This window comes from Dipodomys spectabilis, unplaced genomic scaffold, assembly GCF_019054845.1.
Source record: "Dipodomys spectabilis isolate Male_0828 unplaced genomic scaffold, ASM1905484v1 ptg000002l, whole genome shotgun sequence".
In the NCBI taxonomy this organism is placed as follows: domain Eukaryota; kingdom Metazoa; phylum Chordata; class Mammalia; order Rodentia; family Heteromyidae; genus Dipodomys; species Dipodomys spectabilis.
The window spans coordinates 3,872,516-3,938,879 of NW_024870679.1; the positions used below are offsets into that span (position 1 = coordinate 3,872,516).

General features: G+C 46.9%; 4 protein-coding genes and 1 long non-coding RNA gene across 10 annotated transcripts; 2 read left to right on the plus strand and 3 right to left on the minus strand.

The window, feature by feature from the left end:
• The first annotated feature begins 4,956 nt into the window (after window positions 1–4,956).
• Window positions 4,957–10,143, plus strand: Amigo1 (adhesion molecule with Ig like domain 1). Its single transcript, XM_042683859.1, has 2 exons — window positions 4,957–5,087; window positions 5,476–10,143. Exon 2 carries the CDS (start codon window positions 5,577–5,579, stop codon window positions 7,056–7,058), a length of 1,482 nt encoding a protein of 493 aa, XP_042539793.1. The 5' UTR covers window positions 4,957–5,087; window positions 5,476–5,576; the 3' UTR covers window positions 7,059–10,143.
• An 8,044-nt stretch (window positions 10,144–18,187) lies between these two features.
• Window positions 18,188–34,785, plus strand: LOC122105032. Its single transcript, XR_006147000.1, has 3 exons — window positions 18,188–18,199; window positions 34,067–34,072; window positions 34,705–34,785. It is a non-coding gene; the product is annotated as an uncharacterized LOC122105032 (long non-coding RNA).
• LOC122105021 (probable transmembrane reductase CYB561D1) lies at window positions 18,761–21,136 on the minus strand. The gene is made up of 3 exons (XM_042676114.1): window positions 20,932–21,136; window positions 20,082–20,119; window positions 18,761–19,646 (listed from the first exon to the last, which is right to left on the minus strand). Exons 1-3 carry the CDS (start codon window positions 21,077–21,079, stop codon window positions 19,143–19,145), a joined length of 690 nt encoding a protein of 229 aa, XP_042532048.1. The 5' UTR covers window positions 21,080–21,136; the 3' UTR covers window positions 18,761–19,142.
• Atxn7l2 (ataxin 7 like 2) lies at window positions 22,354–30,965 on the minus strand. Of its 6 annotated transcripts, none has more exons than XM_042676082.1 (11): window positions 30,783–30,965; window positions 28,780–28,845; window positions 28,306–28,410; window positions 27,705–27,915; window positions 27,128–27,414; window positions 26,519–26,601; window positions 25,886–26,130; window positions 24,852–25,050; window positions 24,567–24,688; window positions 23,324–24,113; window positions 22,354–22,504 (listed from the first exon to the last, which is right to left on the minus strand). In XM_042676082.1, exons 1-11 carry the CDS (start codon window positions 30,907–30,909, stop codon window positions 22,490–22,492), a joined length of 2,250 nt encoding a protein of 749 aa, XP_042532016.1. In that variant the 5' UTR covers window positions 30,910–30,965; the 3' UTR covers window positions 22,354–22,489. The 6 variants fall into 6 exon arrangements, with proteins under 6 accessions (XP_042532016.1, XP_042532000.1, XP_042532025.1 ...); XM_042676091.1 differs by lacking the exon at window positions 22,354–22,504 and adding an exon at window positions 22,902–23,091 and having other exon boundaries at window positions 27,128–27,318; window positions 30,783–30,919; XM_042676057.1 differs by lacking the exon at window positions 22,354–22,504 and adding an exon at window positions 22,902–23,091 and having other exon boundaries at window positions 30,783–30,919.
• Window positions 34,786–35,606: 821 nt separating the features above from the next.
• Window positions 35,607–50,808, minus strand: Sypl2 (synaptophysin like 2). Its single transcript, XM_042676102.1, has 6 exons — window positions 50,513–50,808; window positions 50,233–50,307; window positions 41,368–41,492; window positions 39,477–39,678; window positions 38,309–38,500; window positions 35,607–35,761 (listed from the first exon to the last, which is right to left on the minus strand). Exons 1-6 carry the CDS (start codon window positions 50,564–50,566, stop codon window positions 35,615–35,617), a joined length of 795 nt encoding a protein of 264 aa, XP_042532036.1. The 5' UTR covers window positions 50,567–50,808; the 3' UTR covers window positions 35,607–35,614.
• Window positions 50,809–66,364: the final 15,556 nt, after the last annotated feature.

Sequence of the window (66,364 nt, forward strand, 5' to 3'; positions counted from 1 at the left end):
AGAGTGCATAAGTTAACAAATGTTTGAAACTCACATACCTAGGGTGTGAGAACAAGGCAGACAATTGTGCAAGGTAATTTGCATATATGTTGGCATTAAGACCAGAACCCAGTAGCTTACACCTATAATCCTAACTACTCAGGAGGCTGGGATCTGGAGATTGAGGTTTAAAGCCAGTCTAGGTAGACAAATATGGGAGATTAGTATCTCAATAAGCAAGAAGCTGGAAGTGGACCTGTGTCTCAAATGGTAGAACACCAGGCTTGATCAGAAAAACCTAATCAAGAGCATGAGGCCAAGTTCAAGCCCCAGTATTCGCACATGCGTGCATGTATATGTGCAAACGTGTGTGTGTACACACACACACCCATACACAATCAGAGTAGCCACTAGTAATCACTGGGAAAACTAGGATTAAAAACGTAATTGTGGCCAGGCACTGATGGCTCACGCCTGTAATTTTAGCTACTCAGGAGGCTGAGATCTGAAGATCGCAGTTCAAAGCCAGCCTGGGCAGGAAAGTCTGTGAGACTCTTCAGCTCTACCACTTGAGCCACAGCACTACTTCCGTTTTTCTGGTGGTTAATTGAGATAAGAGTCTCACCAGCAGTACTCTGGTCTTTCCTGGGCAGGAAAGTCCATGAGATTCTTATCTCCAATTAACCACTAGAAAACCGGAAGTGGTGCTGTAGCTCAAATGGTAGAGTGCTCATCTTGAACTAAAGACTAAGGGATAGCACCCAGGCCTGGACTACAAGTCCCATGACCGACCAAAAAAAAAAAAAAAACTGTAATAATTTTCACAACTGTTAGCTCATTTGATGTTCAGAATAACTTGAAACATATCATCTTATCCTACAGATAGTGAAATAAGGTATTTTTTTTCAGCAGCACTGAGGTTTGAACTCAGAATCTCTCATGCTTGCTAGACAAGTGCACTATCTTTAGAACCACTCCCTAGCTCTAGAATAAGATCTAGTAAAATGAAGTACCTAAAATCTTATAGCCAGGTTACAGCTAAGTATCCAGTCTTCCAGTCTAAGTCCAATGCTTCATTCCTACCTCTATACCAGGCATTAAGAGGACTAACGAATAGTAAATATGCTAATTTGATACCATAATTAACTAAACAAACCTTTTCAATGTCTAATAGGCACATTTCTCAAGGAGCTTAGTCTAAAGGAGAGGCAAATATGAAAATGGAAAATTAAAATAGCTTACACAAAGTTCTATTTTGGGAATTGCAAAAAGAAATATATAAAGGTGCCCAGAATATTAGAGTACAGGGCTGGGAAGTTGGCTCAGTGGTAGAGCACTTGCCTTGCATGCCTGAGGCCCTGGGTTTGGTTCCTCAGCACCACATAAGCAAAAGAAAAAAACCCGGAAGTGGCGCTGTGACTCAAGTGGTAGAGCACTAGCCTTGAGCTGAAGAGCTGAGGGACAGTGCCCAGGCCCAGAGTTCAGGCCCCACGACTGTACCCAAAAAAAAAAAAAAAAAAAAAAAAAAAAAAATATATATATATATATATATATATATATTAGAGTATATTGTCTTAAGAGTAGCTAAACCTTTAGGAGTCTTTAAAAAGACTAGCTTCTTAATGGTGTCTTCCCCCAGCATTTTCTGATCTGATTCTAATGGTCAGTACTAGTCAGTAAGAAAGAAAAAAAATACTTGTAGTGTGGAAGATAGCAATTACTCCAGTTGCATAACTCCTAAGATACACGCAGCCTTTCTTTCTCAAGTGCTTAGCTAACCAAACAACCTTTCAAATTGTTTAGGAACACTGGGTTGATCCATTCCAGTAAGAGGAAATAAACACTCACTATAAATAACCTGTTGCTATTTATCCTGCACAGGTCCTCTTTTGTTGTGAATTAATAAATAGTTGTTCTAGTCTAAAAAGAGGCTGTAGGAGAGGTATGAGTCAATTCGCTATCCAGTGCTGCCCAACGTTCAGAGATGATGTGTTGTTCAGTTGGGTAACTAGCCACATGGACTCCCTGAGCATTTGCAAGGTTGGTAGGGAAACTGAACTAGTCATTTATAGTATTATTTAAATTCATTTAAATAGTCACATGTGGTTAATGACTATTCAGATAGCACAGCTCTAAACCCTTGCTACCAATATGTGGTCTGGACTAACAGGTGATTTGCATATCTGTTAAAATTTTTAAGAGGGCACAGTTACTTCCAGATAAGCTGAAAAGAGATTGGCTGAGGACTATATCTAAGGCGACCCTTCCAAATAGACACCCACCCACTCTTGAAACTGGTGCCCAGCATAAACAGCCTTTTACTTTCTATCTGTTTCTCCCTTGCCTTTCAAATATAGCAGAAGGGGGAAAGGGTGAGGGAAGAAAGCCTGGAACACTGAGGCCTAAAGTAAGGGCTGAAGGGCTGAAAGGTGGAGTAGAAAGACAATTATTGAATGTAAATGATTGGTAGATAGTTCATTGTCTTATTTTCTCTATTTTTGTGAATGTTTGAAATGTCTCAAAATTTAAAAACTAAATGTAGAAATATGCAAAGTACACTGTGTGCATGTATGGAAATACCACAATAAAATCCCCTCATATTACAAATGTAATTTTTCTTTTCTGGTACTGGGACTTGAACTCAGGGCCTCATGCTCTCACTTGCCTTTTGCTCAAAGCTGGCACTTGGGCCGTACTTCAACATCTGGCTTTTTGCTGGGTAATTGGTAATAACAGTCTTACAGAGTTTTCTGCCTCAGCTGGCTTTGAACCATGATCCTCAGATCTCAGTCTCCTCAGTAGCTAGGATTACAGGTGTGAGGCATCAGTGCCCAGCTACAAATGAAATTGTTAACTAAAATAATTATAAATGTAACGTAAGTTTTTGAAAGGATCTGGAGAAACTAGAACCTTAATACATTGCTGGAGTATTGTAAACTGGTAGAGCCATTATAGAAAAGACTTTGGCTGTTACCCAAGTAAGAAATACACACACACACACACACACACACAAGATGTGATTTCAGAATTTCAGAGATGATATATGTGATAGCCAGCCCCAAGATGACTCCAATGACCCTTTTTTCTTGCAATTCATGCTCTCATACACTCTTCCATATTTAATCAGTGCTTGCCTATGTGAGTAAAGAAGAGGCGACAGGCAAAGCTTCCAAGAGCTAAGTCACTGTCACTTCTGTCCCATTCGCTCTTGGATCTGCTGTTTTGAAGGAAGTCAGCTACAATGTTGTAAGAGCGCTTATGCAATCCTATGAAGAAACCTCTAATGAGAGGCAGTGATTTCCTCTCAACAACCAGTCCTGGCATGATCTCCTTTGTGCCTCTAAGGAAGTTGATCCTGTGATCCCAGTCAAGCCTTCCAGTGGCTGGGGCTCTATCTTATATATTCCTGCAACTGCATAAGAAATCTCCAACCACACCCATTCTGAATCTTTCGACCAATAGAAACTGTGAAAGACGATCAATCATATTATTTTATTAAGCTACTAAGTACAGAGGTAATTTCTTATGGAGCATTGATAATCGATACTGTGTGATTTAAAAATCCCTCCCACCCTTCCTTACCTTTTCTCTCTCCCTGGAATGATCTGGAAAAGAAAGATCTTTTCATACTATACAGGCTAACGTGCTAATACTCCTTTTAGAAATAATACATCCACTTAAATTCATGCTAAAACATAGGTGCCAGATAAATTCTTTTAAGTCCTCAGTATTGAGAGGATTGAGACATCAGTTTCAGTCTCGACCTTGCTGTTGTAACCGCCTAAAAACAAAACAAAACAAAACAAACAAACAAAACCTCTAGAAGAGCTGCAATCTTGAATTATGTGGAGGGGTGGGGTGGTAGGGGGACAGAGCTCACTCTACTTCTCCTCGTCCAACCTCACCCCTCAACAACTTTAACACTAGTTTATAGCCTCTTCAAGTTTCCAGACACCATCGCCACCATTATCAGTGACCTTCACCTGGAAGATTAGGTAGAACTGCTCCATAGTTAGAGGGGGGAGGGGAGTGCTGATACTGGTTCAGGTGTGGACGGTGTCTGTGTAAGGGGTGGGGGGGGGGATAGCAAGGGTTTATTGAGGCTGTGCCAGAAGATCCTCAAGACACACCTCCTGTCCCCAACTCCCTCCCAGCTGGCTCAAAAGCTTGGAGTTGTGTGCCCTTCAGCCCCAAGAGCTGGGAAGAGGAAAAGGACTGGAGCAGTGGGGGGGGGGGGGGGGACTTTCCTCCCAATTTGGGGAGGGGGGAGAGAGAGGGAGAGAGAGGGAGGGAGGGAGGGAGGAGGCGGGGGAATCTCAAACGTGACGAATGAGTTTCCCGCCAACACTGACAGGCAGGAGCGCAGCCCGATTTCTTTCCTGTGGAAATCTCCAAGGCGCGTGGCGCTGGGGCTCCGGCGAGTCCATGGCAGTCAGACGCAACTTCTCTTGCGAGTGGGTCTGGGGGGCGCGGTGTGTGTGGGGGATCAGGAGGGTGAGGAAAGGTGGGGGAAGCAGGAGAGGGGCGCAGGGACATGTGTCTTCCCTTCCTGGATGTTTTCCTCACCAGCTCGGCGCTCACGGGTTTAACCGAGGGAATGACCGGTCTCCCGAACGCTGGCGGGAGACCCCCCCCCCCCTCCTCCCCCCGTGCGCGTCCGCCGTGCGGGCTCCGACACAAACACACGCACGTGCGCCCCGCCCCCGCCGCGCGCACGCGCCCCGAGGCCCTGGCGGCGGCGGCGGCGGCGCGCGTGCGCGTGCGCGCGAGGCTCGCTGCCCCCACGCTGCTCCCTCCGTTCGGCTGGGCTCCGCTCGGCTCGGCTGCGCCTTCCCGCTCCCCGCGTTGATCCCCGCCGGGCCCGGCGGATCCGGAGGCGGCGGCCGTCTTTGGTGGGCTCCGGTGGGTGTCGCGGTTCGAGGCGGCGGCGCGAGAGAGGAGAAGGGAGCGGAGGGGCTGGTTCCCCACCGCGGCGGCGTTGCCGGGCGCGGGCTCCTGCGTAAAAGCGGGCGCCGTGACAGGCCGGCCGGTGAGGCGCCCGCCGCCGGGGGAGGCCGCGACGGAGCTCCCGGACCGGCCATGGGCTGAGACAGATCCTCGCTGAGCAGGTGCAGTGATCCGAGGTTCCAGGGGGGGAGTCTCCACCCCGTCAGGACGCGTCCTACCCAACCTTTAGACCTTCCCTCAGCTCCTCCCCAAAGGCCCTCCGGACCCAGCGCGGGCCGCCCCCGTGACCCCCGACCTCCTGTACAGAATCCCACCCCACCCGCCATCCCAGCCCGGTAGGCCCTTGGGCCGCTTGCTCTTCTGGCCCCCCCCCCCCCAGTGTTTTGAGCCCCTCGCTTGTCTCCACAGTGCCCGAGAACTACCTGGTAACCCGTCCTCTCTCTCCTACCCCAGAGGGGTGGGGGAAGGGGAGGAGGAGAAAAGTGGGAGTGGTGGTCCCTCCCTCCAGAGTTCCCGGTTGACAACAAATCCATCCTGTTTTCTTTCAAGCCTGTGGTGAAAGTGACCCACCCCTACTCCCCAGAACATGCCGGGGTGACCTCCTCCCAGACCTTCCGGTGGTGGCCTACCTGGCCCTCCCCAGTGACACTATGCAACCCCAGCGTGATCTTCGAGGCCTCTGGCTCCTGCTGCTGTCCTTGTTCCTGCTCCTCTTTGAAGTGGCCAGAGCTGGGCGACCTGTGGTGAGCTGTCCTACCGACTGCCTGTGCGCCAGCAACATTCTCAGCTGCTCCAAGCAGAAGCTGCCCAACGTGCCCCACTCCTTACCCAGCTACACCGCACTGCTGGACCTCAGCCACAACAACCTGAGCCGCCTTCGGGCTGAGTGGACCTCCACGCGCCTCACCCACCTGCATTCCCTGCTGCTGAGCCACAACCACCTGAATTTCATCTCCTCCGAGGCCTTTTCCCCAGTACCCAATCTGCGCTATCTGGACCTCTCCTCCAACCAACTGCGCACGCTGGACGAATTCCTGTTCAGCGAGCTGCAACAACTGGAGGTACTGCTGCTCTACAATAACCACATCGTGACCGTGGACCGCTACGCTTTCGACGACATGGTCCAGCTGCAGAAACTCTACTTGAGCCAGAACCAGATCTCCCGCTTCCCTCTGGAATTGGTCAAGGAAGGAAACAAACTACCAAAACTAATGCTTCTGGATCTCTCTTCCAACAAGCTGAAGACCTTGCCACTGAGCGACCTGCAGAAGCTGCCAGCGTGGGTCAAGAATGGGCTGTACCTACACAACAACCCCTTGCAATGCACCTGCCAGCTTTACCAGCTCTTTTCACACTGGCAGTACCGGCAGCTGAGTTCTGTGATGGACTTTCAGGAGGATTTGTACTGCGTGTATTCCAAGAAGCTGCACAATATCTTCAACATGGATTTCCTCAATTGCAGCGAGTACAAGGAGAGTGCCTGGGAGGCCCACCTGGGTGACAGCTTAACCATCACATGTGACACCAAGCAGCAGGGGATGACCAAGGTGTGGGTGACACCAAACAATGAACGGGTGCTAAATCAGGGGGCCAATAGCACAGTGACAGTGTCAGAGGAAGGCAATCTTCATTTTGAGCAAGTGCAGATTCAGGATGGGGGTGTGTATACCTGCTATGCCATGGGGGAGACTTTCAATGAGACCCTGTCAGTGGAGTTGAAAGTGTACAACGTCACCTCGCATGGACACCATGACACCCTCAATACAGCTTATACCACACTAGTGGGTTGTATCCTCAGTGTGGTCCTGGTCCTCATATACCTGTACCTCACCCCTTGCCGCTGCTGGTGCAGGGGTGTAGAGAAGCCTTCTAGCCATCAAGGAGATAGTCTCAGCTCTTCTATGCTTAGTACCACACCCAACCACGATCCTATGGCTGGCGGGGACAAAGATGATGGTTTTGACCGGAGGGTGGCCTTCCTGGAACCTGCTGGACCTGGGCAGGGTCAAAACGGCAAGCTCAAGCCAGGCAACACTCTGCCGGTGCCCGAAGCAACCGGAAAGGGTCAACGGAGGATGTCAGATCCAGAATCGGTCAGCTCAGTCTTCTCTGATACGCCCATTGTGGTGTGAGCAGGATAGGTTGGTTGGGGAGATTTTTGCCCCAGGAGAGGTAATGCACCCCTGAAGGCTATGAGGGGATGGAAGAGAGGGCTGGCTGCCCAAGGGAGTGGGTTCCTCCTGACCTCCAGGGAATTGGTCACGGGCACAGACAGTAGGCAAGATCCCAATAAGGGTGTGGCTGCCTAGAGTTACAAATATGGGCATATTAATCCTCAGGCAAATGCTACACCCCTGTCCAAAGCCTTGGCAATTCTCAGTGTGGTAGAGGAAGAAAGAGGAACGTGTCTGGGCTGGCTGGAAAATGAGAAAGGGGTGAGGGGAAGAACAGATTCCCTAAACTCTTTTGAGGTCATCTCTAGCTCCTTAAGAGAAAACCATTTGAAAAAAAAACATTTTTTTTTTCTGTCTCCACCCACACCTGGGAAGTTGTGTGTGTTGGGGGAGCCTTCCCAGGAGCCATGTTGGGGAAGCTGCCGGTTAGGGTATTGAAAAAAAAAAAAACTTGGAAATTGAGTCAGGAAAAGGCAATACCTGGATCAGTAACATTCCAGAAGGCTGCAGTGAGACTTCCCATTAAAGCTGCCTTCTTTCCCCATGAGCCCTGGATGGATGGATCTTTGCAGGAGTCTGGCCTCTTGCCTGTTAGGAAAGGTAACAATGTGGGTCACAGAATCTGTGTCTTGTTCCAGGACAAGTGACACAGATAGGTATGGCAGGAACGAAAGGGTCCCTACAACATAGGTGCCAGCACAACACTTGTAGATGGAGTTAAATTCCAAATAGAGGAATTCCTTGAGCTAGGAAAGCCCTAGATAACATTTGATTCCCAGCCTTTGTGTGTCAGTCCAGGATGGGGTCTGCTGAAGGCAGAGCTTGTGTGGAAGGCTGCCACAGGTATGGTAAGTGGGCCACTCCACCAGAAGGGAAGGGTACAGCGGCCTCTGTGATGTAGCAGCCAGCTACACCTACCTGGTTTTCCATGTAAGCCATCTCTTCTTAGCAAGCTCAGGTGGGGTCCTGAGTTTTCCCTATTATGCTGTGCTGCAGAGGGAGGAGTCCAGAGAAGTGTGGTTTTTGACCAGGCTGGGAGATGGATGGGGCCCAGTATGTGTCTCCTCTGTGTTGCCAAGGTTGATTTGCTTCCCTTAGAGATTTCATTGCTGCTACAAAACCAAAAGCATGGGATTTTTGTTATTGGAGGGGCTGAAACTGGGTGATTTCTGTCCCAGAATGGCTTTTTCGAGTGGGGCTTGAGTTTACTTCTCCCGAGCTACAGGATATCCTGTAGCAGAGATGATCTGTGGCACTGAACTTTCAGAAGCAAAGTTCTGCCATGCCATTGCTCTCAGCTAGAAGTCTGTGTGGTTGTGGCTGATAGGCCAGGGCAACATAAAAAGCGTAAGTCCAACAGTCTTAGGTTCCATCCAAGGTTGCTTAATACTGTAGGTATGAAGCTGGCCTCCCCTTGACTTCTCCCTTTGACTGTACTATAGGCCCAGGAAGTGGCTGTACATAGTTTCAGCAGGGAGGTGATCATGGAAAAGGTGAAAATGTTCTCTGATGTTGGTCTTTTTCAGTGTCTTTTCTCTCCCATGTTTCCTGTCCATTGGAAGTTCTCCAGGTCCTCTCATTTTCTGACCTGCTTCTTAGGTTCCAAGGGGTGTTATTTGCCTGTGGGTGAGGGCTGTTTGCTAGGAGGGCCTGATGCTTAGGCCGCCTATTAAGACTAGGAAGTAAACATCTTCTCCTTGTCTGTTCCTGGGATCTCAAGGTTGCTGTTCATTCTTTCTTAGTAACCTAGTTTTGTCTAGAGCAAGGTGCAGCAAAATCCCCTCAAGTAGTTGCATGCTCATAGGTATGCATGCTCATAGGTATGCATGCACACCAGCACCTTGACCTCCACCAGGACAGTCAATTTGTACTGCCCACTAATGCCAGTACTCTCAGAATGGTCTCTATCTATGTGCACTCCATGCACAACTTTCTTGTGCCATAGGAGAGACAGTGATCATGCCAGGCTCCTCAAATACACAGTCATTTGTACTTTAATTTCTGAATACCTTGAATCTTCACCCATATTTCCAGGGCTCTGAATCACTGGAGATGAGGGGCACCATGGGTTGGAGACCTTGGGAGAATGGTGGTGAGGCACTAACTGGTTCTTTAGAACCCTTAGAGACCTCTCTTAAAAGACTATACATATAAGACATTGAACGAGCAATGAGACACCACAAAGGAAACTGGTAGAGGACCAAGCAGCTGGGAGTTGTCTTTCCTATGTTAACTGTCCTACTACAGACAGATAGGACAGGAAAGTTACCTGGTTGTTTTCCAGAGACATTTGAGGATTATTGTTAGTAGAGCTATAGGAACAGGATTCTCACCTCAGATTTATCAGGAAACATGGGGAAATCGCTCTTCATGCTGCAGTTTCCTTATCTAGGTCTCTGAATCCTTTTAAAGTGGACGTCAAATGAAGAAGGCCTTCTGGAACATTCTAGCTGAGCTCCTGAGGATCAGAAGCAGCTCTAACTCTCCCTGACTTCATCCACTAATTTGGTTCCTAGTTTGAGACACCTTGAAGATGTGCCTGGCTGCCCCACCAAGAGAACTCCCTGGCCTCTTGAGCTTTCAGTTGGTAGAACCCACAGGCAGCTTTCTACCTGGGGGACTGAATACTCAACATACCTGAGCTCCTTAGAACCCTGGGTAGGAAACTGCCTTGTGTGGTTATAAGAGTGAGAGATCTCCTCCTCCTCTCCTCCTTACCTTACACCCATAAACCAGACATGTCTCCCAGAAAGCAGGTGTCCCTGGAGACAGAATATGACAGGGCTCTACAATATGTCTATGTAATTATTCGTGAGCTTTTTCTTTGCCTGTATTTATGGGGGCCGCAAAGAGAGGGTGCACCCCAGCTGGGGAGCACAAAGCCAGTTGACTTGTTTTGTGTGTGTTATCTCTGTGCTTCCTTTTCCTGTGTCCAGGACCCTGTTCCTCTCCATTGTGTATTTCCAGGCTGGCAAACCTCAGAGCCTCTAGGCTCTGGAAACTAGACAATAACCATTAAACCTGGCTTGAGTCTCTGTTCTGGCACAGTCTGTGGTTGGTTTATTTATCTTTTCATCCTATGGGTGGGGTTCAGTGTACCTCAGAAGAGTGTGACTTGTGTAGGGAGGGAATCTTTAAGTGCTGTTATAAAGTCATAGGTAAACTCCACAATAGGCATTAAGATATAGACTGGGGTCAGCAAACTTTTCTGTTACAAGCCAGGTAGTTAACAGTGTGGGCTTTATAGGCTACACATCCTATCAGACCTTAGCTTGCTACTATAGCAAGAAAACATCTACAGACAGTATATAAATGAATGATTGTGGTTCTGTTTCAGAATATTAGTCCATTTTCAGTTGCTAAAACAAAATACACGAAGCTGAGTATTCCATAAAGAAAAGAGATTTATTTAGCTTATAGTTTTGAAGATGAAGTTAAAGATTAGACAGGCCTATTGAGTTGGCTTTTGATAAAACCCTCATGGATGGTTGGCATGATAATGGTGGTAGAGCATGTAGAAGAGCTGACAGGCATGATCAGACAGATCTAGGTGTCACAGGCTTGGGTGATGCTTACAGTGACCTAACTTCCTCTCATTAGGCTCCACCTCTTCCTTTCAATACTTCTACCACAGGGATAAAGCTTTCAGTACATGAATCTTAGGGGTATACATGCAAATCATAGCAAAACTACAGCATCCGGTGAGATTTTATTTATTGACATGAAATTTTGAATTATTTTAGGATTTTAACTTTTATTTATTTTTGTTGGTCGTGGGGCTTGAACTCTGGGCCTGGGCACTGTCCCTCAGCTTTTCAGCTCAAGGCTAGTGCTCTACCATTTGAGCCACAGTGCCACTTCTGGCTTTTTCAGTTTATGTGGTGGTGAGGAATCGAACCCAGGGCTTCATGCATGCGAGGCAAGCACTCTACCACTGAGCCACCTTCCCAGCCCCTAGAATTTTAATTTTTGAGTTTTCCTCAACCATTTAAAAATAATTATTAGCTCACACATCACAGAAAACCAGGCAATGAGCTGGCTTGGCCAACAGACCAAGTTTACCAACCTCTAAAACAGATTTGTGACCAGCACTTTAGCAAGCAAGATTATTGATATCTTACAGCCTGGGTTAAAACTTATAGATGATGAAGACTTCCTGGCTCTTTGCGGGGGAGAGAGGTACCTCCTTGCACAATTCTTTTAAAATTCTAGCTACAACTGAGTGTTGGTGGCTCATATTATAATCTTAGTTACTCAGGAGGCTAAGATCTGAGGATCATGGTTCAAAGTCAGCCTGGACAGGAAACATACCAAAAAAAGGTGGAAATCGATCTGTGGCCCAAAATGGTAGAGTACTAGCCTTGAACACAAAAGCTCAGGGACAGCACTCAGACCCTGAGTTCAAATCCCAGGACAGGAAAAAAAAAAGTCTAGAGTGGACTTACTAATGACACTATGGGAATATTCTAGATTGGGTTTTTTTTAATGGCAGGAAACAGCTCACTTTCATATAATTTAGATTATTCCCAGTATATTTTCATGTTGTGAATGGTAACCATTTTAGGCTGGAAGTATACCTAATAGGTAGATTAATAGTTTTTGACATTTTAGTGTGTCCTAGCCATTCTGTATAATGTAATAAAGCAATCCTTACTTTAAAAAAATACGTAGACTACTATAAATTGGATTAGATTCTACACTCTGACCAGGCCAAATTCTTTAGCTACTCTCCTGGAAATTCTGAAAGGGACCGTCATGGTAAATTCCAAAGGGGAAGTGGGCTTGTCATAAGGAAAAAAGAAATTTTAAGAAATCAGAATTTGGCCTAGAGTGGTGGTTCACACCTGTAATATTAGCATTTGGGAGTTTGGGAGGAAGATTGTGAGTTCCAGACCAGTCTGATTTACAAAAAAATACACATTGAAATCAGCAATTGCATAATTAATCTCTACATTTATAGATTTTCAGTCAAAAGGCTTCTTCTGAAAAACTGTCTTCTTCACTTTGGGAGAAACAATTGAGTAAGAGATAGAGGTGCCTCACAACCAGCCACATCAGACAAATCAACCTTGATAATGAAATGAGAGTTATTAGTGTCATAGCTTCTCTCCGGTAGTCCACATTTGTATGTTTGCTTGTTTGTTTTTAAAATTTGCAAAGCAGTTTTTGTATGGATAACAAATTGTCCAAGAGAATTAAGCTGATAAAGAGAAAGGATTGGAGACGACTTGGTGTTCTCTGTTGTCTGGGTCTGAGCTCAGGAGTTTCGGTACTCCTCTCTCCTCTTTCCATTTTCCAAAGAAAATGTATGGATGTCTCCCTTCCTGCCCTGCCCTGCCCTGCCCATAAGTTACCAAAATGTCCCTAGAACCTGGCCAAGATGTGCAATTTTGTCTGCCATGTCTTATAGTACTCTCCCAGCACTTCACAGGTTCTAAGGGAGGACAATGTGTCAGTTGTCTTTTAGGGCAGAAAATAAGAATTTGATACATGGCCCAGTCCCTCCACCTGGTCTCTCAACTCTTCCTTTTTCTGCATTTGTACCACTTATCTGTTTTCCCAGGCAACCAGTAGCAAAACTTCACCCTACCCTCAAGGCAGAAAAAGCTCATAGCCTGCAGTGGGAGAGTTGTTTTTTCTGGTTAGATCACAGTGAGACTTTCCTAGGACTTGAGAGTAGCTAAGGCAGCTGCCAATAAAGTGCGTTTATCAGGCTAATATACTGACAGGTGGAAAGTATCAAATGCTGCGATACTTAGGCTGCTATCTAGTCTACTGAGGCTTTCTAATCTACTCAGACTGGCTACAGTCCCCAGAGAACAAAAGACACAGAGTTGTGGCCTGAGAAAATGAGTACATGAAGGCCTGCAGTGTGACTTCCAGGTGCCATTCCATACTTAGGCATAAATAAGGTCAGTGTGTGTGTGCCAGTAAGTGTGTGTGCATGCAAACACAGGCTAGAGAGGCCTGGGGTTAGGTAGTACTTTGTACTTTTTTCTCTCTCACCTCCCACTGCTCCCTTGGTCATAGTTTGCTTTAAATATGGGCCTGAGCTGGACTGGGTAGCCTTAGAATAAACTTTGAAGTAACAGGGAATCTGCTTTAAAAACAGGGGCCACTCAGTACATGTGCAGTGAAACAGAGATGACTTCTCAAACCACAGAACAGCCTGAAATGTTTCCATAATCTGCTTCTAAGAGAGGTTAAAACTTATCTGAGAAATTCTTTTTTTCCCCAGTCATAGGGCTTGAACTTGGATCCTGGGCATTGTTCCTGATCTTTTTCATTCAAGGCTAGCACTCTACTATTTGAGCCACAGTGCCACTTCCAGTTTTCTGGTAGTTAATTGGAGATAAGAGTCTTATGGATTTTCCTGCCTGGGCTGGCTTCAAACTTTAATCTCAAATCTTAGCCTCCTGAGTAGTTAGGATTACAGGTGTGAGCCACCAGCACCCATCTCATCTGAGAAATTGTGATAAGAGCAGCTGGATTAAAAATGGACTGACCATACTGGTGCCTAGCCCAGTCAGGGGGGTGGGGATAGGCTACTAGAGTAGGTCATTTGTGCCTATGTTAAGCCCAGCTCAGTGTTGATACTGTCTACTTCCAGCCAGGCTCTAGGATAGTTGTGGGGCACTGCCTCCCATCATTCAGCATCTGTCTTATTTGTGCCCATATTGATAAGAATGGCTACAGGTAGGCTCACAATGCCTAACTAGTGTTAATTCCTGAATCCCAGGACAGAAAAAAAATTAAGGTTAAAAAAATGAATACTCCAGCCTCTGCTGCTGCTGTTTCTGCCTCTCTGCTTTTACCCTAGTCTCGACTATAGCCTGCTCTCAGACAAATGGAATGGAAGGTACCCTCTGACTTAAAATTTAAACAAAACTTTTTGCAGCAGGCATGTGTGGATGTGGAATGTGTGTGTGCGTACATGCTTGTGCAATTCTGATAAAGTCCCAAGAAGGGAGTGATCCTATTCCAATAGCCTGGGAAAGGTAGAAGGAAACCAGGTTGTAGCCCCCCGGAAGACAAGAATCATAGTTCTGTGGCCCAGCATGAGGGTCAGAGGGCAAACCAGACTGCCAGGTTGGCCTGCAGTTTTAGCTACTATTGCTCCTCCTACTCAGACAGAATTAAGGGAGAAGAGATTCACATTAGATAATTTGTAACCAGAAGCTCCTGTCAAAGATGAGCTCCTGGTATTTCAGGCAAGGCTTGGGAATAATTGTACTCATATAAGATATTGCAGCCAGCCTGGCGACTTGAGAGCCCCAGGCAGGGAGCACATAGTGCAAACCTCACTCGTCATTGCCTTGGTAGCATTTGTGGCAGGAGTGATAAGGGCTGACCTTGTATCTAGAAGAAATGTGTCTGTGTTTTATTACAATGGCAACACAACCTTTTTTTTTTTTTTTTTTGGTCCGGTCATGGGGCCTGAACTCTGGGCCTGGGCGCTGTCCCTCAGCTCTTCAGCTCAAGGCTAGCTCTCTACCACTTGAGCCACAGCGCCACTTCCAGCTTTTTTCTTTTTGCTTATGTGGTGCTGAGGAATCAAACCCAGGGCCTCGAGCATGCAAGGCAAGCGCTCTACCACTGAGCCACCTTCCCAGCCCGCAGCACAACCTTTCTGAAGCATGGGTCCCTCCAAGTGTCATTATCATCTGTCTAGGAAGGTTTATCATCTATCTAGGAAGCAAGGCCCAGATCCAGGCTCAATGAGAGAGAAAAAGACAGAACATAACACCACCGGTTTATATGTGTTTAGTGTTTTGATATTCAGTGCCTGTTAACATTCATTCTCTCTTGTAACCCTCACAACATCCCTGTGAGGTAGGCAGAGTAGCCAGTGGTTTGCTCATAGCCACCATCAGCATTAAGGGCTGAGTAAACCCAGACAGCAGCACTCCCAGCACGCAGGCTGATGCACCTTTCATTTCATGATGCACAGGCTCGTTATGCCACTCGGACACAAGGGCATTAGGGGCATTCAGCTAGCATCATTGTTTCCTAAGCTTGCAGAGGGGCACAGGAAAAGATGAGGGTATCAGCCAAGCCAGGTAAGCAGAAGGAAGGGCAGGAGTAGGAGAGGTTCAGGGTCATCCACTACCTCTGCCACTACCAGTCTTAACTGAGTACATCATGTTCCCTACACATCTCAGCCTCTGACAGGGGCACAGGCCTTACCAGCATATTGAAGAATCTCAGTGCATATTCCCAGAGGAGAGCAGCCTCAAGGCAAGGCTAGACTGTGAGAATCCTGGCTCTCCTCTCCCACAGCGCCTCCCCATCCTGTTATACTCTGCAGCCCAGGAAGAGGAGGAAGGTTAGGGCTGGCTGACTCAGCCTGTGAGTGCTTAGAGATCTAGAGCTGAAAGGCCCCAGCACCATTCAACTAATGATTATTATTAACTCTGAACAGGCCTTGGCACAGCAGCCAGCTGGCTCAGGGAGGATGCCTGGATCTCCCACAGTGAGGTTTGAAAAACAAGACCCGCAGCAGCCATGCATGGGGGTGGCAGGATGGGGACAATGAAAAAAGAAGGGACAGGCCATTGTCAGGGAAGGAGGAAAGGTGGCCTGTCTTGTGCGGGGGTGAGGAGAGGAGGCACAGGCTGGCAAGCGATAGCAGTCTGTCTTGGATGGGGATGGCAGCCAAGGAGGTGAGGCTGAAGACTTCCTCGGAGCTCCTGCCATTCAGTACCACCCCCATCCCGGATGGGGCTCAAGGGATGGGGGGGTTACAGGAACAAGGTGGGTTGGGGAGCGGTATCCAAACTCAGAACATGTAATCCCATTGCTATTCAGATTTGGATACAAAGCTATAATGTCCTCAAGGTTGAGTCTGAATATAATCAAACTTGGAACACAATCAAATATGGAATCAGGACTTAGTGAGCTTGATATGGAAATCTGTGCAAATGGCAGGCTTCTCCTCCCACCCCCCCCCCCCCCCCCCCCAAACAGGCTGCTTACTAGTAGCTTTCCCTAGTCAGGGAACAAGGGCAAAGATCAGTCATTTGCTTCTCCCCTGAGACCTCTGGTTTATGTTCAAAGCCCAGCTAGCGCCCCATACATTGGGCGATACAGAGAGGTGGGGGGAGGCCAAGGGGAGCACACGGCCAGGAGGCATATTCAGCCAACAGCCACTGAGATCCCAGCTGGAGGAAGAGTGTCCTGGCACCAAAATCTAATGGTTGTCCAGCTGCTGCCCCTGGATATGAGGGCAGGTGGTGTGATGCAGGGAGAAATAGAAAGACAGGAAGGGAGGGGAAGTCCCCCCCACAATGTGGCCTGCTAGGAAGAAGGGCTCCTCCTGGTGACCTATTCCTTATACTGCAGTCAGGCCCAGCTGAGCAGGAGACCACCTGTGCTCACTCTCCCTCTGCCCGATACCCTTGCCCTCTAGGCCTGCTGGTCAGAAAGGCAGCAGCTGGGTCCTTTCCTCCTGCAGAATATAAATGACTCTCCTTCCTCCCAGGGCTGGGAATAGACATCAGATGGCACAGCCCACGCAAACTGCCGGCTGTCAGCACGCCTGCCCACCCGCCCACCAGCCCCCCGCACCACCTGGGAGGAGGCAACACCTCAGACAAGCTCAGGCTTCCCTGGCATCTCCTGCTTGCTCTTAGAGCAAGCTGGTGAACTCTTCCTGGCTCGGCATGTATATACAAGAGGAGATGACACTCCCTCCCCCACAACCCTGCTATGATGGAAATGCTGGATCGAGTATCCCCAGGTGAAAATTTACTCCATGCAGCCCCATAATCAGTTCTTCCAAGTTCTTATCATGCCGGATGGAGACACTGAAAGAGACACAAGCAATCACCTCTGGACTGCAGGGGTTTCTTTCAGACACCTAGTGTTAAGAGCGCTCCAGGGAAATCCATCTCACTCAGGAAGGCATTCCTGTGCTATTGAATCACACCAGCCCTCCTACTTCCCAGCCACCTGGAGAGGGCCTTGAATCCTGAGAAGGCTTGGGATGTTTCCTCCAGAGTCCCCCAAAACAGAGCTCCAGCCCTTATACCCAGGCCTCCCAGAGTCCCAATGGACCCAGTCTCCCTGCATAGAAATCTGCATAGCAGCTTTTCATGGTTCAACTGTTTTCAGTCCTTGCCATAATCCATGAAGGTCTCATCTCCCAGACTAAGCCAGACCACAGCTAACTAGTCTGGCATTCAGCCCTCACTGCCAAGGGCAGTCTGGGGGAAATACATTTAGCTGGATTAAGGAGGGGTCTCTACAGGAAAGAGAGCTCAGCCCTCATTTGCCAGTGGCACTGAACTCAGCCCCTCTTAGGCCAAATTTCTAACAGGAGACTACTTAGGAAAGCTTAAATGATGGGGAGAAGAGGAACCAGGGAGTCTCTATTTTCCTTGGATCAGAAGAGCTCCACCCACTTCCTTGATCCTTATTTGTTCTAAAACCTTTGGAATTGTTCCATGAACAATGAGCTAAGGCGAGACCCTAAGAAAGGCAAAAAGCACAAGATGCCTAGGACTACTTTGCCCTGAGAATGGATATGGGACAGAGCACACCCAGGGACTATGTATGGCCCAGATTCTCAGGTAAGCTAAAGGAAGTTCTTAGCTGAGGGAAGGAGTCATCCAGGAGCCAAAGGCTTGGTTAATCTGATTTTCCCCTGTTCCTCCATAAACTTTAAAGTGACTTTAGTGCCTTTACTGTCTTAAAAGTTCAGAAAACTGGATTGGGAAGGTGGCTCAGTGGTAGAATGCTTGCCTTGCATGCATGAGGCCCTGCGTTCGATTCAGCACCACATAAACAGAAAAAGCCGGAAGGGGTGATGTGGCTTAAGTGGTAGAGCGCTAGCCTTGAGCTGAAGAGCTGAGGGACAGCGCCCAGGCCCAGAGTTCAAGCCCCACAGCCAACAAAACAAAACAGAAGACCCTCTCTTGAACTCTTTCTTTCAACAGAGCCTGACCTTTAGAGCTCTGTTCCAGAGGCCATATCAGCTTCAATTTCTGAAGGGCTACAGGGGCAGGAGTTTACTTTCCCTCCAGGAAAGTAAACGGAGAATGAATTATATCCTGAGTCTGCTAAGTGGTCCACGTGGTCCACAGCTAGGAGAGTCTTCAGTGATATCGACTGATACTGACTATTAAGAGATAGAAGGGACTTAAGAGATTGCTTAAAAACATTCACAGATGAGGAAACTGAGGTCCTGAGATATGGAACTTACCTAAGGTTAGTTATGTAATAGAGCCTAAAGAGAAGCATCACACTGCTTTCTCAAGAGGTACCCAACCTGGTATGGTGATACAGGATCTGTAATCCTAGCACTTGGGAGGCTGAAGCAGGAAGAGGTTGAGTTTGAGGCCAAACAGGACTAAATAGTGATTACAGGTCAGCTTTGGCTGCACAGTGAGACTTTGTCTCAAAAAAATAAAGACAAACCCCAAAACGTAAACAGCCAGATTCCAGTGGCACATGCCTGTAATCCTAGCGAAACAGGAGGCTGAGATCTGAGGGCTGAGGTTTGAAGCCAGGCCAGGCAGGAAAGTCCATAAGACTCTTATTTCCAATTGACTACCCAAAAAAAGCCAGAAGCAGAGGTATGGCTCAAGTAGTAGAGTGCTAGCCTTGCACACAAAAGCTCTGGGACAGTGCCCAAGCCCTGAGTTCAAGCCCCAGACCAGCAAAAAAAAAAAAAAAAAGTTTAAGAGGTGGGGGCAAATATCGATGGCTTCCATTCATAACTTATAGGATCTCGACTTTACATCAGAAATACAGATAAGAAATTGCCACCACCATCACCTCCACCACCACCCAATAAGTCTGTCGTCTATCACGAGTAGAGGCTTCACGCTCAAGTTCTCTATCACATTCCACTATGCTCAATACATTCCCCCATTTTGGTCACCTGGATCATCCTTCAACAAGAGCAACCTGGGTTTTTGTAGCCTTTGGCCCAGAAAGTGCAAAAACTTGGCCACTTCTGAAATGGGTCCCTTAAATATCACCAAGGAACCACTGAAGTCCAAGGTAAGTGTCCCACCTAGAGTCCGTGTTTGGAGGCACTCAAATTTCCATTTTCTTCCTTGGCAAATAGGATCTAGAGATCTGGTGCATAATTACCAGGGCTGGGTACAAGGGCAGTGCTAGGCACAGATACCAAGCTGCACCTTTGATCTGGGCTTGGAACCATACTGAATACATGCCCAGAAGTACTGTTACTGTAGCCATCAGGTAGACAACCAGTCCACATGTCAGATGGTAGAGCTTGAGACGAGCTACCCTTGAGACCCTGGCTGCTCGGGGACAAAGGAGGCAAAGCCCACACAGTGCTTGGCCACCACTGACCAGTATTGTCAGAACTCCTACCCAGCTGTGCCAGGATTCCAGGTGGGGCAGCTCACTTCGGATCTTGCTGGAGATGATGAAGCCCAGGCCCAGGGCAGCACAGAGGATGGCCAGGGTCTGCCCTGCCCAGTGGAGTCGGATTCGGGCCTTTCGGGAACAGAAGAGGAACAAGGAGTGTTCAGGAGAGAAGAGTAGGATGGATTCAGCCATGCAGAGGCAGAACTGTGAATACAGGAGAGGGCTAGTGAGCCTCAGGTCTGTTTGGAGGCCTGAGAAAAAAGGAGGTATTATTATACATCTAACCAAAGAAGATAAAGGGTGAAGGCTAAAGGACTTCTAACTGGACCTGCCTTACACACAGGCCATTTCTTGACCAGTAAAACTGCAGATGTTAAACTTCTTCCTGAATTGTGAGGGAAATGACTTAATAACACCCCTTCCACAGCTTCTTATAGACACCTGTGGAGAAATAAGTTCCACATCCCCCTACCCTCTCAACCCTTCATTTTCCCCAATTCTTGAAAGATGGGACCCTAGCTGTCTCTCGCACCTCTCTAAGCCATAGAAAGGCTGAGCTTCCTGAAAACAGGATTCTTCCCCGGTGGAGAAGCTAAGCATAACCGAACAAATCGGTTGCAGGTAGAAGTCCAAACTCACCGCCAAGGCCATGAATACGGGGTGCCAAGAGAAAAGACCTGAGAATCAAAGAGAACAGGCTGATTGCTGGGCACCATTGTTTTACTCCCCCACTCCCACTTCCATGGCTAGGTGAAGTTTAAAGAATCTGGCCACAGGGGAAAATTCAGCATACCAACCCCAATCCTAACTTAAAAAAAAAAAAAAATCAGGAAAACGGGGCGCCGGTGGCCCACACCTGTAATTCTAGCTACTCAAGAGTCTGAGATCTGAAGATCACGGTTCAAAGCCAGCCCAGGCAGGAAAGTCCCTGACACTCTTCAATACTTAGAAGACACCGGAAGTGGTAGAGCGGTAGCCTTGAGCAAAAGAAGCTCAGGGAGAGCACCCAGGCCCGAAGTTCAAGACCCAGGACAGATAAATAAATTAAAAAAAAAATAAAAATACTAAACAATAACAACCAGGAAATTTGGGCAAAAGGGAGCTGCCAAGGGGCTAAGGCAACCAAGAGTGCCTCCCAGTACACACACCTCCACTTGGGTTGGCTTTCCCCAACTGGCACTTCTTGGCTACCAGCCCAGTCCTAGTGTAGACCTCAATCACTTTCCTTCCCTACTATCCTCCAACAGGAGCCTTGTGTTTTATGAAGCACTAGCTCAGTCTTTTCAGTAGCCAGTCTTTGCCCCCAACTCCTTCCCGTACCCACAGTCCCACCCATCCAGGACCCCCGAGCCCCGCCCACAGGCCCTCAGCCTCTCCATCCGGGCCCCTCCCTGGCTGGGGTCGCATTCCACGGCTCGCGGCGCACCCAGCCGCGGCCCCTCCGCACCTCGGCTCCGCCCCCTTCCCTGGCCCCGCCCCGCGCACTCACTGGTTCCTGGCCGGGACAGAACAGTCAGAAAGATGGTGAAGCCCAAAGCCACCAGGTGCGCCAAGATCCCGCTGCCTCTTCGCAGCCAGCGGGTCAGTCTCGGCTCCCTAGCTGGTGCTGGAACCAGATCTACCTCCAGCGGCTGCATGGCTGCGCCGGGCCAGCCCGCACAGTCCAGCTGCTAGAGGCGTCTTCCGGGTTTGCGGTCGCGGCGGCGGCGGCGGCGGCGGCTGTCAGGAGTGGCTCCTCCCCGGGGAAGCCGCCGGCAGCGCCGCCGAGGCACTCACAGCGCCCTCTGGGGGCTGGGGGGGAAAGTATGTCGGCCCGGGGGAGGGGCAGGGGGAGTCCCCCACACCCTGATCTACCCACGGGAGAGATCCCAGTCCACCTTCTTTTGTATCTGTATACCAGGAGCTCTACGTCAAGCAGCCTGTGGAAATTACATCTGTGGTTACCGATTCCAGTGAACCCCAAATCACACACTTGGTGCCCTGACTCGAGTATGTTAAGCAGCTTTCCAGAAGTACTGGTGTTCCCAGGCTGCTTACTTTTTCTATTTCCTCTTCTGCTTGTTATGGAGCAAGATTTCTCCCTACCTTAATGCCAAGGAAAAACAACAGGAAAGGACAAAATATAGTTCTTTGTAAAGTGAATTCTGGTTTGAAGACTGAAGGAGGGAGCTGCAAGTCTCATACCCAGAGCAAGAATGGTCTCCAGTGAGATACTTGGAAGAACTAGAGCACTCCCAACCCTTGCCACCTCCACAACAGCTGCTTAGCCCTGAGGAGCAAGGTATAATCCTGAGGAATCAGGGCCTTACATGCCCCAAATTCTGCAGCCTTTCCCCCCTCTTGCCTCCAAAAAAGTGTAGGCCAACCTATGGAGTCCTACCTGGGAGAGGTTCTACTCCATCCTAAAGAGCAAACCCATAGTGCAGGAAGAAAGACCAAAACAAGCTCTACAGAAATCCGGGACATCTTGAGAGTATTAACCAACCGAGATCAAGCTACATGGTTGAGAAAAGAAGGTTGCTGGTAAGAGGTGGGAAGGGCACAAACAAAAGCTGAGAAGATCTAAAGAGGGGTGGAGACCCACGATTGCTGGAAGACCAGAAAAGGGTCAGAAACCAACTCTCAAAGACCCAACTGCAAAGTCAGGAGTGCAGCTCCCTCTTCTCTGTCCAGTTTCTCTTCTCAATGGGGCCAGAATAGTATCTTGGGGTTAACATTCTAGGGGAGGCTTATATTCACAGTCACATGCCTCATCATCCTGTGGGGAGAGAACATTCCCCACCCCCCTCCAGGCTGCCTGTCATCTCAGCTTCCAAGGGTGAGATTAGGCAAACTAAGGACCCTCATTTTGCTACATTGTTTTTCTTCCTTTTCAGTGTTTTCTTAGTACCAACAGAACAAGGAGACAGTCTTGAGGTATTTTAAAGAGAGTTTTTTTTTTCTTAAAAAAAATAATATAAAGTTATAAAAAGTGGCAGCAGCCTGGGGCCTGGTCTGGAGGGGAGGAGGTGTTGGCGGCTCCGTTGCAATGGACAGGCACTTTCTTGTTAATGGGCTTTTGACTGCAGGAAGACAAAGAGACAAGAGACAGGGTCAGGGTGAGGGTCATCCTACTCAGTACCTATGTAGACTATAGGACTAAACCTTTATTTCCTGTGGTGGGTCTGATAAATAAAACTGAGCAAGGGGAAGACGAATGCCAACTGGGGCAGCCTATGTAGTGAAGCTAGAAAACGTGTAAATGCACACATGCACCTGGCCCATGTTTAGACTGGGAGCACATTCCCCACCCCCAACACCACATCTCCCAGCAGTCCCTCTTGGCAGAGATCATATGGATAGCTCAAAGCAGGCTCCAACAGAAAAGACAAACCTGGCTGCAGATTTCACTAGAAAACCTCTGCCACTTGAACCTACTGAGAAGCTGGAGCAGGGCACATGTGTAAGGGGTATACACATGCCTAAGTGGGCCTTGTCTTGTCCATCTGCTCTTCAATGCCCCGATGCCCAGAAGAGCCACCAAGGAACAGAATCAGTTGCTCAGTATGTTGAGCTACAGGTCAGAGACTCAAACTTCCTTCCTGTTGGATGTTGGAAGTAGTTCTAGGTCCTGGGGTGAGGGCCATAGCCAATTCAGAAAGAAGTGGTCCTTTGATTAAGTCCAAAACAAGGGCAAGGGGAAAAGATCCAATCAGGTAAAAACTGGAGTCACCATGCTAAGAGCTAATCTATGGTTTCCTAAAGAGGATAGCCCAAAGACTCTTTCCCCATTTTTCAATCCTCTACTTAGCACTTTCTCCATGTCAAGTACCTACTGTGTTCTCACAGTCAGCCCTCCTGACCCCTCTCTGCCCATGCACCGCAGGGAGCTGGGCAGGTACCTTCAGTGTAGAGCACTTCTCCTCAAAGGCCAGGGCTGGGCCTGGCTTCTTGCGGCGCATAGAGCAGGCTGTATCAGCAGGGACACCAGCCTGACAATGCTTGGCCTTCACTGGCCGGCAGTAAGTGGCCAGATTTTTCCTCTTCTTGGCTACTTCCTCCTCAGAGAGGCAGTTGGTTGGCAAGGCCTTGGCTGGGTGACTGACGACATCCCGGTTCTCCAGCTGAGCCTTGACCGGTGTGGGAGGTGGATGTGGGGAACCCCGACAGTCCAGGGGCCCTGTTCTCTTTACCCTTGGCCCCACTGTCCCATTAAGCCCCATGCTCAGAGCTGTTTTAGTCTTGGCTGAGAGACCCCGGCAGCCAGAGGGTTTGCCTTTTCCAGTGGGTTCCAGAATGCAAGTCCGTTTGAAAGTGGTAGGGCCTGGGGATAACTTCCGCTTTCGAGAAGGAGCCTCCACCTCTGCCCCATCCTTGCCTTTGGACAACTTGCTGGCCTTGGAAGGTGGCAGCTTGCTGAAGGATGGAGATGGTGTGTTGGCGGGTAGAGGTGAGGTGATGGCCTGGGTGCCGCCCATGCACTCAGCCTGGCTGCAGGCAGCTGCTACACTAGGAGAGCCTGCAGGGTAGCTAGGGACCAGGCTGTCCTTGATGGGAGGCGTAGAGGCTGGGCAGGCAGGTCTGGGGGGTGGGCCTGGAAGTCGGGGGCAGCTGCCCATAGTGGGTGGGCTCAGGGGAGCAGATAAGGAGGAACTGACAAGGTGCGATGGAGGTTCAGCTGGTGGGATCTTCCTATAGCAAAAAGAGAGTCCCACTGTGACTGCCAACCAAACAAGAAAGCCTCCCAACACTCAATCCTTCTACCCACTGGGAAATGGCCAGTGGAACGCCACAGTTGCTGCCATCTGCTGGCAGACACTGGAACTGAGGGCTGAGGAAGGCACAGGTAGAGGAAGGAATGAACTAGTACAGAATGAGTAGGAGTAACCTCATTTTCAGTGGGTATCCCTTATCCCACATTACCCCAAGTATTGAAAATGATAGACGACTGTCTAGACTCACCCCTACACCTCCCACTGTCCTTCTCTAGGGTTCCAAGTCCCCACTCCCTTATGCCACTTATCATCTGGGGTCTAGTGACCAGTTAGCCAAGGCACACCAGTAGGTATGTGTGAGGAATTGGAGCTTCTGAAGCCTATGTACACCCAGGTCTGAGAAAGGAAGTTCTGGGCCCAAGAGACTCACTTCCACATGTGTGAACTGAGGTGCCGCTCCAGCATAGAGCTGAGTGCCGAGCAGAACCGGTCCAGCCGGCGGCTAAACACATAGCATCCTGGGCTCACTAGCCGGCTCCCAAAGGTGCAGAACTGGAAGCAGAAGGGAAGAATGTGGTTGGTGGGGCCTGCAGTATACAGAGCATCTGCACATAAGATCTGACCTCTTCCCCATACTGTGGCCTAGAAGGACCGGGACCCCCACCCCACCCCACCGCACACCACCTCCACCCCAGGATCCTGGCCAGGTCCTTACCGCCTGTGGGCGTGGAGGCCGGGTTGCATAATGGCAGTCAGGAGGGAGGTGAAGGTCCTCGGATGTCCCCTCCTCCTCACTTTCCTCGCTGGAGGCCTGGGCCCCACCCCGGGGTAGGGGGAAAGGAAACAGACCTGGGTCCCCATCACCACCATAGGGGCCTTCTTCATCCAATTCACTCTCAGAAGAGGCCCGGGACCTAGAAGGGCCAAAGAGGATGTAAGGATGATGTGACTGGTATGGGATCGGGATGGGGTGTCCCTGAACCCGCCAAGCTTAAAAAGCCAGGGCAAACACTCTGCTGGGCAATCAGAGGAAGAGGAAGGAGGAAAGGATGGGAGGGCACGACAGAGCTCACAGAGTAAGAGACAGAGCCCAGGGCCATAGCTCCCAAGGTGTTCTCTCCCAAGCCCCTTCACTTCCCAGGCCCTGCCTCCTCAGGGGGAAAAATCTGCTCCAGATTCTCGCCTCCTCCAGAAAATCTTCCGAGCTTAACTGCACCCAGCTCTGGTCAGCCCAGTCAACTCTCTCAACCCCCTTCTTGCATCACATATTCCTGTGAGCCTGTCTGGGAGCTGAGCCTGTGTTTCGTGTCTGCCCCTGGTGTTACAGGCAGAGATGCGTGTGTGTCTCCTTCAGCAAGGCAGGCTCTCCCCGGGATCCAGCGCAGCCTCTGCACACGAAGGGGCCAGCGAATGAATACACAGTACAACTGCCTCACCCAGGACCCTGACCCTTTCAGCTCCCCAGTGACAAGTTTTGGCTTGTTGGAAGTAGCTGGGAAAATGTTTGTATTGGATCTGGCACACCTCAAGAGAGGCTAGGATATTGTGGTCTGCTTGGGGAGGAATAGAGAGTCGCCTGCTTCCAAACCACTGCAAGGTCCAGGTATCACCCTCCCCCGCCCCACACCCACTCAGGTCCCAGTGAGCACGTTTTCCAGGACATCCCCTGGGCCTGTCTCCAACGTTCCCTGGTACCTTAGGGGCTGAATATACCCAGGTGAAGTGGGGGGGGATATAATCTGGACATACCTGGGAAATGCACAGTATGGGTAGGTCTGCTTGGCACGAGCAGAAAAGGTGCTGCTAGGTGCGGCTGCTGCTGCCACAACCTGGATTGAGGAAGGAGGTTCCTGGGAGGGCGCCGCCTCCTTGCGCCCTGGGCTCTTCTCCTTGGGACATTCCCCTTTGCGGGAATTGGCCTTCAGCTCTGCCACTAGCACGTCAAAATCCTTGGACCGGCCCTGGACCTCTCGGCGCTGGTGCACCGAGTGGATCTAGAATATAGCAGAGTGGAAGGGTGGGAAGGGTTGTGAGCTGAGCAGGGGTGAGGGGCAGCGGTGTGCTCTGGCCTGGGCAAGTGGAGAGAGAGGACGCGTGTGAGTGTGTTTGTGGGTGTGTTTGTGTGTCTTTTGTTTTACTCCCCCATAGGGCTAACACCTTCCTTTGGCATGGGGGTGGGGGGGTCTGAAAGCTACTCCCTGCCTGCTGATCCTACCTTGTGCCCACTGGGGTGAGGTGCGGGGGATAGGCTCCTCTTCCCTTCCCTGGTGTGAACCTAACCCATCCCCTCAGCTGGGCCTTTAGTTATTTCTACATTCCTCTGCTCGCCCGTGTCTCATGTCTGCGTTGTTTCCCCTCACCATGCCGTGGGAATGGGGCTACCTTGCAGGTCAGCAGGCGTGTACAGATCTTTTTGGTCTCTGGATTTATGACTCCGCACTGCCTGTTGAGGTCACACTCCTTCCCTGTTGGGTAAAGATGTTTCAGTGAACCAGAAGGCTACTTCTCATGGATTCATAGGAGGATCTGGCCTCTTCCTATGAAGGGCCTGGGAAGAATCAGGACAAAGATAGACAGGTTCCTCTGGGGCCTCACTTTCCAGAGTAACTCTTCTCTTGAGGATGGACTTTCCCTGTCCCCAGCCCCAGCATTCCTCCCAGAGACTGTAGGCCCAAAGAAGCAAAGGCAGCCGCAGGCATCTGGAATGCCAGAAAAACCAGCTGTGAGACGTGAGAAAGGGCTAACAGTCAATTGTCCAAGGAGGGGAAGAGTAATTGTGCTTGCTTGGGCAGAAGCTCCCTCAGCCCAACTCAGGAGACCTGAGCTACAGAAGCTTCCAGGGAGCAGGTAGATTGTAGAGTTCCTGTACTCTGCAAGCTAGGATGGCCAGGCCCATCTATTCCTGACCTCCAACCCTTCTTGCCCAAGGACAGAGCAGCCCAAGGAGTCCCCCACTCTACCTTCCTGACTCCCAGGACCATGACTACTCACGAGCCATCTTCCGGTGGGTTTTGGGGGGCAGCCTGGTCCCACTGGGCTCCTTCTCCGGGGGGCTGCTTTCGGCCCGGTGGCTGGAACCCTCACTGGGGATTATCTCACTGCTCTCTCTGCCAGGAGGTTCTTTAGAAGGGAGAGCCATGGGGGCTTTTCCAGGGGAGTCCTTGGGGAGGCCGCCTGGCTGGCTGAGGAAAGCAGAGGGTGGGGCCACCCTGATTCCATGTCCATCGGGCTTCGGGAGACTGGACATCTTCTCCAGATTCACCACAGGCACGAAAAGGCTACACGTGGAGAGAGGGTATGGGCTGGGGTGCGGGAGGCTGGGTCTGGGTGCCGAACTCTGGCCTAGAGCTATCTCCTCCCTGGCCCTGGATCTTGGGTGGGCTCCAGGAGGGGTGTGGTACCTGGGGAAAGAGGCACTCACGAGCCCTTGAGTCTGTGGAAAGGAGCTGCACATGGGTTTGCTGCCTTCTGCAATGAGCAGTACCCCTTGACCCAGGGCTGCCTCCATTTGTGTCAACCTCTCCCCGGGTCAGGGTCAGGGTCGGTCTTGGGGAGTGTATAGACTTACCAGAGGTTGTCCTTCTGGGTCTTCTCTGGAGGCTGATGGCCACGGCTCCGGGACCCCTGGCCCTTCTCCCTGGAGGAGGTTTTGGTGGAACCTGGGGCTCTACAAGCTGGGCCCTGCCCATTCACTACATGGCATTTCTGAGAGCTGGCAGGGGCTGGAGGTGGGGGTGGGACCCGGGCATAAAGCTTGCTGAGGGGCCCATGTCTTCTTTCTGTTACCAGGAGGTGGAGAGAATAATCGAGGTGAGTGGTATCAACTACCTCATTCCCTGACCGCCAACCAGCCCACTGCCTCATATCACAAGAATCTGCATTACTACAGCTTAGATTGTGAATTTGCTTTCTTCCATTTCCAAATTGAGCCTTCAGGACTCAAAATTCTAGACCCAGCTTCCTGAATCTCTTACCACCCCCCTGGATGCTGGAAGTTTGCACATGCAATAACTTCAAACCCCACAATATCCTGAAACTCCCCCCCCCCCCCAGGACTTTCCTATCCCTAGAACCACCCTCCATTACCCATGTGAAGTCCTAGCTGTCCTAAGAGTTCCATATTCCCCCTCCCCTCACCCTTCATCTTTCTTCCCTAGGGCTTCTCTCACCACAGTGCTTCTGGAAAGCTTGAGGCTTCACCACCTGGCTGCAGTGGTTACACACAACCAAATAGAAGTCATCATGGGCAGGGCAGTGCCCAAATATGGACATATCTGCAATGACAGAAACTCTTTATCACTGGGGCTGGAGCACAGGGTTTCCCTGTAAGATCAGAGAACACTACCACCCCACCACCCAGAAGGTGCTTCACCTCCCAACTGATGTGTCAAGCTTTCTGCTGGACATTCCCAGCCTCCACAGTTCAGTCTAACCAGGCCTGAAGTATACAGGGCTTTGACATGAGTGGGCGCCAATCACCTATGATTACGATCTCCACCAACAGGTCACAGCAGGCAGGGCTAACTCAGTCCTATCAAAATGAGGATCTTCAGCCCTATTGCTTCAACAGCCACCTCCTGGTAGAAGAGGGGAAAGTGGCCCTGTTTGCCCTGGGTCCCAGCCCTATGTGCATTGAGTCCCACCTTCTTTAATGAGGGTCATAGCATCCAACTTCTTCATGTTTTTGCTACTGTCTTCCAGCTCAGCCCCTGGAGGAAAAACACAGCTCAGAAGGTCCACTCTCTTCCTACAGCCCCACCTCCTAGTGGAAGAAGGGCCACAGCTCAGCACTGAGAAGCCCACACCCCCTGACAAGCCCCTGGTGCTCAGAATCCCCAGTGGCTCATTCTCAAGTGCCCACCCTTCTCCCACTCTTCTGAGACGAACTGGTCTCATTTAAGGAGAATCCAGCCATCTTTCTTATGGACCCCTCCACTCCTTAGTGTAGTTTAAGGCTCTAACTGCTGACTAGTTGGGTGATGTGGGTAAATATCATCCCTTTTCTGGATTAGCTTTCCCATTTAAAGGGAAATGGTTCTGATTTTTTTTTTTTTTTTCCTTTTCTGCAGGACTCTGAATCACTTCTTGAGATTTCTACCACAGGTCTTTTTGGCTATTCTGTAGCATCTCCAAAATTTGCTGTCCTATGTCCCCCTCTTCATAAATTACTTTAGGTCTACCTGAGATATCATAACATTATCAAAGTTATACTCAGTTTTCTCAGCTCCTGCACTGATTGGATGGTCACAGAGCAGAGAAACTGCTGGGTTTGGGCCCTTTGACATCTCCAAAGTCTCCTTGGTCAGCTAGGCAACCCCCTCCCCTTCTTAGAGGGGCTCTGCCAAAGGGTTGCTTTCCTACTTCAGTTTCTGGGTTAATGACAAAAACATTTTAGCTATGCAAAGCAGCTTCCTCCATCCTCCTATCTAACTCCCCCTCCCCCCCACCCCAACACACACCTCCTCCCTGTCCCTTGGAAAAAAATCAATTCTGAGTCACTGAACCAGTCTGACTCCATTTCCGGTTCTTAATTCACCCAGACCCTGACAATGGCCCCATCCGTGCCCACCCAGCACAGGACAGTCCCAGAGTGGCCTATGCTCCCACTTAGATTTGCTCTCACATGCTCACTCACAGATTAGCCCCCTTTGAGGTGAGATGATTATTGGCAATCTTATATAATATCCAGATATGAGGCATGGTGAGTTGGACAGGCAAGAGACAAGGGGCAGCTCCCACTCTGAAGTCTGTTCAATGCAATTATGGGGAATGATGGACAGAATCAAGCTGAAAGTCAGATGTCTCAAAGAACAAGTGTCATTAGAGACCGCTCCATGAGGTCTCCTACTCCATCTCTTCTCACTTGTAAACTTCTTTAGGGGTGTGATGCCTGCTGTCACCCCCAAAGGCCATGAGGCCAGGTGTTTCCTGGGACCCAGGAGACAAAGATGAGAAAAAGAGACTGGAGGCCCACTCACCAAAGGCACTCGGGGACCTATAGAAAGTGGGGGGTCAGGGAAAAGAGCCAAGAGGTAGGGCAAGAAGCCCGGGGAAGGACGAGGGTGGGAGGCATGGATGGATGGACTGAAGGAGGAAAGGCAAGGAGGAGGATGGAGAGATGGATGGGAAAACTCATGCGGAGGGGGCTAGAGTTCCATGAGCACTGTAACCGGTAGGAAAACGCTAAAAAGGCGCTGGAGGTGTGGGGGGGGGGGCAAAAGGCGAAGACACATGGGGGGTGCTGAGGGGGGCAGAGAAGTGGGGTGCGTGGGAAACACGTGGAGAGGACTGTTGCGGATAGGAAGAGCCCGAGCAGGTGCAGGAGGGGCGGAAACTGGAGACCATCATTTAAGGGAAAAGATAAAGGCAAGTAAACGTGGGGCCGGTACTGGCTCTGGCAGAGAGAGACAGACAGACAGAGGAGAGGGGTGGGCAGGGTGGGCTGCAAGCGGTGGGCCGGCGCTAGGACCCGGCGGCGCAAAGGTGTCGGAGAGGGCGGGCACTAGGACCCGGCGGGTCCTTTGTTTGGGGGGCCGGGGAGCCGGACGGCGGCTCCTGTCGGCGGCTCCCCTCAGCTGGTGGGGGCCGGGAGGGGGGGAGGGGAGGCAGTGATGGGGTCCTCGGACTCTAAGGTGGCTGTACTCACCGTCGGCCGCAGGCAGGTCGGCCCGCTCCACCCACGAGCTCCAGCTCTGTCCCGCGAAGTCATCGAGACTCGGCACCCGCCGCTCCAGAGCGGCCATTGCTGCCGCCGCGCGTTCACGCACCGCCATCACCGCCGCGGACGCGCGCCCGCCCCGGCGCCGCCGCCGCGCGGCCCCCTCCCCCCCTCGGCCCGGCCGCGGGCACGCCTCCTTCTCCCCTACCTTTCCAGCTCACCCTGTGCGCAAGCGCAGCTCAGGTCGCTGGCCCCCACCTCCTCCTTCCGCATAGCTTTCTGGGAAATGTAGTTTCGGAAGGGGTGCTGTCGCCTACCGAGTTTCCCGAGAGAGCCCTTCGGAAATGCACAATTGCAGGGGAAAAGGAGGAGACCAAAGCCCCAGGATCTCCACTCCTAACCTTTGTGCACACATTTCTTTGTGGCACCAGTCCCCTCTCCCCAGTGTGCACCCGCGCGCGCGCACACACACACACACACACACACACACACACACACACACACACACACCCCAGCCCCAAACCTCTCTCTGCCCAAGATGCCCCTCTTGAAGCCGTGCGTCTGCCAGCTGGCTGGCGCCAGTTCCCCGGCTGGCGGCCAGGGAGCGACTCTGCTCCCCTGTAGATCGAATAGGGTAGGTGCAGGGAGGTGGGCGCAGTGAATCAGAAGGGCAAAGGGAGGGAGTCTAGGCTGTGCTGAAGGACATGGGGGTTGAAGTGGGGGAGGGCCCGGGTTCCTGAGTCCTTCCTCCCTCTTTGGGAAACCCACGCTGCCCTAATGCAGAACAGAGGGCTCAAGTGCCGTTGTCTGGGTTTGGGAGGATCTGGCTGCCCTGACCAAGATCACCTGTCAGGATGACAGAAGGCTCTCGGGTTCAGAGTCAGCGCCGGAACTAGGGTGGCCCCGAGGCTGCTGGTGTTAGCTCGGGTCTGCCGATCCTCCTGAGAAGTGCGATCGATACCCTGCACTGTCTCTTCCCAAACCCTGGCTAGACCCTGACTCCATCCATCATTTTGGCTTCCTTTTCTAATGAGTATTTTTCGCCGCTGGAAGAGCTGGTACTAAAGACTTGCTATAGGAAGGTTTCTCATCAGATCTGTCATTTTCCTTGCTAAGGCCCAGAATGTACCACCTTAATCACATACCTCTTTTTTTTTATTCAGCTGATAACATTTCTTCCTACCCCCCCCAAAAAAGACTAAAGTCTGTCTCTGCCTCTTCATCATTTGATCAGACAAGAAATAGTAATCCTTTTTATTTCCCCTCCTCAACTTCTCACAATCTTACCCCATATCACATTTATTTAGCTGAAAGGAAACCAAATTTGAGAGCAAAAGTCAAATTCTATGACATTAAGATCTCAGACTTCTTCTTTTCATTCAGGGAAATTTTAAATACTTTGAAGATAATATCTGAGAGAAGAGATTCTTAACCTAAGACCCATAAATGAGGTCCAGGAACCTGGTAACATTGACTGTGAAACTATGCCCAAGTGCATTTTTCTAGAGACTATAAATGCAGAATGTGACTGCCTGTCTGAAGGTTTGTTCAGCAAGAACCTTATAGTAAGCCTGTGTGTGTGTGTGTGTGTGTGTGTGTGTGTGTGTGCGCGCGCGCATGCGTGCGAGCGCGTGTGCAGGGGGTTTACACCTCTAATCCTAGCTACTCAGGAGACTGACATCTGAGGATCAGAAGTTCAAAGACAACCTGGACAGGAAAGCCCATTAATTATCTCCAATTAACCATCAGAAAGCCAGAAATGGAGCTGTAGCTCAAGTGGTAGAGTAATAGCCAGGAGTGAAAAAGCTAAAGGATAGCTTCCAGGCCCTGAGTTCAAATCCCTATACCAGAGCACGCGCACGTGTGCGCACGCGTGTGCACGCACACACACACACACACACACACACACACACACACAATCTGTATATGCTAGAGAACGAAGCATATGGCCCTCAGATTCCTGATAGGAAGCTTGTTTGGGTCACAGATGGTAGGAAAGCAAAGGGAAACAGCATTGTGGGATTCACTATTTCTCCCCCTTTGAGTTTGCTCCAAATTTGCTAATGAGTTTCAGTTACTTTGGACAAATGGAGTGCCACAAAAAGAGACAATGTCACCAGACTGGGGCCTGCCAGGAACAACTACTCAGCCAGCAGACTCTATTGCTTAGGCTGCAGAGTAGAGAGGAGTGGAATGAGGTCTTAGTAGAAATGCTGATTTTTATCCAAGGTCTTAAAGCAAGGAAGAGGAAGAAAAAAAAATCCCCAGGAGGGCTCCAGTCTTGGCTCCTTCATGGCAAATGCTTGAAGCACTGTTTATTCAAATGTATAATGAAGCACCAGAAAACAACATGCAACATTCTCCCCCCACCCCGATCTGCAATCCCAGAAGTAGGAGACCCATGACCATGATGTTGGTGGGCTCATATCTAGGAAAGATCCTAGGTGGGCAGGGTCAGAGTCTACCAGGGCAAAGGGCAAGTGCCCTGTCTATTGGCCTCCTATAGCAGCTGGAGAAATCAGATACCTCCTACATTGGATTCAACTAGGCAAAGCAGTGATGTCAGCCCTGGTTGGAAGGAGACTCCAGTTCTGTAAGGACAGCCTTTCCCTTGGCACTTGGCCTAGCTCAGCCCTCTGGAGGCAGTGAGGTGAAATGGCCTTTCTTAGGATGGCCATGGTGAGAGTGACCATAACCCAAATCAAGGATCTACAATCTGAAAACCAGCCAGCCTCTTGAGCACAAGAAAGAGCCTTCCTGCCTAGGGTAAAGCTCTGAGCTAGGACTTCTTGGCAAAAATGAATAACACCCCTCCTTTCCTAATGGAAAGGCCAGTTTCTAAGTTCAGTCCCCAAATGAGACTGCTTTATCTATTACATATCTGTTAAATTATAAATACAAACACAGAATCCAAACAAAGTTCCAGTAGAAGCTGCTCACAGTCCCCCCCACAAGGGCCAGCTTGAAGAAAAATGAAGGTCACCCCTTTGTTCTTTGTGTCTCTGGAGCTGTAGGCAAAATTGTCTACCTTCCCCCCTTTCCTTGAGTAACCATGGGACAACTCAGGACAGAGAGTTTCAGGCTTAGGAAGATTTTCACCTTCATCTCATTTCGTCCCTCCTCAAATCCCTTCCCAAAAATCTAAAAAAGGAAAATAAAACCAACAATGAAAAGAATAACCTAATTCGTTTACTGAAGGACCCCCCAGAACATCTAGGGTTATAAACCTCACACTTCCCCTGTCATGTGGGGGAAATTCTGACCCAAAAAAGAAATGAGTGGCCCTCAATCAGAGGTCTTAAGCCTTAAGTACCTAAGTAATGCACATGTTACTATGAATGGTAGAGGGAGGAGGGGAGGAGGTGGAAGGGACTGACTAAGTCCTGAGGAGAAACTGGTACAGGACACATTCACCTTTGGGATGATAAATGGATTAGAGAAAAATGGATAGATTTCTTCCCTCTTCATGCTTCCCTGAGCAGCACTATGTCAGGGAAGAGGCCAGGTAGGAGGCAGGTGGCCCTTACCCAGTTGGCACTCTCAGGCCCTGGGGCCCAGAGAGGAACTGAAGGAGGTGTCAGACAAAGACAAATATGGAACTGGGTCCCGAAGTGAAGAAGCACCAATAGCATCGGCCTGCCCTGGACTGAGGAGGATATGGAGCCTGGCAAAAATAGGAAGCAAGGAGAGGATGGGAAGACCAGGGAGAGGGCATTGTGAAGGTGGAAAGGGAAAAGAAAAAAGAAGGACTAGAGAAGGTACTGGGGAGGGGGGGGGAGAGAGAATAAGGGAGAAATGGCCCATCCATCCATGTCCCAGGGCTCTGGGACAAATCAGCCTCATGATGGTCTTTTGGACCCTGTCAAAGCCCTTCACTGGCCCCACGGGAATGAAAAGAAGGCCTGGGCAGTCTTCAAAGCCTCAGACCCCAGAGGCTGGGGTAGGGAGATGAGCTGAGAGGTAAGGTGAGGAGATCTTGAGATGCTATTCTAGCCTCTCATCTTGTATCTTAAGTGTGAGATGAGACCAAACTCAAAAAGGGCATGGAAGAAGGTAAGAAGTTTCTAGATTTTAGAGTGCCTGGTGGATGGAAGAATGAAAGGAGATAGACAAAGGATTCTGCCAGTAACTTTCCTTGGTTTCTTCCTTGAAGTTGCAACTCAGTTGCAGTTTAACTGCTCCCACTGAGGTCAGGCCTCATAAGGACCCTCCTTAGGCCCTTTTCTAGGCTGACAGACCTCCTAGTTCCCAAGTGACAAGTGCTGTAGAAAAGCAAGGGGCCAGAGATGAGAATGGGAAACACACTATGCTCTGGGCAGGCTAGAGATCAGACACAGAGACTAGATGACAGCCATTAAGGGCTGTCACCAAGTCACAGTTGGGCCCTCCATGCAGGGATAGGAGCAAGACTGCCAGCTTGCTCCTTAACCCCTACAACATTGAGGCTGAACAGGTGATAGAAAGGTGGTTACTAGGGACCAGTCTCAGAGCTCTGGTGTCTTTCCCCTAGTCCTGGCTTGCAACCTAGGCTGGTTCCCAGAGGCTAGAAAGATACAGGTAAGACTCCAATAACATGTCTGGTTTTGGCTTTAGACAAGAAGCACTGAACTCTTGTCTTCAGGGGTTCTAGCAGGAAGAGGACAGGAAGCCAGTGGTAGGGGCGCCCAGGTTTCTGACAGCAAATGGCTGTCCATTCGTCATCTCAAAGATCAAAGCCCAGAATGATGGGGAAAGGGAGTTGGAAGAGAAGAGGGAGGTCCTGGAAGCCGGAGGTGTTGAAGAGGTGCTGTCCATTCCGGGAATAGCCAGGTGGGGGCTGATTACTGCTTCTCCACTGCTCCCTGCTCAGCTGTGCTCTCCTGGCTGGTGCCCTGGCCCTGGTCCTGGCCCTGTCCATGCCATGGGGTCTCCTTGAACACAAACCAACAGTTCCCAGCCCACAGGAAGAAGTTGATAAAGCCGAAGAGCTGTAAAGGACATCAGAGGAGTTTGTTAGAATAGTTAAAAGAAGGACCATATGAGAATAGGTAGTGGGGAGAGGCACAGAAAGACAATGAAGGGGGGAGTCGTGACAGAGTCAGAGACAGAGACAGAGAGACAGAGACAGAGGTGGAGGCAGAGAGACAGAGAACTGGATATAGAAGCAGAGTTCAAGGCAACCACTCATTAAGGGATTCCTTGGCAAGAATGTCTGTGTCCACAGCATGTACCCAAGATGGAGCTTGTCACTAGCTAAATCTGGTTCCTAGAGTAATTTTATTATGCAAACCAGAATGTGGAGCTAAGAGTCTTAGGGCACAGCACATGTATGACTTGCTAGGATCACCTTCTGTGGGGGTGGGTGTGGCTGGAGCTGTCCAAGGTACTCCTCCAATACCAGGGACTCAATCAGGTCTTTGGTTGGTTTTTCTTCTTGTTGTTGTCACTTTTGAGTCAAGGTCTCATTATAAAGCCCAGACTAGCCTAAAACTTGCTATCCCCCTGCTCCAGCCTCCTGATAGCTAAGAGTACAAGTGTGTGTCTAGTTCCATTCAAATATTTATTTAAAATGTTTTAAGCCAAGCACTGGTGACTCATGCCTGTAATTCTAGCTACTCAGGAGCCTGAGATGTGAAGATCAAGGTTCAAAGCTAACCTGGGCAGATAAATCTGAGAGACTCTTATCTATAATTAGCCAGCCCGCCCCAAAAGGACAGAAAGAAAGGAAAGGAAGAAAGGAAGAAAGGAAGGAAGGAAGGAAGGAAAGAAGGAAGGAAGAAAGAAAGAAAGGAAGGAAGGAAGGAAGAAAGGAAGGAAGAGAAAAGAAAAAGGGAAAGGAAAAGGAAAACAAAAAAATCTCTAACAACAATTAAACAAAATCAGAAATAGAAGTGTGTCTGAAGTGGTGAGCTGGCTCAAGAGTGTCAGCATTAGCCAAGAGCTGGTGGCTTATGACTGTCATCCTAACTATTCAGGAGGCTGAGATCCAAGGATCACAGTTCAAAGCCAGCCACAGCAGGAAAATCTGTGAGACTCTTTCTCCAATTAACCACCAGAAAATCAGAAGTAGCACTGTGGCTCAAAGTGGTCCAGCCCTCGGCTTGAGCAAAAGAACTCAGAGACAGTGCTCAGACCTTGAGTTCAAGCCCCATGACTGAGGAAAAAAAGTCAGCTCTGAACAAAACAGCTAAGGGTAAGTGTGAGCTGTGAGTTCAAGGCCTACTACTTGCACAAAAATTAATTAATTAAAAATCAAACAGGTTTTAAACCATTAGGTTTTAACTACTTAGATTTTAAAATCTGAGTAGTTAGATGGAAGAGTGCTGATGTTGCCATGAATGTTGAAATGCATTTAAAAATGGATTGGTTAACCAGGCACGGTAGTGCACATCTATAATTTCAGCACTTGGGAGGCTGTGCCAGGAGGACTGTGAGTTCTAGCTTAGCCTGGGCTATGTATTGAGATCCTGTCTGAAAAGAAAAATGAAGAAGAAAATGAAAAATGAAAAATAATAGATGAGGAGAGGTAGATAAATGAATAGATATATAATAAGGCACATGCAATGAAATGTTAAAATTCTTCCTACTTTGCAGTTTATGTGAAAAAAAATCATGAAGAATATGGAAGGAGCCAGGCCCTGGTGGCTCATGCCTGTAATCCTAGCTACTCAGGAAACTGAGATCTTAGGATTCTGGTCCTAAGCCAGGCAGGACAGAAAGTCTATGAAACTTTTATCTCCAATTAATCAGCAAAAAAAAAAAAAAAAAAAAAAACCAGAAAGTGGAGCTGTGGCTCAAGTGGCAGAGTTCCAGCCTTCAGCAAAAAAAAGCTAAGGGATGGCATCCAGACCCTTAGTTCAAACCTTAGTACTGGAACAACAGTAACAACAAAATGTGGTGAGAAACCTATGATCAGGATTCTAGTAAGTTCCAGAAGACTCCTTGATGTACCAGCCTTTGATTTTAGTTGTATCCATCTTTGGGTGATCCAAGACATTTTGAGTGCATCTGAGATGGCTGAGATGACAGGGCAGACTTAAGAAGCTCAAAGCCTCAGGTATTCACCAGGTGATATGTCCATATTTCAACATCCTAACAATGGGGATGGCTGGATACATGCCTACCAGTGGGACCAACCTCTGTCCCAAAGCCTCTTTCCAGTGTGGGAGGCTAAGTGTCAAGGAGTCCCTTCTCATTCACTCTGGGTTTGACTCCCAGCTCAGCCCAGCCATAGCCCCAAACTCCTCTTCCACATGGTCACTTGTGCCCTGACACAAGTTTGGTCAACAGGAAGAAAAGGTAGGAGTCAGCTGCCAGGCCAAGGTTTCAGAGTGGGGGGGGGGGGCGGGGAGGACATGGGACTTGCTCCCTCATCTCAACATGTCTTCTCAGGCCAGCCGTAGGTAACAGGGAGTGCTAGCTCTAGTTCAGGGGACACCGTCTCTGTTCCTCCTGGGATTAGGTATCTAGGAATGGTCTGGATATCTGAGAGAGTATGTTTCCCCCCAGACCTCTCCAGTGATCACAAATCTCACCACAGAGATGTTGGCCAGGCCCATAGAGGGTGTGGCTCCCGCACTGCACACTGCTTCCTCTCCATGACACACAGACATGGCTGCAGTTAGGCTGGATGGCCGTGTGGCGCCTTTGACATCAGTCAGGCCTTTGCCCCAGGCAGCTGCAGCTACCAGCCAGAAGAAGGTGAAGGAGACAGTCACACAGAAGTCCTGGGAGGAGCAGAGGGACAGGAAATACATTCAGAAGGGCCCCACAATTCCAATTCATTTCCCTCTTGCTCTGATACATCAGAATCCTGGAGTCCCGAGATAGCTCCTTTTTCCCATCCTATCTGACACCTAAAGCCTCAGAGTGCCCGGATGCTTTTGATCACTGCTCACTGCCACCAAGGAAATGCTACCTCCTATCCCTCCTCGCCCAACTAAGGTCAGGCATCAAGACCTAGGAGACCTAGGAGACCAGTGGCTCATGCCTGTAATCTCAGGAGGCTGAGATCTGAGGATTGAGGTTCAAAGCCAGTCTGTGCAAAAAGTCTGTGAGACTCTTATCTCCATTTAACTACCAAAAAGCCAGAAGTGGAGCTGTGTGGCTCAAGTAGTAGAGTAGCCTTGAGCACAAAAGCTCAGGCCTTGAATTCAAGCCCCAGGAACACCCCCCCCCACACACACACACAAAACAAACAAAAACCCTAGGAGATCTAAACACCAGCTTCCTCTCTGTGGTTGCTCAACTATCAGTAGAGGCAAAAGCCGACTCAAGATAGTCAAGTTCTTAAAGCAAAGCTTCCACCTTGCATGCCTGGGAAAGGTAAATGAAATAATACTAATAATGGCTAACTGTCATTGGGGCTGACAATATACCAGGTTCTTTGAATATATATTCATTTTATCTACCACTGCACACAGTGAGGCAGATATTAATCCATCCCCATTTTATAGCTAAGGAAACTGAGGGGTTGAGTAGAGAGGATGAGGAACTTTGTCTGATTGAGAAGCTTGTCTGCTTCTGCTATTTGTGGCTCCTGGGGGAGTTGTGGGAGGTTGGGGGTGGCAGCAATTCCACATACAGGTGTTAGGGACGCACGAAAGCCACTATGTTCGTTCTCCCCACCAGCTCTGACCTCAGCCTCCTAACAAATGTACCCTTTATTCCTTGGCCCTACTCCTCTGGGCTGTGTTTACTTACCACCAGTGGGAAGCGCTTGTTCTCTGTATAGAGCTTGTGAAATCGCAGGTAGAGGACCAGAGCAGCCATCGTATAGAAGAAAGAAAAGATGCCAAGAGTCACAAAGAACTCAGCAGGGGCAGAGAAGTCCCCCATGAGGTGCATGGTCTTCGATGTGGAGTCATCGTCGCAGAGAGGCATCTCATACTGGACCCGATGCAACCTGCAGGTGGCAAAGGAGGCCATCCTGAGCGAGGGCAAGCCTCTCTCTCCCCACCCCAGGGGTGGTCCCCTGCTAGTGGTCCTTGACATAAAGCCAAGAAAGGGATTGTGTAAGGAGAGAAGCAGCACTTCTGCAGGGAACCTGGCAGTCAAGAGGAGAACTTCCCCAAAATTCCATTCCTACCTCTCTCTCAGCCACCACCCCACAACCACCATTCACCTGCCTAGGCATGGTCCTCATGGAAGTCAAATCTCCAGAGCCCTTATTTCTGGTAGCCAAACCACTAAACAAATCAACTGATTCTGCCCCTGGCAAAGTACAGGTCCCAGTTAAGCAGTAGCCAAATTAAGGTTTGATTCATCCATTCTCAAGACTTGGGCTTTATGTAGGCCTTTCAATGAAGAGAAAAGCATAGCCTGTTTTATATATGTATATATATATATATATATATGTGTATATATATATATAATGTATATATATGTGTATATATATATGTATGTTTGTTGTGCATATATGTATATACACATATGTATATATGTGTATGTATGTGTATATACATATATATATATATATATATATATATATACACACACACACAAGAGGCATCTAATTTTATTTGGGAGTTGCTACTAGATATTTCTGAAGAAGCTGATACTAAACATTTCTGAAAAGATAAACTATGTCTCTCTCCCCTCCCTTTCCCTTCCTTCTCCCTCCTTCTCCCCACCCCCCCGCCCTCTCCCCAGCAGTACTGGGGCTTCAACTCAGGGCCTCAAGCTGTCCCTTAGCTTTTTCACTCAAGGCTGGTGCTCTACCACTTCATCCATACTTCCATTTCTGGCTTTCTGCTGGTTAAGTGGAGATAAAAAAATCTGCTGGGGTTGGGAAGGTGGCTCAGTGGTAGAGCGCTTGCCTTGCATGCATGAGGCCCTGGGTTCGATTCCTCAGCACCACATAGGCAAAAAGAAAAAAAGCCAGAAGTGGCGCTGTGGCTCAAGTGGTAGAATGCTAGCCTTGAGCTGAAGAGCTGAGGGACAGCGCCCAGGCCCAGAGTTCAGGCCCCATGACCGGACCCAAAAACAAAATTAAAAAAAAAACTCTTATATTTGTCTGCGTGGGCTGACTTTGAGCCTTGATCCTCAGATCTCAGCCTCCTGAATAGCTAGGATTATAGGCATGAGGCACTAGCACCTAGCTTCTAGCTTCTCCATTCTCTTCTGAATACTCCCCCCGCCCTCCATGCCAAGCTCCCAAATGCCTTTCTTCTATTTCTGGTCCAGGTATGTCTCTTTGTATTCTGGTGGTACCAGGTGGACATCTTACATCAAGTTTGTTAAGAATATAAGAACTGCAAACTTCCTTACTTCAAAGCAGAGGGGAGACTGTTGAGGGTCAGAGAGAGCTTCCCAACATGCCCAGACTTCTATCAGCCTCCAGCCCAATGCCTGGATTCTGTTTGTCTGGACTGTTATGACCTTGATAGGTTGACCTTAGGGTAAAACATCATAACAGTGATCTTTCTGTGTTTTCCCTTATATTTTTCTCTGATTATTATGTCTGAAGGGCAGAAAGAACCCAAGTTTGATTATCCTATTTGAATCTTTAGATTTCAGGAAGTAGAAGAGACCAAGCAGGTCCTGCTAATCTAGTGAGAGATGCGGTGCCAGGAATGAACCAATCCCTGCTCACCTGAAGGGATAGCCGAACAAAACAATGATGGAGCTCACATCCTTGGCTTCGTTGTTGCAGCGAACTGTCGCTCCTGTCTCCCCGCTGTAGGAGCCGCAGGACCCGAAGGCGAAAATAGCAAAGAGCTGAGAGAAAGTGAAGCCCCTTTGAGAGTTGGAAGACCTCACCTGGCCAAGGTAAAGAACCAGTCCCTGACTCCAGCAGGTACTGAGGAGTGAACAAAGCAAGGAGTGAAGATTCCCTTTAATCATGCCCCTCCTGGGCAGGGAGCCATGGTTGCCGTTCATCTCTCAGCTCAGGGGGTTGTGTTTATTGCCCAAGATGTTGGAACAAATAACCAAATGAAGAGGAAAAGGAGGAGAGAACATATAGATGATTTTCCCATTGGCATGACATTGAGTACCATTGGTAGCCTAACAAATACAAAACCTCTGTAATTTGGGCTTTGGAAAGGGTCTTTCTCAAAGCTAGACTTAATTTTTCCTCTCTAAGAGAAAAGCACCATCAGAATAAGATTTCCCTTCACAAACCCAGATCAGGAATGCCCACAATGCCTTTTATCTCTCTTCTGAACTAGTCTTAGAACCGTGTGTGTGTGTGTGTGTGTGTGTGTGTGTGTGTGTGTGTGTGTGTGTGTACTGGGGCTTGAACTCAGAGCCTAAGTTCTGTTCCTTGTTTTTTTCACTCAAGGCTGGGGCTCCAACACTTGAGCAATAGCTCTACTTCCAGATTTTTGCTGGTTAATTGGAGATAAGCGTCTTATGGACTTTACTGCTCAGGCTGCCTTTGAATCTCAATCCTTAGATCTCAGCCTCTTGTGTAGCTATGACTACAGGTGGGAGCCACCAGCACTTGGGCCAGTCTTGGAATCTTGTCCTCACCCTGTTCCTGACTTTGAATGGTTTCCTGCCTCATTGGAGATACAGTATGGTTGGAGGGAATCTTCCTCCGAGCTTTCCCATGGTATGGTCAGCCTATCTTCCCTGAAAGCACATTTTCTTCCAGCAACAGTGTTGGCTGGGCCAGTGCTGACAGTCCTGGCTCAAGCCCAGGAAAATGTACCCTCCACTTGCTTTATCAGCCTCTACTATTTCCCCACTGATATTCCTCTTTGTAACCTACTTGTGCTGCCATTTCTCATTGTGAGGAAGTTAGGAGGTGTTTCAGACCACTTGAATGGCTTTCTTCTGTGACTTTCATCGCGTTTGACTGCAGCTTCAGCCCTAAGTTTCATCTCTCCTGTGATTCTCAGATATCTTCATGGGCAATGTATTTTGGTAGAGAAGGAGGAGAAAAAATGGAATCTTATTCTTTTACATGTGTGTGCTCAGTCCCAGTTTCTTGTGTACTTCCCTTTGGCCTGTATCAAGTATAGAGCTTATTCTGTTTTCTGTAAGCTTGTTTGTTTTCTGTATGTTTATTTGTGACTCAATAGAAGACAACTAATCTATACTGAAATCTTGTATTCAGAAGCTAGAATGGAGTTGTGCATTATTTTGATAATGCTTGTTCGTGTTTTGAAGTGAAGAGATCTGAATGAAGACTCTAGAAATCTGGCTTCTAGTCCTGGCCCTATACCAGTTAGTCAAAAGACAGTACTCTCTGAGTCTTCGCTTCCATGTATGTAAAATGAGGGGCATGGAGATCATCTAGTGGCTTTTTCCAGCTCTGGAATTCTCTCACCCTCTGAAGTTAACACTATCAGCCTGCTCTTGGCTGGACTTGTCAACAGCTGTGCTCTGCCCCTGGGTGGTATCTGGTGCCAATGCTCTGCCTTGTGTGGCCTGGCCTGGCTCTCTGGTAGAGTCATTGACTTCTCTCTAAAGGTCATAATGTACACCTCTGTTTTCAGGAAGTTTGTTCCAGACAAACGAGAATTGTCTCCCTTAGTAAAGTCACCAATGGAAGAATGCCTTAGTAGACAGCCTCCATCACTGAATTAAACCATGTGGGCTGCAGTAGAGTCCTTTATTCTCACCTTCCTGACAGAGCCTGAGAAAAGTACTGGAAGCCTCTACATCCTTACCCTTCCTATACTCAAAGCTGACTTCTAGGCACAACAATGGAACTGGTTTTTCTTTAGAGAAATTTTCTTATCCTTTGTTGTCTCTGTGGGTCTCTGATTTCCCCTAGGGGTTTCTTTTTCCTCTTTGTTTCTGATGCTCAGAACTGGACACAATGGCGGGTGGTGGGGGCATCACATTGCAGAAAGGATGGAAAGTGGGATGATGTATTTTTACTCATTGGCAGTTAGTGAGTAGCTCCTTACAATTTCCTAGGAGGATATGTAGGAATTCCTCATTTAGAGCAGTGAATGGTTAGTTATGAAGCTGTCTCTTCACCAGCCTTCACTTACAGACACTGTTGAACATTTTCATAAACATGACTTTCCCTCCTTCCTTCCTTCCTTCCTTCTTCCCTTCCTTCTTCCTTCCCTTCCTTCCTTCCTTGCTTCAAACATCAGTCCTCAGATCTCAGTCTTAGAAGCTAGGATTACAGGTGTGAGCCACTGATGTTCAGCTAAGATGACATTTCTTGTACTGTTTTAGGCACTACTTCTTAGCAGTGAAGAAATCTGTCCTCGTGGAGCTCATGCTTTACTGTTGAAAACAGTAGCCAATTGTAACTATTTAAATTAATGAAAGTAAAGTGAAACTTAAAATTCAGCTATTTGGCCATACTAGCCACATCTCAAGTATTCAATAGGAGGTACTAGGTCTCGTTCATCTTCACATCTCTAGCTACCAAGGTACGAGATATATGCCCAATAAATAAGTGTTAAATGGCTAGGATGTACTCTATTCATCAGCACAGATGATAGGACTTTTCCATCATGAATGAGATTTCTGCTTTTTCTAAATGCTGACTTTGAGGCTCTAAGAATTCTGAACGTTGTTCTTTGATTTTTCAGTGGCAAAATAAATCCATTGTAACTTTATTGTTAACTCTAGGCTATTCTGATTCTTTGGAAGGTAGGAATCTCTAATCCATGATGAATGTTTTCTACTTACAAAATCTATGTTTGTCTATTTTTCTTATTATGCTGGAGATTGAACCTGAGCTCTTAAGCATGCTAAGGAAATGCTCTCCCATTGAACAATGTCCCTACCCTCAAACACCCATTTAAATCCAATCACCAGTCAGATGGTACCAGATAACAGAAAGTTTGATACATAAGTTGATAATGAGAAAGACAGAAAAAACTCACAGATTCACTGAACAGCAAAACTAAAGGATCTCAGCGATTATCAGGCCCAATGGTCTCATTTCAAAGAGGTGGAAACAGAAGTCCTAGAAGATTGACTTTCTCAAAGTCACATTTAGCTAATGTAAGAGCCAAATTCCCACCTCCTGATTCTCTGTCCAGGGAGCTTTCTGCTTCATTCATTCATTCAACACTGATTGAGCATGCCCCTTGTACAGTACCCAGATGTAGAGATAGGGAGATGAATGAGACCTGGTTCCTGTTGTCGAGGATCATATCAAAAACGAAGTGTCATCAGTGGCTCATACCTGCAATCCTAGCTACCCAGGAAACTAAGATCTGGAGGGTTGTAGTTTGAGGCCATCCTAGACAGAATTTTTTGCTAGACTACATCATCTAAAAGCAGAGCTGGAGGTGTGGTTCAAGTGGTAGTTTCTTAGCCTAGCAAGTACAAGTCCTTGAGTTCAAAGCTCAGTAACTGTGGGAAAAAAAGAAGTTTTATGATAAAAATAACAAGCAAAAGGAACTTAAAAAAACACCTCTTTAATAACCACAAGTTATTAGGACTAAAGGAGAGATCTATACGGTGCTCAGTGAAGACTACAATGAAGGGAGTTGGATCTGTGCCCTGGGCTGCAAGTGCCAAGAGACACACTCAGACTCAGGTCGTCCATAGCTCCCAACCCTTCACTCTTTCTACCCCACATTTCTTTCCTTCTCTAGTATGAATAGGCAGAGGAGAAAACCACCCCTATCACTATGGCCAAGGCTCTGAGACAAACACAGTGGTCATAAACAACAGTCAAAAATGGAGACCCAGAAATTACCCCAGAAATTCAGGTGTCAATTTTCTTTCCATGCCTTGCTGAAAACAGTGATGATCCCACTCTATTCTCTACCTCCATCTTTTCCCCACTCTGTACTGCTTTACCAAGGTGTCAGAAAGATGTCAGATGAAGGATGAAGCTCCATTTTGGTGCTGACTTGCTGGCTGGTGATAATACTGTCAATCTGGAGAATTCCACCATGGTCAGTTAATGCAGGGCACAGGAAGATAAGTTTGTTTCTGAGATCCTCTCCATACCATTTTTTCAGAGTTTATTTTATATTATTGTTTTTGCCCAGTCCTGGGGCTTGAGCTCTGGGCCTGGGCACTGTCCTTGAGCTTTTGTGCTCAATTCTAGTGCTCTACCACTTGAGCCACAGCTCCACTTCCAAGTTTTTGTGATTAATTGGAGATAGAAGTCTCATGGACTTTTTGGTGCTGGCTCTGGTAAACTTAAGGTCTGGGCACTGTCCCTTAGCTTTTTTTTTTTTAATCAAGGCTAGTGCTTTATCACTTGAGCCCACCTTCACTTCCAGCTTTTTGGGAGTTAATTAGAAATAAGAGTCTCACAGATTTTTCTACCCAAGCTGGTTTTGAACCTTAGATCCTCAGATCCTCAGATCTCAGCCTCCTGAGTAGCTAGGATTACAGGTGTGAAGCACTGACATTTGACCGTCTTACCAATTTTGAAGACTATGATGTTGGCCTTTCAAATTCATCATACTGAAATAACTCCTTTTCATTACATAGAACATGGAGTCAAATCAATTACTTTAGAATCCCAGAGATGGAAGAATCATCAGGAAGGCTCAATTAGGTAAAGGTAATATGATTTACTTATAAGGAAATGGGATTAGTGACTGAGTCACTCAGAGATTATTTGTCCCTTACCATCAAATTGAAAATTTGGACTGGTACTTGAATAATCTCACTAAAGGTCAAATCTAGCTGGATAGTCTGTATAAGGGAGAAAGTTAGGGCAAAGCGGAAGTTTGGAGATAGAAGGAAAAGGAACCAACACAGTAGTCCTGGGAAATGTTCTATGCGTTACAGATGTGACCTAGAGTCCATCCTGTAAGTCCATAGGCAGTTCTTAATTCTCAGGTCCAAGTAAGGAACTGAGGTTCATAAACATTTCATCACTTACCCACTATCCTAGGGCTCAAACTCAGAGGAGACTGAATTTAAACCCAAACCCATCTGACCCCAAAGTCTGCTCTCTTAAGTTATAAAAGAAAAAACTTCTCTGCATACATCTGTAGTCCCAATACTTTGGAGGCTAAGGCAGTTGAATTGTGAGTTTAAGTCCCAAGTTCCAGGCTATTCTTGATCTTATCTAAAATTTCCAACCAAGCAAGCCCCCTAGTTCTCCAATAATTAGTTTATATACCTAAGATAGATTCCAGAACCAGGATTGAGGTAATACTAGTTGTTTTCTTTTAAAAGAAAAGCCTTACTATATGGCCTTGAACTTGTGTTATAGCTCCCCAAATGCTGTGATTGTAGGCCTGGGCCACCAAGACCAGCTTAATTTGTCTTTTAAAAAACTATTATTTCGGGCTGTCAATGTGACTTAGTGGCAGAGTGCTTGTCTAGCATGCATGAAGCCCTGGATTAGATTCCTCAGTACCACATACACAGAAAAAGCTGGAAGTGGCACTGTAGTTCAAGTGGTAGAGCACTAGCCTTGAGCACAAAGAAGCTCAGGGATAGTGCCCGGACCCTGAGTTCAAGCCCCAGGACTGGCAAAATAAAAATAATAACAATAATAGTAAATAAAAATTATTGTTTTTAGAGCACTAGAGTTTAAAATTAGTGTCTCACACTTGTTAGGTAGGGATGACCACTTGAGCCATGCCTCTGGCTCTTTTGCTCTAGTAATTTTTCAGGTAGGGTGTCAAGTTTTTCCCCAGGACAGCCTAGGCCATGATCCTCCTATTTATGACTGGGATAACAGTTATGCAGTGCTCTTCCTATTTTATTGGTAAAGATGAGATCTCACTAACTTTTTGTTCAGGTTGGCTTTGAACATCAATCTTCTCAAACTCCTCCTCCCAAGTAGCTGGGATTACAAGTATGTGTCAGCATGCCTGGCCTTCATTTCTGACTCTTAAAGATACACTAAGCTAAACTCCTCCTGATCAAAAGAATTACATCACTTTCTTCTTGCAAGGATTCCTGTAAGACCTTAGCCTTTTGGTAATAATGGCAAACCAAGTTTTCAATGACCATTCCATAACTACAAGATTGTGATTTTTGTTTTTCTTCTTCTAATCAGAAACATCTGATCTCTCCATGAAGACAAACAACAAATTAAGAGAGATTTTCACTGACATTTCTACATTTCTTCTAGGTTCTACAATTTTGTTTTATATTTTGTGATCTTAGGGTCCAGATGCAGTCCCTTGACTTTTTTGTTTAATGCTAGTGTCCTACTACTTGAGCCACAGCTCCATTTCTGACTTTTTGGTGATTAATTGGAGACAAGAGTCTCTTCAATTCTCAGCTTCCTGAGTAGCTAGGATTACAGGCATAAGCCACTGAAGCCTGGCTACCTTTGTACTCTTGTAGTAGCCCATTTGCAAAAATTAAAAGCAAATGAAACTTATGTCCTCAATTCAGTCTATCTGGGATGGCATTAAAACCAAGTAATGTCTCCTTATGATGCTACCCTGTCAGTGAAAGCCAGTTCAATATCTAAAGCCAGACTTTAGGATTTAGCAGTATGAGAGAAATAGGTCTCTGTTTTGTGAAAGTGTTTGCTGTGAAGCTAAAGATCATAAAAAATCAAGTAGGTCTTTATTCTTAGGGCCTCTCCTGGTCCTGGGAGAAGACTGGACCATTTCCCTAGGACATGCTCAGTGCAGCTTTTGCAGAAATGTTGTGTGTACTGAGTGGGTGGATAAGAGGATTGATGAAGGAAGCTTTAAGGAATTCCCCAGAAAAGATTGCTTTCTTCATCTTTGCCAGTCTTCCTCAAGTTTCTGTTAGATCCATTTGTTGATTTTAAAGATAAAATTAAACCCTTACACTTCTGCCTCATAATTGCTCTCCTACTTCTGAATACCAGTCACTCAGAGCCTTCTTGTCATTTTGATATGGTCTCCTCTGGCACTCATGTGGTGGGAAAGAGCAGGGAAGTGGTAGGAGGTGAAAAGGCTTCATCAGCAATTGGTGCCACTATTCTTGAGCCAGCAGGGACAGAGGAAAGTCCCCATCAGGCTACAAAGTTTACACTTGAGAGCTAACTAGACTGGTGTATATCCTCAATCAGGATATCACATATTGATAGATAATACCAAATGCACCATTGGTCCTGAATTTCAGGTTTGATGATTCTCATCCAAACCATGATTTAGGATTTGGTGAAACAATGGCCTTAATTTTGAATTCAATCCTCCTAAGTATTAATTTAATTTATTCCATTGTCACATTCTGTGCTAAGAGCACATTAAGTTATTTACCTACTATTTGGTATGTATATTGTCTTATTTAAATTTTCTTCTGCGGTAGCATGATAAATACCTCACACACACACACACACACACACACACACACACACACACACACACACACACGTCTTTATGATTGGCTGCACCTGTTCACATTCCTGATTTATACCCAGGAGCCCTTGCTTGGTCTCTGGAAAGAAGAGAGGGCTTACCAGTGTTTTAAAGTATCTGTGAAGCAATGAGATGGTATTTCCACTAGACCAAAATAGGGGAAACTGAGGATCTAGGCAAATGAGTTTTTCAAGGTCACAGAGTAAATTTAATGTCGGGCCATGTTCTATCTAACATGCTAACCTATTTAGAACCTATTTAGGACCTACCAATGGTCAGGTCCACATTTGACTAATGTAGAAGTGAAGTGACTTGCTCAAGGTCACATAGTTGAAAAAAGCAGGTCCAGGTCTGCAACCCAAGGCTCCTGCTTTCCAGGTAGTGTTCTTATTCCACATGGTACATGTTAGCCATAATGATCATATGATCACGAGAGTGTGTGTGTGTGTGTGTGTGTGTGTGTGTGTGTGTGCGCGCGCGCGTGCGCGCGCACGCCAGTTCTGAGTCTTGAACTCAGGAGGTCCTTTTTAAAAAATTATTATTAATTAAGAGATAAGAGCCAGGCTGGCTTTAACTTCCATCCTCAGATCTCAGCTTCCTGAGTAGCTGGGATTACGGGCCACTGGTGAGTGGCTTCATACTGTGATTTTTGTCGTCTTAATTTTCTTCTTTTTAGTCAATTTTAGGACCAGTAAGCCTCAGTCATTCATTCATTCAGCCACTTCCCCATTCAGTTTCAGGAACCTGGATTACTCCAGTGGACCCCCTCTTTACATCCTCCAAGCCTGTCCCTTGACTTAACTCCCAGGATTATCCAGGTCCTTATGAATTTGGAGCAGGGTGGTTTATATAGCCCGCCTCTTCCCTCCTTTGCCCTCTGTGGTTTCCCTTGCAGTGCAGAGTGGACCTTATCCCCCTCATCTTCCTCCCCCCTCCTGCCACCGAGGAGTGGTATGTGCAGGATCAGAGTTCTGGAAAGGTTATACCCGGGTCCTCTCGCCCGAGTGAAATGTGAGCGCTCTGGGCAAAGGCTCCTTGCACATAGAAGGACCGAATCTGGGGCTCCGCATGCCTCGCTCCTCACCCTCTGGCCGCTGAGGGCTGGGGAAGCCGTCCAGTCCGCCCCTCCCCCACCCACCTGTCGCCGCCCCCCACCCCGCGGCGGTGACCGGGCCGCAGCTCCTCCCCAGCCCCCACCCGCGCCACATTGCTTGGGGTCAGCGTCACAGTCCAGGCTCCCGAAATAGCCCGGGACTGGGATAGAGACTTACCCACTGGAGAACTTTGATGAAGCCCAGCGGCTCCTCCAGCCGTCGCCAGCGCAGCCCCACGAGCAGGCGGTCCACCTGCGGAGACAGAGCCAGCGGGCAGCCAAGGCCAAAGCCACCCCCCCCCCCGGGGAGGAACGCGCGCCCCCCCCCCGCTTCCCACTCCCATCGGAGCGGGAGGGGGGGTCGCAGTCAGAGTCAGGGCCAACATCTAGGTGGCCAGAGGGGGCGGGAAGAGAGGGGGGAGGGTAGGGGAGAGCACCCCAGGGTGCGTGGGGCGTACCTGCTGGCGCGGCGACTTGTCCGCGGCGCGTCCGGAGCTCTCCGTCGAGGACATGCTGGTACAGCGGGGCCGGGGCGCAGCGCCGGAGCTCGGCTCCCTGGTCCGGGGGCTGCGGGGACCGCGCTGGAGCTGGGGGCTGCGGGCTCGAGGCCGTCGGCGAGCCGCGATCCAGGCTGGCGGGGTGGGTCTCGGTGGCGCCGCTCGTCCGGATCACGCTCGCGCCCAGGGACCGTGGCCACCGCTCTGGCCCGCCGGCTGCAGAAAGCCCTCGGGTCCGATTCAAACTTCTGTCAAACTCACTGGCGATCTGGGCAGCCGGGTCACGTGGCGCGCGTTGGGGAACCCAGGACCCGCCCCCTCTCCCCCCCTTTCTTTCTTTCTTTCTTTTTTTTTCTTCTTCTTCTGCTTGCAGGGAGCCTTAAAGGGACCTGTGGCTTCTGCGGACGGCGCCGCTCCGGGACAGTTCAGGTTCTTTGCCAGAAGCCTCCTGGGTCTGCGCCGAAGCAGCCCAGACTCCCAGTGCCAAGATCGGGAAGCCCCAGCCTGGCGCGCTGGGACCCGCGGGCTCGTGTGTGTGTGTGTGTGTGTGTGTGTGTGTGTGTGTGTGTGTGTTCGCCCTCATCCTCCCTAAACATAAGAGCCAGAACGGACAGGCTTCGCTACCGCTAGCATCAGCGCAGACACGCAGTCTCCTTTAAAGCAGTGAGAACTCCTTGGTGCGTGGTGCTCAGGTGGTTGTGTTTTGGGTTTCCGGGGTGGGAGTGGGGGCGGCACACGGAGGGAGCAAACCATTTGCTCGCGCGTGGACCCCGCCAGCGGGCGCGGAGACGGCGAGAACCCGCCGGCTGACCCGCCGGCGCCCGCTCGCAGCCGCCGGGTTCCTGGGCGTCCCTCGGCGTCGGTCCTGGAGTCTGCTCCCCGCGCTTCAGAACCCAGGGCTTTCTGAAGGAATATTTGGCTTCTGTGTGCAACATTCCTTCTCGCATTGAGCAAGCGCCTTGCCCAAGGTTGGGTGGGGCGGACCAGGCTGGGTTCGTCAAACCTAAGTGGATTCCCGGGCAAATAGCGCTGAGCAAGAAATAACTGCGTGCCCGGTCCTTTATAAATTTATAAATTGTTCTGCCGTCTGACATTACTGTTCTGTGGAATAAGAAGAAGACTTATTTCTGTCCCGTTGACTTCATAAGGCTATTCCGAGGATTAAATTGCAGGTTGTATTGTATATTTGAGCCCCAAACAAATATAAAATCATAGGTCTAACCAAGATGTGGAATAATACAGAAAATAAAAGCACAACCAGTACATCAGAATAACGAAGCCAAAATTCACAGACCCACTGACAAGCCTTGTTAAACGTTAACAGATTCTCCTTTTGCCTCAAATCGTGTGTGTGTGTCAGAGAGAGAGAGAGAGAGAAAGAGAGAGAGAAAGTGTGTTCTGGGGCTTGAACTCAGAGCCTGGGTGCTGACTCTTAGCTTTTTCACTCAAAGTTAGTAATCTATTTGAGCCACAAACTCCACTTTTGGCTTGGTGGTTAACTGGAAGAGTCCCATAGACTTTCATGCCCAGGCTGGCTTCAAACTTTTATATTCACATCTCACGCTTCTGCATAGCGGGATTATAGGCATGAGCCACCAGCATTTGGCTCTCATTTTTAAAACAAATAAAAACTGCATGTAATATGAAGCCCTATATATACCCTCATGTTTTGCCCTGTTCAGTCCTTCCTACCCAGAAATAATCAGTATTCTATCTTGAATTTATCAGCTTCGTGAGTATTTTAATACTTTCTGTGTAAATGATTGTATACCTGGAAACCATACATAGACTCATCAGACATGTTCTCCATATTGTTTTAAACTTTATTGAAATAATGTAATCTTTTTTAACTTGCTTTTTGACTTCATGTTAAACAGGGGAGGGGTTCTGTTATAAAAGCAAGCCTTCCTTTTTGCTTCCTAATGCCACAAAGATGAGTGAGCTCCTCCACTGTCACCAACACAATGTTCTGCTTCATGAAAGGCCTTGCAGTGACAGCTAGCCATGGACTGAAGCTTTTGAATCTGTGACTCAAAGTCAATCTTTCGGGGCTGGGAAGGTGGCTCAGTGGTAGAGCGCTTGCCTTGCACACATGAGGCCCTGGGTTCGATTCCTCAGCACCACATAAGCAGAAAAAGTCGGAAGTGACACTGTGGCTCAAGTGTAGAGCACTAACCTTGAGCTGAAGAGCTGAGGGACACTGCCCAGGCCCAGAATTCAGGCCCCACGACGGCCAAAAAAAAAAAAAAAAGTCAATCTTCCTTTTCAACTTATTTTCTCTGGTATTATATTACAGCAATGGAAAGCTCATTATGATGGCAATTATGAGTGAAGCTACTATAACCACCAGGTACATAGGTTTACAGGGGGGCATACATTTTCAACTCATTTGAGCAAATACCAAGAGGTAAAGTTGTTGTCGTGCGTGCGGTAAGATTATATTTAGATTTGTCAGAAACTGCCAAACGTTTCCCAAAATGTTTTACCACTTTTACTTTTCCACTACCAGTGTATAAGAGTTCCCATTGTTCTACCTTCTCACCAGTGGTTGCCATTGTCTAGATTTTGGATTTTAACTATTCTGTGGAGTGATATCATATTGATTGTTTTAATTTACAACTCCCTAATGGCATGTGTTGAGTGGTTTTCTTTTTTTTTCTGGCACTAGGGTGAACTCAAGGTCTCGAGTTTGCTTGGTAGGCACTCTATTGCTCAGGCATGCCTCCAGCCCTTTAACGCCTTGGTGAAATTGCTTCCTTTTCAGACATGTATCTGGATCATGCCCTCTCTATTTAAGCTTCCCAAAACAGCTTACAATTGATGACAAGCATAGGCCACCACCCCTGGCTTCCTCTGTTGAGATGGAGTCTCGTGGACTTTTCTGCCTGGGCTGGCCTGGAACATTGATCTACCAACTAGCTACAAGAAGGTTTGGGTGCACCACTATGCCAAGGTATGGGTTGAGAAAGGATCTTGTGATCTTTTCTGCCTAGGCTGACCTCAAACCACCATCCTCCCATTTTCAGCCTCCTAAATGGATAGGATTACAGGCATGGGCTACTGGCATCTGACTTTTTTTTTCTTCCCTCATGTTTTGTCATGTTGGTTCAAGTATACATCTGAATATTTTTCATACTTTTAAATCAGGTTTCTTCTTTTCTTTTCCTTCCTTCCTTCCTTCTTTTCTTTCTCTTTCTTTCTTATCTTTCTCTTTCTTTCTTTCTTTCTTTCTTTCTTTCTTTCTTTCTTTCTTTCTTTCTTTCTTTCTTTCTTTCTTTCTTTCTTTCTTTCTTTCTTTCTTTCTTTCTTTCTTTCTTTCTTTCTTTCTTTCTTTCTTTCTTTCTTTCTTTGTCAGTCATGGGGCTTGAACTCTGGGCCAAGTCAAGGGCTCTACCGCTTGAGCCACAGTGCCACTTTGGTTTTCTAGTGGTCTATTGCAGATAAGAGTCTCACAGACTTTCCTGCCCGCGATGGCTTTGAACTGTGATCCTTAGATCTCAGCCTCCTGAGTAGCTAGGATTACAGTCGTGAGCCACCGGCATCCAGCTCTTATTTTCTTATTGATGAATTTTAAGTTTCTTTTGGATAACCCTCCTTTATCAAATATGTCTTTTGCAAATATTTTCTTCTGGTCTGTGATTTGTGTTATCCTCTTGATGTTATCTTTTATACAGCAGAAGTTCTTAATTTTGTTGAAATCTAACTTATTTTTTCCTTTTATGAGCCAAGCCTTTGGAATTCTAGCCAAATCTAAGGTTGTAAGATTTTACCTTATGTTGGAAAGCTTAATATATTTTTAAGTTCATGAAATTACTAGTGTATGCTAATAAAAAGATCATTAAAAAATAAGCCAGGTTTTGGTGGCTCATGCCTATAATTCTAGCTACTCAGGAGACTGAGATCTGAGGATTGTGGTTCAAAGTCAGCCCAGGCAGGAAAGTCTGTGAGACTCTTAGCCTCTTATCTCCAATTAACCACCAGAAAACTGGAAGTGATGCTGTGGTTCAAGTGCTCACCTTGAGCTGAAGAGCTCAGGGACAGCACCCAGGCCCAAAGTTCAAGGCCTACAAGAGACAAAAACAAACAAAATCCCAGAAAAAAAACAAAACAATCTTCATACATGCTTTTGAATGGTTTCAGGAAAAATATTTATATGAAAGTAAAAATTAATGGCCCTTGTAATGAAAATCATGACATTTTTTTAGGAAATGATTATATTATGAAATGATTTAAAAATTTGTATTGTTTTCTGGAGCCTGTGAGACAGCATTCTTACTTAAACAAAGACATAAAAGTATGAAATGGGGCTGGGAAGGCGGCTCAGTGGTAGAGCACTTGCCTTGCATGCCTGAGGCCCTGGGTTCGATTCCTCAGCACCACATAAGCAAAAAGAAAAAAGCCAGAAGTGGCACTGTGGTTCAAGTGGTAGAGCGCTAGCCTTGAGCTGAAGAGCTGAGGGACAGCGCCCAGGCCCAGAGTTCAGGCCACATGACTGGACTCCCCCCAAAAATAGTATGAAATATTGGAGTACATATGTGATCAGCAAATATTCCTATTTGCCCTGAAAATCAGACATATGGCAGTCAAGTTGTAGAAAAAAATTGAAATGGCACTTGGGCATAAGGGACTTGAACAATGAGGCCCTAGAGATTATGAACTATTCACTCAGCATTTTTGTTGTTTTGAGACAGGGTTTCACTATGTAGCTCAACCTCCTGAGCTATATGAACCTCCTGCCTCACCTCCCATTACTCTTAGATTTTAAGGAGATGAAATAATATAGCATAATGGCTAAAGACCTGAGTTCCAGACTCAGACAGACCTGGTTTATAACCTGCTTCTGCCAGTTATGTTTCCTTTTCATGATTACTAATCTTTTTTTAGTTTTGTCTTCTTTGATATATTTTATTGTTAGTGTAGAGGTGATATACTGAGAGGTGACAGTTAAATAAGTCAGGTGAAGAATACAATTCTCTTTGAACCATGTCTCCCCTTCTCTTACTCTCTCCCAGTTTTTCCTTCCTGTCACCACTCACAAAATATTCAGTTCATCTCACACATGTCTAGTGAGTACTACTGTTGTATTTGTTCACCCTTTGTTCCACCTTTTCTGTGCCCCTGTTACCTTCCCAAAGACAAACAAAAGAAAACCAAAACAGCAACAGCAGTAACTAAAAAAAATTCTCATTTCCTTTTCTTAGAGTTCATTTCATAAAATATTCTTTTATATGATCATATGCACATTGCTACTGAGTCTTTGTGATCTGCTCCTACACATATCCTCCTTTGGTTTCAATGTGTGAATTTTTAGAGATCTATATATTTTATCATGTTCTAGTGTGTGTGTGTGTGTGTGTGTGTGTGTGTGTGTGTGTGTGTGTGTGTGTGTGTGTGTGTATTTCAGTGTGTTTCCTTTTAGATTTATCTTTATTTTTTTCTTTTTTTTGAAATCTTCAAAATGGGGTTAGTGATAGATAGTATCCAGTACCGACAGCTGTTATGAAGGTTAAATATAATGTCTGTAGTTCCTGGTGCCTGAAATACAGCAAATACTCAATAAATTTTAGTGACTACTTGGTTCTGAATTATTAATCAGGCAGGAACATGTAAAGTGGTGTAAGCAAAGAGCTTTTCTTTCTAAAACAGAGCCAGAAGCTTTCAAGGTTGGTACCAAGAATATTTCACAAAGTAGACTGTCTAGGGGGGATGGCATGTCCTGGAAATGGAATTTCCAAGATTTAGTGGCTCTGAATTTCCGAGATTTAGTGGATTCTCTGATCGAAGGTCAGCCTTAGGCAATGATGCTTACTATTTTCTATATTCCAGTGTTTCCATACATTGAGCTAGTTTATTTAAGTAAAAAAAATTCAGGTGGGGCTGGGAAGGTGGCTCAGTGGTAGAGTGCTTGCCTCCCATGCATTAGAGGCCCTGAGTTCGATTCCTCTAGCACCACATAAGCAGAAAAAGCCGGAAGTGGTGCTGTGGCTCAAGTAGTAGAGCACTAGCCTTGAGCTGAAGAGCTGAGGGACAGTGCCCAGACCCAGAGTTCAAGCCCCATGACCGACAAAAAAAAAAAAAAGGTATCTTACTGTTGCAAACCTTATTTTACACACCTGTCGGTAGCATCCTTTACTCTTTTGGGCTCTGTCTTGTTTGCCCCAGGCCCCTCCTTTTCACTGCTACCCCCAGCATAATTACTTTTATTCCCTCTTTTCCTCCTCCCAGTCCCACAACTTCTCCTCTTCTAAATAACCTCATCATCTACCACTCTACTCCTCATCCTCTACTCTACTCATCCTCATCCTCTACTACTCATTTGGCAAAAAGGCAGAGGGTCAGGTAGGAAAAGCCTTCAAAGCAGCAAATCTCTTAGGAAATCAGATAGCACTATTTCTCTTGTACCCCGAGGAAAGGATTTTTAATCAAAAGTGGTAGTCCTGGAAACCTCATAAGAAGCTAGATTGAAAAAAGAATGGTCTTGAAGCTCTTCAACAACAGCTATGACAGTGTTGGTACATGTTTTAGGGGAAGACTGAGAAACACTGAAGGTCTAGAAAGCAGCCAGAAGGATATTTTGTATTGTGTTCAAGTATGTTAAATAAGCTGGGTGCTTATGGCTCACATCTGTAATCTTAGCTACTTAGGAGGCTGAGATCCAAAGATCATGGTATAAAGCTAGCTCTGTCAGATAAATCTGAGCAACTCTTATCTCCAATTAAACACCCAAAAGCCAGAAATGGATCTATGCTCTAAGTTAACAACTACTATAGTGGTAGGGGAGTGGAAGCAGGGTAGCAGTTAGAAGGAAGGGATCTAGGTGAAATATGCAGTGGCTTGGATGACAGTAGTAATGAAATGCCAGGTACCTGCAGCTCCTGTCGTAAACCTAGTTACCTAGGAGGCTGAGATCTAAGGATTACAGTTTGAAGCCAACTCAAATAAGCAAATCTGAGGGACTTTTTTGTTGTTGTTGTTTGGTTGGTGGTTGGGGCTTGAACTCGGCTTGGGTGCTGTCCCTATGCTCTTCAGCTCAAGGCTAGTGCTCTATCTCTTGAGCCACAGTGCCTCTGTCGGTTAATTGGAGATAAGAGTCTCAAGGAGCCGGGCGCTGGTGGCTCACGCCTGTAATCCTAGCTACTCAGGAGGCTGAGATCTGAGGATCGCGGTTCAAAGCCAGCCCGGGCAGGAAAGACCATGAGACTCCTATCTCCAATAAACCACCAGAAAACCAGAAGTGGCGCTGTAGCTCAAATGGTAGGGCGCTCGCCTTGAGCTAAAGAGCTGAGGGACAGCGCCCAGGCCCAGAGTTCAAGCCCCACGACTGACAAAAAAAAAAAAAAGAGTCTCAAGGACTTTTCTGCCAGGCTGGCTTTGAACCATGATTCTCAGATCTCAGCCTCTTGAGTAGCTAGGAATATAGGCATGAGCCACCAACACCCAGTTAAGGGACTCAATCTGCAGTTAACCAGCAAAAAAAGATGGAAGTGGAGGTATGCCTCAAGCGGTAGAACATCAGCCTTGAGTAAAAAAGTTAAGTGAGAGTGTGAGGCCATGACTTCAAGCTCCAGTATCAACAAAGAAAGAGAGAAGGGGGAGAGGGATGGAGAGGGGAAAGAAAGAAGGAAGAAAGAAATGAAAGTAGTAAAAACCCAGGTAGTGAGAACTCATTAATCAGATTTTTAGTATTAAATAAGGGTTTTAGAAAAAAAAGGAGTTAATGATGAGCTCAACATTGCTGGCCCACATAATAAAGTAAGAAGTAGAACCTTGCTGAGGTGGACTAGACAAGATAATTAGGTTTGGGTATAGTTCAATTTGGGATATGTTTAGTTTGGGATACTGTTTGATATCTGTGTAGAGGGACTAGTGGAGGTATGAGTTTAGGGGAGAGACTAAAGTTGGATATATACACTTTTAGAATAATTTGCATATAGGTACTATTTAAAGATGTTAACTTTGGTTTTATTCTAAAGCAACATGAGAATGAGCAAACAAACAAACAGGAGTATTAGATCCAACTAAGAAAAGAACAATATCTACCAAAGAGACTGAGAAGTGGCCAGTAAGGTGAGAGGAAAATCAACAGAAGGTAGAAGCTAGATCAGGACAGTCTTTCAAGGAAGAAGAAATGGTTGGCCAGTCAAATGCTGCTGCTTAGGTCAAGTAAATTGAGAATTGGATTATATAGCATGAAGATAAGATTCGGCAGATAGAAACAAGAAGTTTCATTATATGCAGAATAGAGAAATAATGTCATAGCTGGAGACATATATGCCATCAAGGAAGAGTTTTTTCAAGAAAAGAAGCAAAACTGGTAATGCAGGGATCGGAGTAAGAGTGGAGGCAAAGTCCTTAGGTAGCTGAGTTCTGTTGCTATTTGGTTCTCTAAGCCTAGAGCTCAATGGAGAGGTGAACACTGGAGACACAGATTTTGGAATGCCTAACTTGTATATGTAAGAACAAATGTGAGAACGGATAAAATTACTTGGGGAAAGTGAAAACCAGAAAGCAAGAACATAACTCAGGAGAACAAACAAAGGAAGGAATAAAAGGGGAAAGATCTGGGAAGAAATACTGAAGAAGAAATATCTATTTTCTAGATATTTTTATGCCCATACCACATTGTTTCATCCCTCCTGCCTGGAAAGCCTTCCCTTCTCTGGATTTCATCTCCAGCTTTCATAATACTATCTATCTATCCATCTATCTATCCACACACATATACATATATATCTTTATTAGCACTTTATTGTAGTTACATTGTGTCTGCTGCTTCAATCAAGTGAACCTTCTTCCCTTCTGCTACAAATCCCTTTTATTCATCATTGTATTTATTCTACCTATCATCATGCTCTGAAACATAGTAGGTACTCAATAAATGATGCATGAAAGCAGGGAGAAGTTAAATTATAAACACAGTGTGTAATAAATAAGTATCAGGAAGTGTGAATATGTATCTCTAAGAGCAGTATATATGTTGGAAAGAATTCACCAGTGAAGCCATCTGGAGTTTTCTTTGTAGGACGGTTTAAATTATGAGTTCAATTGCAATAGAATGAAACAATTTCTATTTATTATGGCTTCAGTCTTGATAAGCTTTGTTTTGCAATGTATTTTCCATTTCATGTGAACTGTCAAACTTATTGGTATGAAGACATTTATAATATCCTCTTATAATTTAATGTCTACAGGACAAATAGTGATGTGCTGGTAGGTAATACATTTTCTTTCCATTTTTTCTTGATTAGCATTGCTAGCAGTTGATTCTTTTTCATTAATCTTTTATATTACTGCAATTTGCCTGTGTTGATTTTCTGTCTTGTACAGTTGCATTCTATTTTTTTGCTTTCTGATTTTACTTCTTCTTTATTTGCACTAAATTTGCTGTTTCTTTCTAAATATCCCTCTGAGTTTCAAATCTTATTTGTAGTTCCTAACTAAAGTGGACCCTTGGTCATTGGCTAGAAAGAGTCACAAGGAGTATAGGCTGAGCTATAGATCCAGAAGATAAGTAGCTGATTTAATCAATTATGATCCTCATGACAGAAAATATAAGAGGCCTAATCTTATAGCCACCAGAGTCACTCCTGTGATCCATAGATCTACATGGGGCTTAAACTCAGGGCCTGATGGCTGTCTCTTAGCTTTTTCACTCAAGGTTGGCTTTCTACCACTTGAGCCTTCACTTCCGGGTTTTTGGTGGTTAATTAGAGATAAAAATCTCATGGACTTTACTGCCTAAATTGGCTTTGAACCACGATTCTCAGATCTCAACCTCCTGAGTTAGGATTACAGGTGTGAGCTACTGGTGCCCAGTTCAGATCTACTTATTCATCCAGGTTTGGAGGGAAGCTCTTCCATGATTCTCTCTCTGAAGACAAATTTGAAGAGGAAACTTAGTGAGACTAACTTCAGCAATTGGCCTGGAGGCTACAAATTGATATGGATTCTCCTCTATTATCTACTTTTAAGTTTCCCTCACTCTTAGTCATTACCAAAGCAGGTCATGATCACTTATGTGGTGGGGTGATCCAAATCTTTTTTTTTTTTTGGTCTGGTCGTGGGGCCTGAACTCTGGGCCTGGGCACTGTCCCTCAGCTCTTCAGCTCAAGGCTAGCGCTCTACCACTCGAGCCACAGCTCCACTTCCGGCTTTCTTTTTGCTTATGTGGTACTGAGGAATCGAACCCAGGGCTTCATGCATGCAAGGCAAGCGCTCTACCACTGAGCCACCTTCCCAGCCCCTCCTGATCCAAATCTTTACAATACTTCTCAAGCCAGATTTTCTACATGTGTTCATTCAATTAAAGTGAGTTCATATGGACTCTACCAAAAGCAGCATTCCCTCTTCCCACAGATATGGATCAGCTGCTTGATTGTGATATTGACTCCAGTTTTTGTCAGCTGATCTCTAAACAAAAGGAATCCTAAGTGTCTCAGCAGCAGCTATTAATTGTAGCTCAATGGGATCCTTGCTGTGTTTCCTAATTGGAGTGTAGGTCTTTTGGGAACTAGGCCCTCTAGCCTTACAGATCTCAGATTTGGAGTATAGGAAGTACAAAATCCTCTGGGTCATCAGTAGGAAGGTAAGTCAAGCGATTCCTATATCCAATACTTTGTTAGTGGCCACATGCATTTTTCTTATTGAGGCTACAAAGGTCTCTGAATGAATGCATATAACACATCTTTAGTTCTTTCAGTGTTGCCTCTGAGTGGTATTTCTCACATGACTTTACAAAGTCATTGCAGCTCTGTATGGGGCTGGATTTTCCTGGATGATTTGGTATAATCCATAGGTTCCATGACCTGTTTGTATATGTCATAAAACAAATCACCTGATTGATTGCTATATTTCTTAGGATTCTATGCTATGCTTGTGAATTGGGCATTCCATAAACTTCTATATAGTGGTGTTGAAGAATTCTGTGCAAATAAAGAAACTCATACTCAAAATAGGTATCCATCACTGTGAGAATGAACCATCATGTCCCCAGAATAGAAGGAATCTAACAGTCAATCTATTACTACATGGCTAGGTGGTCTCCTTGAGTAGTAAGAACATACTGGGGCTCACAGTCTGTTGTTTTATTAGCTTTTTATTAATACAAAAAAAACCCCTGAGGTAAAGCACCTTAAAGAGATGAAAGGTTGACTTCAGCTCATACTTTCAGAGGTTTCAGTCCATTGTCAGTTGGCCTCACTGCTTTTACAGCTGTGGTGAAGCAGTACATCATTTCAGAGAGCATGACCCACTCAGCTCATGATGGGGAAGCAAAATGGAGTGAGAAAGACACTACTGTCTTTTAGTCCCCTGCAAGGGCATACCACAAGGTCCTAAAACCTCCTAGTAGCTCCCATCTCCTAAAGGTTTCTACCATTTTCTCATAATGCCAAGCTGAGGACCAAGTCTTTCAATGGGCCTTGGGAGGGAGGTGTTCCAGATCTGAACTATAATACTGACATTAACAGTAGTTAAAAAAATCAGTAGCTTGGGGAGGAAGGCATGGTTCAGGTGGTAGAACACCAACCAATGAATGAAAGCATCAGATGCTGAGTTTGAGCTCAGTCTCAGACAAAAAGAAAAGAAAAAAGAAAAAAATCAGTGGCATGATTAGCTTTGGAAAGTAGGAGTCCATGCTCTGTTGGCTCATACAAAGTCTCCAATCTTGTCATTGTGTTTACTCCATGGATGTGTTGGTATAAATTGCCAATAGTTGCCATAACAAAGTACCACAAATTGGTGGCTTAAACAACAGGAATTCATTCTGAACGCCAGAAGTCTGAGATCAATGACGCAATAAGATTGGTTCTTTCTGAGAGCTGTGAAGGAAAAAGGACATCAGCTACATTAGATTAAAAGTCCTCCCTTCTTCAGCATGATTTCATCTAAACCAAATATATCTGTAGGAACCTTATTTCCAAATAAGGTTGTTCTGAGCTATTGGGGACTAGTACTTTAATATTTTAAACTGGAGGAGGTAAGACAGAGTCAACAAACACAAATGTCCATCAGGCTGGTTCCCAGGTGGTCTTCATTAAGGATTAAAATGTCAGATGGCGGACCCATTTTACTTTTTTTTTTTTTTAGTTCCTTTTCCCTGGTAACTATAAGATATATCACAAAAACATATTCAATGTGCGCCTCTTCCTGTATATTCATCCACATAATCTCCTTTTTGGAGGGTGCTTTTTTTTTGGGTGCCAGTACTGGGGCTTGAACTCAGGGACTGAGAACTGTCCCTTAGCATTTTTTTTTTGGGTCCGGTCGTGGGGCCTGAACTCTGGGCCTGGGCGCTGTCCCTCAGCTCTTCAGCTCAAGGTTAGCACTCTACCACTCTCCTTCTGGCTTTTTTCTTATGTGGTGCTGAGGAATCGAACCCAGGGCCTCATGCATGCAAAGCAAGCACTCTACCACTGAGCCACCTTCCCAGCCCCTTATCCCTTAGCATTTTTGCTCAAAGCTGGCTCTCTACTACTTGAGCCACACCCCTACTTCTGTTCTTTTGCAGATTAATTAGAGATGAGTCTCACAGATCTAACCTACCCAGGCTAGCTTTTAACTGCAATCCTCAAATCTCAGCTTCCTGAGTAGTTAGGATTACAGACATTAACCATTGGCCATTAACCATCTTCTTTCCAGGCTCCCTATCCGGAGGCCAAGCCTTGACTGCTTCTTGAGACTGTATACTTTCTTATTTTAGTCTGCTTTTCTTTACACACGAAGTAGATGATTAGGGACAATGCTCATAGCTCCATTCATGTGAAGATTTTTTTTTTCCTCTCAGCAGTTCTTCAGAACAACTCAAGAATATTACTGTAGCTAGGCATAATGACACACGCCTATAATCCCAGCTATTCAGGTGGCTAAGGAAGGATTGGTTGGACCCATGAATTTGAGGACAGCTAGGGCAACATATCAAGATTCAATTCTCAAAACAAAATAGAAAACAGACATACTTTTAAAAAGAATATGAATATAATGCTTCTACCACCTAATTTTGGCTTGCACCCACATACTAAGATGACCCATCCATCAATTAAACACAGCTTTATTCCTCCTCTTTTAGTTGGTCATAAAATTGATGCAGCGACAGTAGGTGACATGGAGGACTGGGCCACCTGGTTATGCAGTTTACAGATGCCCTGTGATTTTCTTGGGGTTGATCCCAGATGAACTATCTCTATATTGCAACAGATGCTAGTAGGTCCATATGAACCAATGAAACCTAGTCTATAATAGGCATTTCTGGACATGGGGTGGGTGGTTTTATATAGTTGAGTATGCTGACTCTACCAAGGTTCAGTGTCATTAGGAGCTGGTTCTTAAAATGTGTATATGTCTTGCAACAGATGGCCTGGTCTTACTCCAGAATACCAGAGACAACACCATAATTTTCCAAATAGAGTTTGTCATAAGCTCTGTCTTCATCAGCTTGGCCTGCCATACAAAAACATCATAGACCAGTGGCTTATACAACAGAAAGCTGTTTTTTCACTGTTAGAGACTTGAAGTTCAGGATTAGGGTGCCAGCATTGTTGAGTTTTGGTAAGGGCTCTTGTCTTGGCTTTTAGACAACCACCTTCTCACAGCAGAAGAGTAAGATGTTTCTTATTTAAGGGCATTAATCCTATCATGGATGCCATTCTTAGAATCTTGTAATTTTTTTTTAAATACTAACTTCCCAAAGGCCTTTCCCTCAAATATCATCACATTGAAAGTTAGGAATTCAACACATGAATTTGGGGGAGGATATAGACATACAATCTATATATCATGCCCCTTGGTCCCCAAATTTATGACCTCAGATTCAAAATACATTCATTCATCCTAAAAACCTCCCGTCTCAACTCACTTAGTATTGTTTTTAAAATTCAAGTCTCTAAGTACCCACATCCATACACACAGATAACTTTTTCTTTTCCATTTTTGGTGGCACTAGGGGTTGAACACAGGGTCTTGTACTTGCTAGGCTGGTGCTCTAATTCCACTTGAGCCACATCTCCAGCCACTTTTTCTGCTGGTTATTTTGTTGTTGTTGTTCTCAGTCTGTTATTTTAGAAAACCCTAGCTAATCCTAATAGGCAGCATTTACTCTAAAAGCTCTACCTTTTGCATTGCTGATGAAAATGTGATATCCAAGGCTTGGAACAGAAGAGACTGCTCTGGGACCAGGCCATTCTGGAGACAAAACAAAGGGACTCTCAGAGAGACTGACTCCTGACCTCAGCTAATCCACCCTTGGGGTTTCTGGACACATCTCGAAGATTAAGCCATCTACTGGTTATTTGTGAGGTAAAGTCTGGCTTTATGCTCAGGCTAGCCTGGGCAGAGATCCTTTTATTTATGCTTTCCCATCACTGGGCATAACAAGCATATACAACTACACTGTTATTGGGCTTCCTTTGTAGCTGAGAGAGCAGGTTCATACCATCTACTACCATGCCCAACCTTTGGGTGAGATGGACTCTTGAAAACTTCTGGACTGGCCTCAAATCATGATCACCTGATCCTTACCTCCCATGTAGCTACGAGTATAGGTTTGAACCACTGTGCCTAACTCCTGAATATCACTTAAACTAGATATGGGTTAAGACTCAAGGTAGGACTCATTTGAGACAGAATTCTTCTCAGCTGTGAATCTGTATAATCAAACCAGTTATGTTCTTCCAAAATACAGCGGTGGGGCCATCATAGGATTAACATTCCGGAACCATTCCAAACAGGAGAGCAGGAAGAAGAAGGAGATTCCCAGTTCCAAGTCCAAAACTTATCAAGGCAATTCCTTTCGAATTTAGGGCTTCAGAACAATCCTTCTCAGATCCACACTCTGCCTTCCAGGCCCACTGGGATATCAGTGTCTCACTCAAGGCTCTATTTGGCTAGGATCCTTCACCATGCTTCTTCAGGGCTATCTTGCCCACAAGATTTCATGTGAAGGTTATTTGGCTTGTTGAAATCAAAGAAATGATCTTGATGACTTCTGAACTGTGTTAGGGGTATTTTCCCTCTTTTTTTTTTTTTTTATTGTAAAGCTACTATACAGAGGGTTACAGTTACATGAGTGAGGTTATGAGTACACTTCCTCTTGAACATTGTTACCCCCTCCATTGTTTTCCCCCTACCATCCCCTCCCTCCCTCCCTTCCCCGAGGTTCTTTTTTTTTTTTTTGATTGTGATTAAATGATTGACATTTGCTTGTGCCAGGCACTAGTGGCTCATGCCTGTTATCCTAGGTAATGACTTGGTTGGGCCATGAACTTGCAGCCATCACATATTCTTCTGCACCATCCATAAGCAACACTGGCAATTGATCATGGATTGAAATCACTAAAATGATGAGCCAAAATAAACAGCTTTTCTTCGTCAGGTAAGTGTCCCAGGAACCTTCTATAGTAGCAAAAGAAAGCTGATAAATACACTGAAAAATTTCAAATCTTGTTCTGGTTTTGGTGCATTTTTACTTAGATATTATTTCTTTTAGCCAGGCATTGGTGGCTCACGCCTGTTATTAGTTATCCTTGCTACTCAGGAAGCTGAGATCTGAGGATCATGGTTCAAAGCCAGTCTAGGTAGGAAAGTCTGTGAGACTTTTATCTCTAACTACCAAAAAGCCAGAAATGGTGCTGTGGCTCAAGGGAGAGCACTAGCTTTGAGCACAGAAGCTCAGGGATAGCATCCACGCCCTGTGTTTAAGCCCCAGGACTGGCACACACACACACACACAAATTCCTTCTTCAATTCATCTACCTTTCACAAAACACCAGAGCAAGCAGGGCACCAGTGGCTTATGCCTATAATCCTAGCTACTCAGGA

What these genes read in the sequence shown, in the direction of transcription:
- LOC122105021 (XM_042676114.1), bottom strand. Translation starts at nt 21,079, where the DNA reads ATGCAGCCGCTGGAGGTAGATCTGGTTCCAGCACCAGCTAGGGAGCCG. An exon ending in TCTGTCCCGGCCAGGAACCA is followed by an intron (nt 20,120 to 20,931) that starts GTGAGTGCGCGG and finishes TTTGATTCTCAG; the next exon opens with GTCTTTTCTCTTGGCACCCC. An exon ending in CCGTATTCATGGCCTTGGCG is followed by an intron (nt 19,647 to 20,081) that starts GTGAGTTTGGAC and finishes CTGTATTCACAG; the next exon opens with TTCTGCCTCTGCATGGCTGA.
- Sypl2 (XM_042676102.1), bottom strand. Translation starts at nt 50,566, where the DNA reads ATGTCCTCGACGGAGAGCTCCGGACGCGCCGCGGACAAGTCGCCGCGC. An exon ending in ACAAGTCGCCGCGCCAGCAG is followed by an intron (nt 50,308 to 50,512) that starts GTACGCCCCACG and finishes CTGTCTCCGCAG; the next exon opens with GTGGACCGCCTGCTCGTGGG. An exon ending in ACAAGCGCTTCCCACTGGTG is followed by an intron (nt 38,501 to 39,476) that starts GTAAGTAAACAC and finishes TGCTCCTCCCAG; the next exon opens with GACTTCTGTGTGACTGTCTC.
- Amigo1 (XM_042683859.1), top strand. Translation starts at nt 5,577, where the DNA reads ATGCAACCCCAGCGTGATCTTCGAGGCCTCTGGCTCCTGCTGCTGTCC.
- Atxn7l2 (XM_042676050.1), bottom strand. Translation starts at nt 29,032, where the DNA reads ATGAGACCAGTTCGTCTCAGAAGAGTGGGAGAAGGGTGGGCACTTGAG. An exon ending in AGCTTTCCAGAAGCACTGTG is followed by an intron (nt 27,916 to 28,305) that starts GTGAGAGAAGCC and finishes TCCTGGTAACAG; the next exon opens with AAAGAAGACATGGGCCCCTC. An exon ending in CTCAGTTCACACATGTGGAA is followed by an intron (nt 24,114 to 24,566) that starts GTGAGTCTCTTG and finishes TTTTTGCTATAG; the next exon opens with GAAGATCCCACCAGCTGAAC.